This window comes from Pezoporus wallicus, unplaced genomic scaffold (assembly GCF_028554395.1).
Source record: "Pezoporus wallicus isolate ANWC-B61680 ecotype Strahan unplaced genomic scaffold, APGP_CSIRO_Pwel_v1 scaffold_13428, whole genome shotgun sequence".
NCBI lineage: Eukaryota > Metazoa > Chordata > Aves > Psittaciformes > Psittacidae > Pezoporus > Pezoporus wallicus.
Genome location: NW_026637482.1, coordinates 1016360 through 1086432, shown reverse-complemented (window position 1 = coordinate 1086432; position 70073 = coordinate 1016360). Strand labels below are relative to the sequence as shown.

At 45.0% G+C, this 70073-nt stretch overlaps 3 protein-coding genes across 7 annotated transcripts in view; 2 read left to right on the top strand and 1 right to left on the bottom strand.

Annotated features, from left to right (window-relative positions):
- Nucleotides 1-1800, top strand: part of ELAC1 (elaC ribonuclease Z 1) — a 4560-nt gene extending 2760 nt beyond the window's left edge. Inside the window, exon 3 of the mRNA XM_057405666.1 lies at nt 878-1800. Coding sequence (XP_057261649.1) covers nt 878-1347 — 470 coding nt within the window. The 3' untranslated portion in view covers nt 1348-1800. The remainder of the gene's footprint in view (nt 1-877) is intronic.
- A 7761-nt stretch (nt 1801-9561) lies between these two features.
- On the top strand, nt 9562-35172 carry SMAD4 (SMAD family member 4). Of its 5 annotated transcripts, XM_057405661.1 has the most exons (12): nt 9562-9647; nt 19821-20175; nt 21066-21240; nt 21648-21677; nt 23544-23759; nt 25545-25664; nt 25796-25906; nt 27696-27746; nt 29472-29655; nt 30652-30820; nt 32022-32160; nt 33800-35172. In XM_057405661.1, the coding sequence occupies exons 2-12, from the start codon at nt 19927-19929 to the stop codon at nt 34009-34011; spliced, it is 1656 nt and encodes a 551-aa protein (XP_057261644.1). In that variant the 5' UTR covers nt 9562-9647; nt 19821-19926; the 3' UTR covers nt 34012-35172. The 5 variants fall into 5 exon arrangements, with proteins under 5 accessions (XP_057261644.1, XP_057261646.1, XP_057261647.1 ...); XM_057405663.1 differs by lacking the exon at nt 21648-21677; XM_057405664.1 differs by lacking the exon at nt 25545-25664.
- A 10081-nt stretch (nt 35173-45253) lies between these two features.
- MEX3C (mex-3 RNA binding family member C) lies at nt 45254-61158 on the bottom strand. Its single transcript, XM_057405654.1, has 2 exons — nt 60472-61158; nt 45254-46728 (listed from the first exon to the last, which is right to left on the bottom strand). Exons 1-2 carry the CDS (start codon nt 61139-61141, stop codon nt 45503-45505), a joined length of 1896 nt encoding a protein of 631 aa, XP_057261637.1. The 5' UTR covers nt 61142-61158; the 3' UTR covers nt 45254-45502.
- Between the last annotated feature and the right edge of the window lie 8915 nt (nt 61159-70073).

Sequence of the window (70073 nt, the reverse complement as noted above, 5' to 3'; positions counted from 1 at the left end):
AGTCCCTAATGAAGAGTCCCTCCCCAGCATACCTATAGGCTCCCTTCAGATACTGGAAGGCTGCTCTTGAGGTCTCCATGCAGCCTTCTCTTCTCCAGGCTGAACAGCCCCAACTTCCTCAGCCTGTCTTCATACAGGAGGTGCTCCAGTCCCTGATCATCCTTGTGGCCTCCTCTGGACTTGTTCCAACAGTTCCATGTCCTTTTGATGTTGAGGACACCAGAACTGCACGCAATGCTCCAGGTGAGGTCTCAGGAGAGCAGAGTAGAGGGGCAGGATCACCTCCTTCGACCTGCTGGTCACGCTCCTTTGGATGCAGCCCAGGATACGGTTGCTTTCTGGGCTGTGAGTGCACACTGAAGCCGGCTCATGTTCATTTTCTCATCGACCAACACTCCCAAGTCCTTCTCCTTGGGCTGCTCTGAATCTCTTCTCTGCCCAACCTGTAGCTGTGCCTGGGATTGCTCTGACCCAGGTGTAGGACCTTGCACTTGGCATGGTTAAAATCCATGAGGTTGGCATCAGCCCACCTCACAAGCATGTCAAGCTCCCTCTGGATGGCATTCCTTCCCTCCAGGGTATCAACCGAACCACACAGCTTGGTGTCATCGGCAAACTTGCTGAGGGCGCGCTCAATCCCACTGTCCATGTCAGCAACAAAGATGTTGAACAAGACCGGTCCCAACACCGATCCCTGAGGGACAACTCTTTGTGTTTGGCCATCCAGCCAATATTTATATTGAGGTTGTATGTTTTCAGTAAGACAGCTATATATATAAAGGTATATAATATATAGAGGGTATTTCTTCTTAATTTCTTGTTTTTAAACTTGACACTTGTTATAATACTTACGGACTCTTTTGCCTTTATTCACCAGGATTTCAACCAGGTCCTTTATATGGGAAGCTGAAGAGTGGGAGTACAGTTGTTCTAGAAAATGGACTAAAGATTTCTCCTTCTGATGTCTTAGAAGACCCTATTCCTGGAAGAAAAATTTGCATTCTGGGAGATTGTTCAGGGGTTGTTGGAGATGCGGCCACAAAGCTTTGCTGTGGAGCAGATGTACTGATACACGAAGCCACGCTGGACGATACCCAAGAGGAAAAGGCCAGAGAGCATGGTCATAGCACTCCGAAAATGGCTTCGGAGTTTGCAAAATGGTGTAAAGTTAAGAAACTGGTGTTGACTCACTTCAGTCAGCGGTACAAACCGGATGCGCAGAGAGGTGAGGGGGATGCGGACATCACCGAACTGAAGAGACAGGCAGAGTCAGTGTTAGATGGCCAAGAAGTAACACTAGCAGAGGACTTCATGACAATAGAAATTCCAATGAGAAAGTTAAAATGATAGTGTTAGCAAGCTTGGTGTGAAGACATAAACTAGGATGGTGTTGGGTAACTGTAGGATTCTGGTATCCAACTGTGGCACACAGAACACTTGCAAACTGGAGACAGTACCAGGTACAGTTATTTTGCTTTTTTAAAGCAAGAAAAAAGGATACTCGGATGTCTTGAACTTGGAATAAATTCAAAATAGTTGGTTTCAAACACCCCAGAAACTGAATGTTTAGGCTGGGCCGTCCTTCTCTTCCTTGGACCACAGATTCTTACAGCAGAGCACTGGATCATTTGGCTTGATACAGTCGGAAGGTCTGTGTTCTGCACCAGAATTTAAGATACCTTACCTGTTACAAGCTTTTGAGTAACATCTATTTCAAACTTGTCTATAGTATTCTGTAACTGTAACCCTGTTTCTGTGTAAGAGGACTATCACGCTGGAACTAATAGTTTTGCCAAATGGTTGTAACTTGGCTGTTGCTACTGCTTAAGTTGAGGAGCTCTTCTAATTCTCCCTTTGCATATGAAGTTTCCTCATAAATAAATGCAGTTTAGGCTTTCCTGAATCACTCTTACCAGTTTGATTCATTTAAACCTCTGAGGCATGAGCCCTAAGTTTGCATACCTATTCCCTGCATCAGTGAAGTTTTAGAAGACTCTGGAAGTCTTTAGCAGATGACAAGTAGCCTCTCCTAAAATGTTCCTCCAGGTGCATTTTCTAAGACAAATTATCCTGATTAAAAGCATATTTGTGTTTGTAGAAATACCCCTACAGGAGGAATTTCACATACATGTCACTCAGTCTGTTTCTGCAATAACTTTATCAGTCAAGGGACATACAGATCAACTTTATCTTCTTTTCTTCCTGCCTTGAAACCAACTAGAAGTGTCCAAATTTTAGCTTACTTTTCTGGTTGAAAGTGAAACTGAGTGGTTTACAACCCTAAAGCTGTTTTCCCCAGCATAGATTTCCTGAAAGCTGAAACACTTCAGAGTTTTCTAATAAACACTGAAAACTCTGGCAGATGTAAGTGCAGCTGCTGTGTCTGTGCTTTACTTTGTGTACTTGATGGTAATATAGATAGAAAACAAATCCCTTTTAATATACAGTTTTCCTTCCTGCTTTTAATGAAGAATAGCAAAGCTCTAAAATCTGAGAACACTTCTGCTCTTTAAAGATCCCTCCCCTGTAGATACAGAGCACTGTGCACTATGTGTGCTGCAGTAACCCTCACCCAAACCAAACTGTGGAGGTGAGGAAGTCAAATCCTGCAGCTTTCTTTTGGATATTCTTCAAGTTTTCTTCACTAAGAGTGTTTTTGGCTGTAATGAAGCAACAGTCTTCAAAGGAAGAGCGTGATTTCCTACTGTTTAACTAAATGGATGCAATTGAATTCGACATCTTATCCCCACCCTGCAAAACTGTCTTACCTGCAGTTATGGTAACTCTGAACTGAATTACACCAACATTAATATTTTCTGCTTCAAATTTAAAGGGTATCTGAGATCTCTTAAAGTATTGGGAAGAGCGCAGACTTGAAGAATATGAATTCTGGAGCAGAAACTCACTGATCTCTGACTTCTCTCTTAAAAATGGTACAAAACAGGCAGAATCTACAGATCATGCACTGGAACATTCTTTCACCCCATAAATTGTTTTTCTTTTGTAAGATAAAAATGAATACCAGATCCAGAGACCTTGATATTCATGCTACTCTATGTGTTCAAAAGCTGAGCAGACTCCAGCTACCCTATGGTTCTTACAGTGGAAGAATAACTGTGTCCTGACCTGCTCTGCTACATCTGCTTCCACACTGTAACAACCAAAAAATCCTATTTCTAAGGCATTCATGGTTGTGATATGAAGTTTAGGGAATGACTTAAAGGCTCTGCGGATACCACTTGCATGTGACAAAATCAAAGCGTGGAAGTAAAAAAAGGGTACAGCCCAAAAGCCTATGGAACCTGTGTGCATGCACCACTGCAGCTCACCTCCCCTGGATACTGCTGCTCCAGAACTGGGTTATCCATCCCAGCAGTAAATACAGTTTTGCATTCATGTGGTTAGTTAATTGCTGTGAATGCAGGAGTTTCTTCAGTTCCCATTCAAATGACAGAGGGTGTGGGTAGATGGGTGAGGTGAATCCACAGTACAGGCTCCTGGTGTGGAGGAAGCCTCACCTCTCTGTGCCCTGCAGTCCTGCATGGTCCAGCTCGGTGTGCTGGTCAGTGCTTGCCTGGATAAAAACACACAGTTTCTCAGCAGCCTGCAGGAAAATAGCCTCTGGGCTCGTTTTCTGCTCGATCACTGAGTCAGTCAGTGAGCTGTCTTGCTGCATGACTTGAATGAAGGAGGGTGCAGAAGTGCTGGGCCAGAGCTGCTTGGGAGCCCCAGTTTTAACAAAGTGAGCTGATATATCCTGTTGGTCCTACCACACCCTAAATATGCTAAATAGCTACATCCTAAATATGTTTTAGGATCTAAATTCTAATTCAGAATGGGTCAATTTGCATAAAGAACAGAAAGGAGAAAAGTGTATTGAATTAAAGCAGTGGGCTAGGTCTTCAAGTGTTAGATGGAGGAACTTTGTTGTACAGAATTGATCTGTTAGTGTAATTTTTAGGGCTGTTTATTCTGCATGGAAAACCAGGGGAGGAAATGCTTATTTCATCTAAGCTGAGAAGAAAAGCTGCTAAGTGCCTGGTCTGTATTTAAGGCCAGGTTAACTATATAGCCATCAGTGTCCTTCCAGGGCCTAAAGGGGCTGCAGGAAAGCTGGGGAGGGGCTTGGGACAAGGGCCTGTAGGGACAGGCCAAGGGGAATGGCTTTAACCTGCCCGAGGGGAGACTGAGATGAGCTCTTAGGCAGAAGCTCTTCCCTGTGAGGGTGCTGAGGCGCTGGCACAGGGTGCCCAGAGAAGCTGTGGCTGCCCCATCCCTGGCAGTGTTCAAGGCCAGGTTGGACACAGGGGCTTGGAGCAAGCTGCTCTAGTGGAAGGGGTCCCTGCCTGTGGCAGGGGGTTGGGACTGGATGAGCTTTAAGATCCCTTCCAACCCAAACCAGTTTGGGATTCTGTTTTATGATTCTGTGACTTTTTGAAATGGTTTCTTTTTTGGTATGTTGGTGAATGAGGGTGTACCTAGTGCTGGAGTTATGTGAAATTCCTTTATTTCCACTTTAATATATTTTAGTATTTGTAATCCAGTTACAGTTGTCTCATGCTTAGCAGATCCATGTGTCTTTGCTTACCATGTTCCACTTCTCTCTCGAAGTCTGGATACTGAATTTCTTCATAAATCTGACTGCTAGTGAGACTTGAATTAATGGGAACATGTGCACCAGTCAGGACTGACAAATTTAGACCATAAATTGTCTATTTTTGCAGATGAGTTTATCTTTCCATTAACGAGTTGTTAAATACTGAAGAACAGAATTCCTTTGCATTAAAATAGATCTGCCAGAGACCATTTCCTTTGACAGCACATAAAGGATTCTGGTCTGGTCCTGTGAGGACTCAGAGAGTGTTTTAACAGGTTTTGGGTCTGTAAATGAAGACTTTTTTTGTTTGTTTTTTTGTTTTTTTTTAGCTTTGAATATCTGATTTTAAACATTCTTCTGCTTTCCTGGTTGAGTTCTGCTAAGTTTGGTTCCTTTTTTTCTAGCTCATACCAGCAGAGGGACTTGATAAACTGCAAAAGAAGCATTATATGTTATGGGAAAGAGGAGGAGAGAGGAAAGAGTTTTGTAACAGCAGAGATGTTCCTGCTTTCTTCATGCAGCTGCTAACAGAATGGGTGAGCAACAACCAAAGGAGGAAGGGTAAATCTTCCTTCTCCTGAGGTCTGCATGAGCTTGCAGAAAAGGTTGGGAAATGAGCACAGGAGTGGTGTGCTGCTCCGAGTGTGGGCAGGGTGGAGAGCTCAGGATCAAGTCTGGGCTCTAAATCCCACTGGTAAAGGGATCCTTGATGCCAGAGGTGGCTCAACCTTTGGTATCAACCAGTGGGACACTTCATCTGGCAATGCAGGAGAAACGTGATCTTCATTTGGGAGCATTTTTACTATGTTTTAAAGACTTTGAATAGAATTTGCGCTTAGTGAATCATGTTAATTTATAAGGAAAAGGATATTAATTATTTACCTCAGATGGTTTCATTCTAGAAATCTAATTTCTGGCGAGGTAGGAGGACGGATCCAGGTCTCAGTGAAATTGGTGGTTTGGCTCATAGTCACTGGAACAACTTAATGCTTTTTTATTAATGATAAAAGCATATTGATTGGGATCTTGAGGTAGAAGAAGTTGCAGAAATTTGATCAAAGTAGTGTTCTGAGGAGGGGATGGGTGGATGCTACACCACAACACACTGAATTGATTCTGCTAATACCAGTGTTTGATATTTGAAATGTGTTTGAATTCAAAGGCATCCAGGTGGTTGGAAAAGTACCTTTTTCTTGGACATGGTGTCTCTGCAGCCTTTCAGCATCACTTTAATGGCCTACAAAGGTCCCTTGCCTGACTTAATTGTTGCTGGAGCTGTTTGGCTTTGGATAAACATGAGGTAGCTGCTCAGTATCTTCCCTGGTAAAACAGATTTCCACCCCTTTCAGGCTCCAGGTAAGTTCTTTCCTCATGCTGGAGCTGGCTGTGGTGGGATTCACCTTGTGTCTCCAGCAGCCTCCGTGCACAAAGGCTTGTGGCACCGAGCTTGGGATGCCAGAGACAGATGGTGGCACTTCTTCAGCACCTTGTGCACCCCCAAATTTCACGTTCCAAGATCCTGTTGAGCAGACCTTGAGAGGAACCAGGACAGGCTGCAGAGGTGGGACTGTGTGAACCTCGTGGAGTTCAACCACAGCAAGTGCAAGGTCCTGCCCCTGGATCAGAGCAATGCCAGAAAAATCAGCGGCTGGATGGAGCAGCCTGAGGAGAAGGACTTGGGGTGTTGGGTGAGGAGAAGCTCCCCATGACCCGGCTTCAGTGAGCGCTTGAGCCCAGAACCCCCCCGTGTGCTGGGCTGCACCCCCAGAGCGTGAGCAGCAGCTCAGGGAGGGGATGCTGCCCCTCTGCTGCGCTATGGGGAGACCCCCCCTGCAGTCCTGATCCAGCTCTGGGGCAGCAGCACAAGAGGGACGTGGAGCTGTTGGAGTGAGGCCAGAGGAGGCCATGGAGATGCTGCGAGGGCTGGAGCAGCTCTGCTCTGGAGCCAGGCTGAGAGAGCTGGGCTGGGGCAGCCTGGAGAAGAGAAGGCTCCTGAAGGGGAGACCTGAGAGCAGCTCCAGTGCCTAAAGGGGCTGCAGGAAACATGGAGAGGGGCTTGGGACAAGGGCCTGTAGGGACAGGCCAAGGGGAATGGCTTTAACCTGCCCGAGGGGAGACTGAGCTGAGCTCTTAGGCAGAAGCTCTTTGCTGTGAGGGTGCTGAGGCGCTGGCACAGGGTGCCCAGAGAAGCTGTGGCTGCCCCATCCCTGGCAGTGTTCAAGGCCAGGTTGGACACAGGGGCTTGGAGCAAGCTGCTCTAGTGGAAGGTGTCCCTGCCCATGGCAGGGGTTGGAACTGGATAAGGCACAGTCCACCCAAACCAGTCTGGGATTCTATCACATCACCATGATTGCTTTATCATCAGCCTCAAAACAGACAACAGAGAGAGTTACCACAGGTACAGTAATTTTCAGATGTCTATTTCAGATCCTGTCTGATGTAATACTACATTCATGCTACAGAGGTGAATTCATCTCACTCACAACCCAGCTGCAGTGTCATTCTTGGGAATTTCCTTGTTGAATTTGCACCTTTTTCACACCTGCTTGTGGAATAAAGTGAAAGATTGCATCAGATTTCCCCACATCCTTTCATCTTCACTCCTAAAACCTACATTTTTTACTATAAAGATGTTGAAAAGATGCTTAGTGCACAGCATCAGTAATGGCAGTTCACTGTGCCCCAGTAGTCTAAATGGGGCTTTGGTTGATGGCATGTCTTGAAAGCAAACGAGGGCTATTTCCAGTGGAAGAAAATGTAAAATATTGTATTTAGACTCATTATTTGCCATTGGGAACTATGGAAATTATACTGCTTGGCACTCAGCATGAAGACTTTGCACCATTCAGCCCTGTATTAGAGCAAATCATGTCCCTGGATGAGGGCCTGCAGCTGGGTCTGGAAGCACAAAGGGGAAAAGACTGTGATTACAGATTAGAAATTACTTAACGATTTATTTGCTTTTAAACTATATACCTTGTGGAGGGCAGGGAAGTGCTGGTGTAAATGTGCCCGCACAGAGGCAGCCTCTGAGCACATGCGTTTGCTGCTCCCCATTGAACTGGAGCTCCTGTCTCCCATCCGTAACGCTTCACAAGCTCCAGAAACAGGCAATTTACAACACTCTCAGCACGTCCTGGTGGGAGGAGGCTTCAATTAATCTACCCAGGAAAAGATGACAAATCTAGCAGTGTTTTACATTGCTTTTCATCGTTATGATACTCTTAAAGAATCCGGAGTGATTATAAATGACTTAATGGTGTGAGCAGGAAACTTTGGTATGGCAACATAACAGTTCTTCTAAATTTCCATCACTCTTAGCTCTTATCAGAGTAGCTGCCAGAGTGCATCAAAACACCCTAATTATTTAGAAAAAAACATACTGTCTTTTGCAGCAGCTATAGTATTTCATGCACCTTTTCCCTTCTGTTTGGCATCCTAAAAATGGCCCAGCACCATAAAGATGCGAGGAGGTAACCTTCTAGTTTAGAAGAGGAACGAATCCTTCCCTTTTCAGCCGAATTCCTTTAGAGCATTAGCTTCTGCTGGACAAGGTGATGGGGAATGGGGAAATGTGTTTGTTGGGGCTGTATGTGGGGGTTTGCACCCCGGGAGGTTGCATTTTGCAGGGCTGTGGTTTTGCTGGGGCAGTAATTGCATGGCTCTCAACTTGCAGGGGTTGTATTTGAGAGCTGTGCAATGCTGGATGTTGCATCTGGGGGGCTTTGCATTTACAGGGCTCGGAGGTTGTTTGGGTTTTGTTTCCCAGCAACACCTTGATGGGATCCAGAGGGATCTGGCAGAGGTGGGACCCTGTGAACGTCATGGAGTTCAACCAGGCCAAGGGAAAGGTCCTGCCCCTGGGTCAGGGCAATCCCAGCACAGACATGAGCCGGATGGAGCAGCCCGGAGGAGAAGGACTTGAGGTGTTGGGTGAGAAGCTCCCCATGACCCGGCTTCAGTGAGCGCTTGAGCCCAGACCCCCCCCCGTGTGCTGGGCTGCACCCCCAGAGCGTGAGCAGCAGCTCAGGGAGGGGATCCTGCCCCTCTGCTGTGCTGTGGGGAGACCCCCCCTGCAGTCCTGATCCAGCTCTGGGGCAGCAGCACAAGAGGGACGTGGAGCTGTTGGAGCGAGGCCAGAGGAGGCCGTGGAGATGCTGCGAGGGCTGGAGCAGCTCTGCTCTGGAGCCAGGCTGAGAGAGCTGGGCTGGGGCAGCCTGGAGAAGAGAAGGCTCCAGGGACACTACAGAGAAGCTTCCAGGCATTAGGCAGAAGTTCTTCCCTATGAGGGTGCTGAGGCGCTGGCACAGGGTGCCCAGAGAAGCTGTGGCTGCCCCATCCCTGGCAGTGTTCAAGGCCAGGTTGGACACAGGGGCTTGGAGCAGGCTGCTCTAGGGGAAGGTGTCCCTGCCCGTGGCAGGGGTTGTGACTGGAAGAGCTTTAAGCTCGTTACAACCCAAACCACTCAGTGACCCCACGGGGTTGCAGCGGTGGGGCTGTGCATTCAGGGTGCTGTACTGCTGACCCTGTGCACTCGGGGCTCCACGTTCCGTGTTTCACACCTCTGGGGGTGCATTTACGGGGACCGCGGGATCGTAGTCCTGCTTGCCGCCCCATCAGCCTTACCCGCGCCGCCGGCGGACACCAACCACACAAACAATCCCCTAACGCGCCCGCCCGCCCTTCTCTCCGGCTGCCAGCAGCGCGGCAACCGCTAGTCGCCGTGTGCGCAAGCGCCGCGCGATCGCTGGAGCCGTGGTAGCAACAACAACCCCAGCGCCACCGGTACCGCGGCGGCCGTTCCGTGCCTGCGCGGCCGGGTCCCGCTGCCAGCGCCGCCCCGCCGGCCCGGCCGCAGCCCGGCGAGGGGTGGGGAGGGCGGGGGGGCGGAGGCCTGGCCCGCCGCGGAGCTCCGGGGCCGGCTGAGGCGAGGGAAGGCTCCCCCCCCCCCCCCCCCCCCCTCCCGCCATCACCACAGCGGTCGCCGCCCCTCACCGCAGCCCCAGGCCGCGCCCGGACTGCGGCCGCTCCGACCCCGCCTGCGGCCCAGGTAACATCCGCTCTCGGCTCCCCGCCCGCCGAGACCGCCCGCAGCCTGCATCCCCCCCCCCCCCCCCCCCATCCCGCCCCGCAGCGCTGTCCGCGGACCGCCCCTTGTCCTGCGCCTCCCGGGGGCTTGTCCTCGGGCCCCGCTGCCCCGTTCCCCGCCCCGGCTCCTGCCCCGCTTGCCCTCAGCGAGCAGCAAACGTCTTTCCCGCACGCGCACATGCCCCCCCCCCCCGGCCCCAAACTTTAAGCGTTATTGTTGTTAACCCCCGGTTCTCTCTCGGATGGGCTCTCCCGCCGCCCGTCCGCAGTTAAACTTCGCTGTGGTGCCGTTCAGTGCAGACCGCGTTCTTGTGCTCCCTCTCATGCCCTGAGTGGTTTTGTGTGAGCAGGTTGGCGTTTAGTTCTTTGAAATCTGCCATCTTCTTTGCAATACCAGCGCGCTTTAAGGTGGTTTTTAATGCAGCGTGGGGCTGCTCAACACATGGGGTGTTCATAAGAGTCATTAAAGTGATTCCTGTTTGACCCTCTTTCCTTCCTACCGCCGTTTCTCAGGGAGATTTGTGACGGTGTGTTATTGAGTCCTCACCACAGAAGGGTGGTTAATTTAAGGGGTAATCCAGGTGTGGGTTAGGTGTGTTATTACTTGGAGCCCAAATTGTACCACTTGCAAACCAATTCTTCTCAAGCACGTACAGTGGAGTAGGATCGTGGTGTCTTTTACCACTGTTCCTAACCACTTCTTGGTTAAGAACAGCATGCTGCTGTCAACAGGCAGGAGTGATTCCAGACTCTGTGATAGCTGTCATCTTCTGAATTGCAAGACTCTTGTTACTTTGTTCAGTAATGTGGGTAATTCCGTACAAGGTGCTGCCCTATAAACCATGTTTTCGTACTCTTAGCTTTATGATACGTAGGCAACTTGTCCTTCTGGCCCTCTTATCTTGGCCGGATTGCTACTGGAAGCAGTTTCTTCTCACTTTGCATTCATGAACCTTGTTTGATTTGCTTGTTGCATAATCATGCATGTTTAATGTTGATATAGAAACTTTATTTCAAAGAGCTGAAGCCTAAAGAGAAGCAGTAAGTGTCTCGAGCTGATTAGAATTCCTTTTTTTAAGTGGCTCTTTACATAATGCATTCAGGCTTAGCTCGCACAATGGGGATGTGAGTTTCGAGAGGTATCAACAGATCTAGTGGAGAACAAAGGTGCTGAGAGCAGTGGATCCTTGTGAGGAGCAGTCATTGCTGTGCTGTTGTTAAAGGCCTGCTGGAATTTTAGGGCTCTATTTTCTTATATTGTTAACCTGTGAAAAACTCTTAATTTTGGTTGGGGCTGGAATTTTCCATGCTTGCTTTGCCCAGAGGTGATTTTTTTCTTTAAGCTCAAGTGGAGAACATTATCCCTGTACAGATTACAATAAAGAGCAGATGTTATCTACTACACCTGTTCTGGGGTATCAAAACATGGTGTACAAGTGAAAAATCACACTGCTTCTGCCTGAACAACGTTTGACTCTTCCTTCTTACTGCTTGGCATAACCACAATTGTTTCCTCTGTTTGTGAGGTTTTGACAAATTACTGTTTGTCCTTGTTGGAAGAAGCCTTCTGCAAGAAGATGGGTCTTGCAGGATACCCTGAGGAAGAGCTCAGTTCAGGTTTGCTCTGTCATTCTATGGCAAGGAGTTCCACCACTGCCTGCTTTCTGAATGCAGTCTCTTGGAAGTGAGATAGTGTGAGGTGCTGTGGATATAGATCCAGGTGTAGTTTGCTGCTTTTCCCACCCCCATGGTGCAATGTGCAGTGGTCTTCCTTCTCTGACCATGCAGAAGGCTGTGTGGAGAAGAGGAGGGTTTTTTCAGCTGTATACTTTCTCAAAAATAAAATTTGGAGAGAGGGAAGGTGAACCAACATAAAAAATTACTTTCTGGGCGTTTAAAATGTGTGCTTATGTAGTCCCATCAGCATCGTAGTGCTATGTTTTTTATTGTGTCCTGGCACCCCGCCTGCATTCAAGGACAAGATAGGGCTTTATCCTGACTCAAGAGGTGGGCTGGTTCAGCCTGGAGAAGAGAAGGCTCCTGAAGGAGAGACCTTAGAGCAGCTCCAGTGCCTAAAGGGGCTGCAGGAAAGCTGGAGAGGGGCTTGGGACAAGGGCCTGTAGGGACAGGCCAAGGGGAATGGCTTTAACCTGCCCGAGGGGAGACCGAGATGAGCTCTTAGGCAGAAGCTCTTCCCTGTGAGGGTGCTGAGGCGCTGGCACAGGGTGCCCAGAGAAGCTGTGGCTGCCTCATCCCTGGCAGTGTTCAAGGCCAGGTTGGACACGGGCTTGGAGCAGGCTGCTCTAGTGGAAGGTGTCCCAGCCCATAGCAGGGGCTTGGAACTGAAAGAGCGTTAAGGTCTGGTCTAGTGGAATGTGTCCCTGACCATGGCGGGGGCCTAGAACTAGAAGAGCTTTAAGGTCTGGTCTAGTGGAATGTGCCCCTGACCTGACCATGGCAGAGGGCTAGAAGTAGATGAGCTTTAAGGTCTGGTCTGGTGGACGGTGCCCCTGAGCATGGCAGGGGGTTGAAACTAGATGATAAGCTTTAAGGTCACTTCTAACCCCAACCATCCTCTGATTATTGTATTTACTGTAGTGTTTGAATGAGATTTAAAAACCCTTGTGCAACAGAAATGTTTGTTCTGTTTACAGGATCAGTCTTGTATTTGTAAAGTGCTTTTGAAAGCCATTGGAGAGCAGAGGTGAAAGCTGAGAGGAGTGAAGATGTGCTGAGAGCTGTAGCTGGACAGCTACATCAGACCAGTTTCTTCCATAAAGAAATGGCCGCTCATATGTTTTAACTGTGGATTTGTGTTAAGATGAAGGAGTTGCCTCTCAAGAGTTGTCTCTAAACTCTTTTTCAGTTCCTTTTATGCTGATGTATGTCTTAAATTTTTGTAGCTACTGACAGTGAGATGAACAGAATTGATACAGATGATTCAGATATGAGCACAAAAATAGTATTCTGAGGAATGTTAGCTCTTACTGTACAGAACAGTGTCAGTGCAGTACCTCCTTAGTACACTTTCTCTTGCTCTTTAATGCTAATTGGTCTTATGTCTACAAACATTTTGTTCCTGTTCACCCTTTGGGCAAGTAGATAATTGTCTAATGTGCTGGAAAGTATCTGCAGTTTAATCACTTATTCATATCTTCATCACATCACAAGCTGCCTTTTGTTTTATTGGTTTATGGATTTTTTTCTTTGTCATGTTTATCATAAAACTTCTACCACTGCATTATTAAACAGCAAAACTCTAATAACGTTTTGGTGGTTAAAAGCTATCAAATGTACGTGCTGCTTTTTCTGACATCTTTGTGTTTGTCTAATTTTGGCGGCAGCAGCTTATGCAAGAGCCTTTCTTGTCCTTTATTTATGTGAAATGTTCTAGCAAGATGTCAGTTTGTACGCTATTCTAATTAGCCAGTTCGTTAGCGCTGTGTTACTGCCTGGTATGAAAAGGCTGGAAATCTGGGACTGGGATGGCTGTAACTGATAAATCGTGTTCTGAGTGCAGCAGTGGCAGCTTCAAGCAAACTGTTCTTACTTTTTTAGATGTGTTTTTCTAAAAATTACCTTTATAGTCACAACTTGGAAATACCTTTTTGGTCATTAGGGGTTTTTTTGGCATTAACTTGTTTCCCTTCTTGCCCCAGTATATGACTCCCTAGAATTGAAGGCTGTATCTTTTATATTGAAGTTGATGTTACAGTATATAACATATATTAGCTAACATTAATTTTTAACAAAAATTACATCTTTCCCCTTGACATCATATGGCACCGTGGGCCTTGCTCTGGCTGTGATCTTTCTTCGTTACTTTAGTAGACATGTTTTTATTCACTTTTTCACTTGAAAACACAGATGATGTGAGCTTATTTTCTTGGTTTTGAAGACCATAGTGGTAATATTCACTCAAGTCATGGATAATCACAAAGGATATTCTGCCTGTAAATTTGCTGACTTGCTTAGACCTTTTTACAGTATGTTATGTCAAATAGTGGCCACATTATCTTAAAATTCATAGCAGATAGAAATGCCTGTAGAGTAGCTGGTGAATGCCATTAGACATATTTACCTGCCTGTATTGTCTTTAGCATCCCTGTACATGTTTGTGACACCAGCCCTTACACAGAGCAATACTAAAAATGCTCAGGCTTATGTATTCACATGCATTGTAGAGCATAACTGCTGCTAAAGATCTGTGTTAGTGTTATTTAGAATAGAATAGTTCAGTTGGAAGGGACTTACAATGATAATGTATTGACAGTCATTTGAAATGCTCTCACGTGACACAGGGTGGTTGTCTGAACAGTTTGTACAAAAAGGTGGCAAATCTCAACCTCACGTTTGAAAGGATTTCTGAACCCCAAATGTGTATCTAATACGCAGCATGTGTAAAATCTCTTATTTGACTTTAATTTGGCAGACTGGTTGCATTTCCATTGCAGTGGAGAGAGGCTTTGGACAAGGGCCTGTAGGGACAGGCCAAGGGGAATGGCTTTAACCTGCCAGAGGGGAGACTGAGATGAGCTCTTAGGCAGAAGCTCTTTGCTGTGAGGGTGCTGAGGCGCTGGCACAGGGTGCCCAGAGAAGCTGTGGCTGCCCCATCCGTGGCAGTGTTCAAGGCCAGGTTGGACACAGGGGCTTGGAGCAAGCTGCTCCAGTGGAGGGTGTCCCTGCCGATGGCAGGGGGTTGGAATTGGATGAGCTTTGAGGTTCCTTGCAACACAAACCGGTTTGGGATTGCATGATTTCGGGGTTCTTGTGAATGTGGTTGTAGATCCATCTTGCATTGTTCATGCACCTCTGTGTCAGTGTGTGCTGCGTGTTCCCCTGCTGCCCCCACTGGCCGTGTTCATCGGCCTTCTCCATGAGCATCTTTGGGTCTTCAGCACCGTGTCTCTGTCTGGAACCTCTGTTTCTGAGCTAATCTGCAAGGCTACTTCCCGTTCTCCACCAAAAGCTTTTCAAAGGGCCTTTGCTGCCCTGACACTTGCAAGAGCTATCTTTTCAGTTGTGTCAAGGGTCTGCTGTATTTTTAAACTTCTACTGCTCATGTAATTTGTTCTGCAAACAGTAAAGTCTCCAAGAGGCTTAAGTTGTTGCTTTTCTAGAAAATACCTGCTTTTTTGTCAAAACTTAACAAACAAGATGTACGCTGTGGAGGGGGTTTGGCCTTTGGCTCATATCTTAAAGTAATTATCCAGTGGCATTTGGGCCGTCACATATTTAGACTGAGTTTCTTGGTGAATTTGATCCTTCTGTGGCTGTGATTGGCTTAAACCCCACTGTAAATGAGCAGCGTCACGTATCATATCAGCGTTGGGCAGGGATAAAAAGGTCTGGCCCAAGCTGCTGGAGTGCTCATTGCCTGGATCGTCTTGCTTTGGATGACATCCCTGGCTTCCAGCTCCATCCATAACCCACTGGTTTGCCTGTGTAAGCGTATTATTTCCTTTACTTGTTTGGGGTTGATCATTCTCCCCACATTGCAACGTGTGGCTTTTGTGGGAGGAGAGAGGGAAGATAAGTGAATTGCAAGTGTGGAAAGTATTCATTTGGGGTTCTTGTTGGTATTTAGAAGGGAATGTCAGTTCTTTTTGCTAAATCTGTATCTGTAACTTCTCAGCAAATTTCAGCCTCATTAGTGTATTGGAAAGGGCAATTGTTTGGAAGAGGGATTTTTCAGGTAAGTTTCAAAATTTGCTTGGCTGAATGGATAGGACATTAAAGGGGGTTTAGGTGAAGTCTCAGTATTTTTTTGCTGCCTCTGCCCTTATGTCTCAGGTGAGAGTCTGTACAACTGCAGTAATTCCGCTGTAGAAGCAAGGAAACCAAGGCCATGTGTTTTTATCTTCATAACCATGGAAAACAGAAAGACTTTTTCTCTCATTCTAAACCCCCTTGTACTCCTCCAGACCATGTGTATGTGTGTGTCTGCCTGGGTCTGTATGCGTCTGCATGCTTTTTTGATGAATTTCAAACTGAAATATGTCTCAGCAACTCTTGGGGCTCGTGTGAGGCTGTCCAAATGATCCTATCTCTTAAGTACCTAGTATGCTGCCTGAGGAGTTGCTGAAAATATTTGGAAGTCATGGCTCACACTGTTTTTGTTATCCTTGATTTCTGGCATGTAAAAGCACTTGTTCTTAAGGCGTGCTAGTTTATTATACTGTCTTGCAGCTCTAGGGATACTAGCAAAATAAACTATTAATTTTCTCCCTTCAGGTGAGATCTCATCTTCTTTTTGTACTTTGCTCAGGTTTCTTCCAGTTGATCAGGAGCACCTTGTTTCCACAGGTGGGAGTGCTCTCATGGAGCTCCAGGCTAGCTTTTGCAGAAGATGGTGAACATTAAACTTGGTCTCTGTTTTGTAGTCACAGTAGTAGAATAATCGCTGTTTTGAGAGAGAATGTAGCAGTTGATCCTTGAACGGTGGAATGGTTTGAGTCAGTACGGTCTTTATTTTGATTTCCTGCCCATAAGATAAATGTAAGTGCAACGAGGGCGCTAGCGTAAGAGCTCAGTAATGTTACTTCCACGTAGGTAAGTCAATAATACGTTTGATTTTCTGTTACATGAGGTAGCATACTATCATAGATGTCTGTGTTTTTAGACTCTATTTATATTGGTCAGGTAATCATTTGTGGCAGAATTATCCACAGACATGAAAATGAGGCATGTGGCACCAGTGGCGCATTTTTAATGTTAGACAGCTGCTTCATGTTTTGAATTTCATTGCACAGGCTAAAAGATACATCACCCTTCAGCAAGGCAGCCGTGGGGAAGTGGGACGTACAGAAGAGTTACGGTATTTGTTCCAGTCTTCATCACTCTTGAAGGAAGAGCTGCAGTTAAATGTTTACTTACCACTGCGGTGTGTTTTAAATTACCTGGCAATCTTAACGTCTTTTGTCTTTCAGGTTTAACTCCTCTTCAGAGGATCTTAATCTTGTTCCAGTAATCCTCTTAATCTTGCTCTGATACTTCAGCTATCACAGAACACTAGTTGTTGGCATCTTTCATAAGATACTATTAATAGTTATTGAAATACATTACTTTCTATAAGATGAGGCACTTTTCTGTAACTTTGTAACTCATTAGCATTTTATATTAGCTCGTCCCATTCTTTTTTTTTCTTCCGTGTTCTACTTGCATCCCACTGTAGCAAGGGGGAGAGAAACACCTTTTTGTTCCTTGATAGGTGGAGCAGGGAGCTTCACTAGAAGCTCTGTCTCCTGCAGCGGCTTTTCTTGTGTTCCCTGTCTCTTCTCTGTGCCCCTTTCCCCCCAAAACACCCTTTCGTCCATTTCTGTTTCGTGAAATCCTGGGTAGAGGGGGAGCTAAGAAGGTCTTTGCTCAGTATATTTGCCCCTACTTACACCACTCTAAATCTAAGCTTGAGCTGTAGTGTGGGGTTGCCTACTTGGGCAGGGGGCCTGCTGGGGAATGAATTTGAAGTTTCATGGTTGCACCAAGTAAACGTTAAATCTCACAAGCATGCTGCTGTTTTGCAGAACATCTAACACTCCGTGTCTGAGGGCACGCTGGAACCTTATCTTCAAAGGCTCTCTTCTAAAAATATAATGCATTAAGATTGCATTTTGCTTTTATTTGCACACATAAAAGTAATATAGTAAGAAGGTGTTAAGGCACCCCTTGAATGTGTGACTCAGTCAAAGATAGGCTTGTAGAGCTATTTTGTGAGAAACTAGATTTGTGGAACATAAGAACTTGGCTTGCCTGCAAAATACACTTAATGCTTCTGGTGCTTCAGAGGAAATATGCTGCAGCATTTATCAGTACGTGCTACATCGATAGCTACTGGCCTCACCCCTCCTTCTGGGGATCAAAATTTCAAGATCAAATCCAGGATTTCTGTAGGGGGCAGTTCTAAAGGGAGGCTCCCGAATTACCATGCGTAGTTAATGCACCAGCAGCGTGTAACAGTATTTAAACTCCTAAACAAGTGGCCTGGCTTTCAAAAGTGCTGAACAGTCAGAAGCTCCTATTGAGCTCAGTGGCAGCTGAGGGGTGACTCAACATTTCTGAAGATCATTCCACTTAAATAAGGATTTATTTGCCTGCTTTTTAGTCTTCTGAAAGTCAGCAAGTAAAATTCTCATTCATGGTTTTAGGGGTGTAGGAGATAGAGCTGCGTATCTAATTTTAAAGCATCTCTTTATTTAAAGCTCTTCTGGCTAATAGCTTTATCAAGTCACTTATTTGTGATTACTTATGCATATCTATCTGGGATGCTGTTTTATATTTAAGGAAAATGATGTTCTATTCTGTTTTAGCTGGCAAGCTTTTACAGATTTATGTGAGTGTGAGTTGCCATGGAGAATGACTGGCAGGTTAAGCTTGACTTTTAAAAGAGACTTATTGAGTTGAAGCACAGAAAAACCTAGCAGTGAGGGAGAAACTTTAATAGCTAGGTAAATGGTCTTACTCAGACTTTTAGGTAACTGTTTTCCTTTGGGATAAATTAGGTTCAGAAGTGTCCTTATAAAAGAAGAAAACTACTGAAAATGGAAGGGGGGGTGGAGTTTGGGGGGGCTTGGAGGATTTACAATGTGTATTTTTTTATTTCCAAATGTACCAAAGCATGCTGTATTTGAGTTGGAATTGGAGAAAAATAGGGAAGACTTTTGTTTCCTTTTATAATTATTCTTGACTTACGTTACATTATTCCTCATGCAAGAAGGGAAGCCATGCATTCACACTGTCATTTGTGTGATGTATTAACTTCCTAAATTAACATCCCACTCTTATTTTTGTGCAACACATTTGTTTCCAATAAATAGCTGTTACTACTATACCTCTATTAACATGGAAAATTCCAGTGCAGTAACAGGACTTTGTCTGGATATATTCCTCAGATAATGTGCATGAGCATTTTTCTTTAACTGTTGAAGTAAGATTTTATTTACACTGAAGAGAACATGTTATTTTCAGCAAGGCTTATATTTTAAGCTTACTCAAGAAATGTAAATATAGTAAAATCATTTTGGTGTATTTGCTGCCAGTGTCTTAAAGGCAGACTGCATAGTTGGTAGAATGATGTTACTGGATGACTATGGCAAGTCAAAGCTGCAAAAAGACCCAGAGCAGCTTTTTGACAACATTAGACTCCTTTTCTGTGAGTGCCCAAACCCTGCTGTCTCATATTTCTGAATAAAGCATAGTAATTAGCTCGTTCAGAATTGAGAAAATCAGGCCAGCTCTTCTTCTAATTTGTGAATTAAAGGACACTTCAAAAGTATGAGGTCTTCTGTCTTTGAGAAGAATGACTTAATGACCAGAAACCACTGCAGGTTCTTAACAAATGGAGTTTAAAGGCCAAATGTGTGAGGAGGTACTTGGTTCTCATCTTCTGTTTGGTGCAGTTAAGGCAGTTCAGTTTGAGACATTTGGAAGTGCTTTTTAAGTGACCTCAGTTGGTTTGTCTTGATCCAGAAGAAGCTGGATGCAAACAAGTAAAGACAAATGTGCCAGCTGGGTTTTTCTTACATAAAGATACACACAATACTAGTTGACATAAATGTGTATTGAGCTAATGGCCAGATAGAGTTGTTTTTTTTTTTCTTTGTGATTAGCAAAGACAAATCTCAGTCTGAGGTCAGAATGTAGCTGAACTATTTGAAGAGGATTATTAAATGAAGATGACAGATGGATTTTTGGTGTACATTCATGCTTCTTCACTGTTCAAATTTTGTTTAAACCTATGCTCCTTGACTTACAGTCAGCATTTTCACTTGGTCTTATCCTACCATTATAAAACATAGGAAATCATTGTCACTCTTCTCCTTTTCTTGATTCAGAGCCTGTTCATCTAATAATCCTTACCTTTCTATATGTACATACTATATGTACATGTATATATACTATAACCTTTATGTTACTAGGGGAAAAAATAATCTTATATATTAAACTGTGCAAGCAGTGTCTTAAGCATGTTTTAGCTGTTACGGGACAAGCAGTGCAGTTTTTTTGGTTTTTTTTCATGTGCTTTTAATATCCTGCACTTAGCTTGAAAATAAAAGAAGCAAAAAGCCACAGACTTCCTTAGAAACATGATCTGCAGTTTGTTAAAAACAATCCTAATGTAGATATTTTTTCCTCCTAGGTTTTACCAAGAGACAGTACATCTAACACTTAACTTGGATCATCAGCTTCAAAATCAGAACAGCCCCCAAAACTGACATCTGATCTGAAAGAAAAAGCTGTGACAAATGGACAATATGTCTATTACTAACACACCAACAAGTAATGATGCTTGTCTGAGCATTGTTCACAGCTTGATGTGCCATCGACAAGGTGGAGAGAGTGAAACTTTTGCAAAACGCGCAATTGAAAGTTTAGTTAAAAAGCTAAAGGAGAAAAAAGATGAATTGGATTCTTTGATTACAGCTATAACCACAAATGGAGCTCATCCTAGCAAGTGTGTTACAATACAGAGAACGCTGGATGGGAGGCTTCAGGTTAGTACCAGTGAAAATCAGATGCTTTCCTCCTAGTGAAGCTGGAACAAGAGTGAGCGACTCAGGATCCTAGAATGTTGAGGAATAGTAGCTGTCCTCCGGCATCCCCGCTTTGTAGTCATGTTTTGTGACTGGAGCTCTGGACTGCATCAGTAGTTGATTAATTTTTTCTTTTTTCAAAAGCAGAGGGTGTTGGATCAGCTGTTCTAAACGAGTGTGTGTGGCAGTAAAAAGCAGGGTCACATAATAAATGCGGCTGCTTATCCTGGTATTTTCACTAGAAGCTTCTGTTAGCTCTGTGTTGGTCAGCAGTTGGAAGACAGACCTATGATCCCGTGCTAAGGTACTCCAAGGAGTCTGCACTGAGGATTTTTGTTAGCCTTATATCGCCATTGCTCAGTACCTGTATAGTTTGGGTTGTGATTTGCTTGTTCTGGAACAGATGTCATGTTTGCTGGCTAGCTCTCTGTCTACCCTAAGGCATTATTTTTTTTTTTCAGTATAATGGATTGGCATTCTTCTACTTGTAAATCCTTTATAGTGTAGCCTAGTGCCTTGTTCCTCCTCTTGTGGGGCAAAACTCTGTTAACCATCCACGGTGGGGAAGGTGACCGTATGTACTACACTAAGCACAGATTCTGCTTCTGCCGTTTTGTATTGAGTATTTTTTCTTTAAGAATCACAGTGTTGACTTAACCATAGCAAAACCCTAACAGAAGTTTATTTCTCTTGAAGAACTTGGGTAAACTGTGCAATACCTTTTTTTCTTTCTTATTTTGGTGATGGAGAGAGGTTGTGGTGATGTTCATCCTCTTCCAGGTTTGTTCCTTACTAAGTAAAGTGAGATGTCTTGCAACTTTCCAAATCAGCTTTTGTGTCTAACTTTTTAGGTGGCTGGTCGCAAGGGATTCCCTCATGTGATTTATGCTCGTCTTTGGAGGTGGCCTGATCTTCATAAAAATGAACTCAAGCATGTTAAATATTGTCAGTATGCTTTTGACTTAAAATGTGACAGTGTCTGTGTAAATCCTTACCATTATGAGCGTGTAGTATCGCCTGGCATTGGTAAGTAACCTCTTGACCTAAAATGTAAAATGTTTTCCTTTTGAGTGTAGAAAATACAGGCCTAAGTTAGAAACATTAACTTTTAACGATCTAATGATAAATTATGCTCATGTTCTTGCCCATCTTCTTAATGGAATTTTCCTTTTACCTTTATTCAGAAAAAAAAAACAGTTTCTGTTTGAAAAAGCAGTTTCTGGCTTTTGTGTCAGCTTTTCTATTGGCTTTGCACACAGTTCTTAAAGTTAATGTGTATCCTGTGAATAGCTTACCATTGAGACTTGTGTTGTGATAGAGGGGGTAGAATATGTAGAGTCTGTAGGACTGGTTTGTAAAAGCTGATAATGTTCAAACACTCTTGAAGATCTCTGTATAATCCTCCACACCCTCTTTTCTTTTTCTTGATAAAGATCTCTCAGGACTGACACTACAGAGTTCTGGTAAGTAGTTCTGCTTACTGTTGCATTTCTGTGGGCACAAACTGTGTTAAACTCTTCAGCATATACACAGTTTATTCCTGTGCATCTTCCTGGGAGGGAGTATAGAGAGCAGATGGAAATGCATTTGTCTCTTTGGTTTTGGAAAATCAACAAAGTAGCATATGAGAGGAAAGTATTGACAAATTCTTTAAATTGAGGTTTCAGTGCAACTTGTTGTTGTGCTCTGTTTTCATTGCCTCAACCTAAAAACACTGAGGAAAAAATAAAAAAAATCAAAAACCGCATTTTTTTTTAACTAGCAGCATTGAACACACAAGAATGTGTGCACATGTGTATAATAGGCTAAGTAATTGAATTCGGAATAACAGATGCTTATGATCTAGTAAGCAGTTTAACAAGAAAATAGTGGAAATTTTGTAATTAATATGCAGTTGAACGAAGCAGTCTGATATTTTTGGTCTCCCTGAAACTTGAGGGAAATTTGATGTTAAATGTCAAAAGAATATTATTCAGAAATCTGAGGTTGTACAGCTGCTTTATTCCAAAACCAATTTTTTTTTTTTTCTCCTCCCAGAATAAATTGGTAGAGAAGGAAACCTGTGTTTTTAGCACATTATTAGAAGTAATCAAGAAAAATACTCATCAGGTACTGCAGTGATAGGACAAGATTTAACAGGTTCAAACCTAAAAAGGGGAAGTTCAGGTTAGATACAAGGAAGAAGTTTTTCCCTGTGAGAGTGCTGAGGCACTGGAATGAGTTGCCCAAGGAAGTTGTGAATGCTCCATCCCTGGCAGTGTTCAAGGCCAGGTTGGACAGAGCCTTGGGCTACATGGTTTAGTGTGAAGTGTCCCTGCCCATGGCAGGAGGGTTGGAACTGGATGATCTTAAGGTCCTTTCCAGCCCTGACCATTCTGTCATTCTATGAAAAATGACTTAAAAAGCCTCCAAACAACACAACAGACTGTAAACTTCACAAGCTTTAAGTTGCATACTCATCTCTGCTGATTTGCATGTTACCTTTGTCTTCTGAAAAATGATCCTTGTGTGCAGAATCAGAGCTTAGTAGCTGTCAGTTAAATACGTAGTAAGTGTTCCCTTGTCCTGCTACTCTTTTTTGCAGCAGGAAACATAAAATTACTGTCAAATTTTAATATATTTAAGGCTGCTTGAAAAACGAGCATGGGAGCTAATGTAGTAGAAGAGTTTTACTTGAACGTGCTTAGTGGGATAGATGGAAATAAATTCTTCTTGTGGCCGTGGTAGTAATTTCCTTACACTGTATGTGGAATATTCTAAATTAGTGTCTACATTGTTAAATACAGAGTAGTGTTATATTGTCTTTGGATGTGAGTTTGATGTTTCTAGTCAATTTGGATGGGAGTTGCATAAAATTACTTAAGGGATGTGTGAAGTTTTTTATGTGCTGTTTTCATGAATTATGTTTATCATAGGAGCTTTATGTATATCCTTATAATAGGAATTGGTTTGTTAGCTACTGCATTGACTCATGTTTAGGTGCCTGACAAAAAGCATGTTTTTCTCTTTTATTAACCATGTCAAATCACACAGTGATGGACTGGAAAACAAAATGCTGTTGGAATTTACTACTGAGGGACTAAACTTGATTGAGAGCAGTCAGCAAAATGAACAGTTCGCTCTTCCATCCAGTTAATGCTTCAAAATTTCCTGCTGCTGCCTTGTTTATTTGCAGTTTAGAGGAGTGCTTTAGCAATGTTTAGATAGGTTAAATCCTCTTCCCCAGTAGCTTTAATAGCATTGCTGTTGCTTGAAAGCAGTAGTGCGATTTGTAGTTAAATCCTGAAAATAGATTTGCTTTGCAAGTTTAACTATTTGCTTCTTTACAGCTCCATCAAGCATGCTGGTGAAAGACGAATATGTTCATGACTATGAGGGGCAGCCATCACTGTCTTCTGCAGAAGGCCATTCAGTCCAGACCATCCAGCATCCACCAAGTAACAGGGCATCTAATGAGCCTTATAGCACCCCAGCCATGTTAGCTCCTACTGAGGCTAGCACTACCAGCACCACTAATTTTCCCAACATTCCTGTGGCTTCAACAAGTAAGATCCTAGAGATTATATGAAATATTAAACTGTGAAAATGTGACAGCTCTAAGATAACTGATGTTTTTTGCCAGAGTAGATATTGCATCAGAACCGTACTTTTGCTACACTATGCTGGGAAAGTGTGTGGCATTACAATCTAGGCAGTCTCTTAAGTATTAACATAAGGTTTTAACTTGGAGCATAACATGAGTAACTTTTCCTGATAACCCAGTCTTTTTTCAGTGAGACTGACATTGCATGAGTGTAACAAGACTGTTTTGGATACGCCAGTGGTTCAATGATACTACGTTAAAAGAACAGTTGCCTGCTGACAGAACATTATGGCTGTTATTGGAATAACTGCTGTAGGAATGGAAGAATTTTATTATTTTATTGCAACAGCAAATGGAACAAGCAAATACAGTGTTAAGTGGCAATATCAAGAGGTTTTCAGACAATTCTTCATTGTTCCACGGCTGACAGAATAAGTCTTCCAGTTTTAACTTGATTATTTTTGTAATGGCCCACTGTACTACCAGAGTGGCAGCCCTAATTGATATTGTCATGAGTCTGTTGGAGAGCTGTGTCAAAGTTTTTGTTAATTTTCTGTGTTATTTGGTACAAGTGGAAGAGTCTGGTTTACCAACATCAAACCTCACTCTTCACTCCAGCAGGACAGTAAAGCAGTTACGTACAGTGTCCTGCAGCTCTAATGTAGGGAAACCAGGGAGTTTGGAGTGGTTTCATGTGCTTTTTGTCACTTCAGTATAAAAAATGTGTGGATTTCATGTTATCAAATTTTATTTTTTCAATAGTGTTTTGATAATGTTTCTAATCTTTGCTGACTACTTTTCTGCTAAAGCTGCAGATGGTTTTGCCAAGTTTGAGATACAATGTCTATTTGTCTCCAGCAGAGAAAAAAGGATGGGCAGTTTAATTGTATTGCCTTTGCACAACAGTTTATAGTCAGTAACCGTTTCTCATCGGTGCTGTAATTGTCGGAGCCCAGTGGACAGGAAAATAAAAAAAAGCTTGTTTTTTTAGGTTTTAGTTCAAGTTTTCAATGTGTTAAATTCTGCTAGCTACACCAGTTTGAGAGAGTGCAAATGTACTTGTGAAACTGCTGACCAGTTTAGTATTAATGGCTGAGCTGAAGCCTTCTAAGATCAAATTCTGTTAACCTGTTCTAAAATATCTGTAGTTTTACTTTAAATCTTAGTTAATTCTTGAAATGTTTATCTGGGAGAAAAAGAATCCCAGAAGCTTTCTCAGAAACAGCCCAGTGATGTGTGCAGCTCTGTTCAAGCACTGTTTTTAAAACTAAAATACTGTTCAGTATGTTTTGGAGGCACATAAATTTAAGTGAGTGTCCTCCTTAGGAACAGTAGTTACAACATCCTGAAAATAAGCAACTGATTGGACCTACTGCTGGCCTGTTTGGATTCATACCAGATCTGCTCCAGCGATGTTATTCAATAAAACTGTGACATCTCTTCTTCTTTCCTTTCGAACTGGAAAATGAGGTGTGAACGGAACAAAGATACGGTTGATGAACAGAGTTGTCTGCATACTTCTACTGCTAGAGTATTAAGGGTGTCAGTCAAAATTAGCTAATGCAGAGCATCTTGCTTCAAGTTTCCTAAGACACGCCGGTGGGTGGAAAAAAATACCGAACCAAACTTGTAGGAACTGTGTCTTGCAGTGCCCTTAGTTGAGTGTATTTTCCTACCCAGTAGTGCTGAGCTCTTCTTAATTAAACTTTTGGAACGTTCATGAATAGGTAGTGTGTTCTTTTACCAGGTCAACCTACCAGTATATTGACAGGTAGCCATAGTGATGGACTCTTACAGATTGCTTCAGGGCCTCAGCCAGGAACTCAGCAGAATGGGTTTACAGCTCAGCCAGCTACTTACCATCACAGTGAGTATATACATATGTGCACTCTTCTTAGTTTTCTAAAACCGGTTTCCAAATATTGAGGAGAAATAGAGGATTAGAAATGAGATGCAGAAAAGCTTCCTTAAAAACCAACCACTCCTTTCTTTTTCTAGATAGTACTACAACTTGGACCGGAAGTCGGACAGCAGCCTACACACCTACCATACCTCACCACCAGAATGGCCATCTTCAGCATCATCCACCTATGCATCCTGGACATTACTGTAAGTAGTGCAGATTTTCACATCACTTGCTTTGTTTCCAGTTTTGTTGAATGGTGGGGCCTCGTTTGTGATGATTCTTTACCCCCAAATCCTTTGTTGTTGTTGTTGTTGTTGTTGTTGTTACAGAACTACCATTACTGTGTTTAGTATATTCTGATGGTTAAATGTAAGAGCTTGATAGACTTTCCTCTGGTAAAGCAGCAGAGATCAGAAATTCAGATAGGTATACTGGTACCGTCTGTGTTATAGATGTCTTACTGTACCTGAGAAAAACTGGAATTTCCTTTCTAAACCTCTGATTCTAAAGCTTTGCAATCTAATAGTAAATATTTTCTTCGTGACAGATGAAGTTGATGCAGAATGTGGTGTTTGGATATTTTTCTTTCAATACTTGAAAGGTCCCAGCTGTGTTTATTTTCTAGAAATTTTGAAGTAAAGTCTTAATGATGTAGCAATCTGCATTAAAGCGTTGAATGACCTGTGTCCATGTATACTAGCCAGTGTGAAAGAACTTTGCTAAAGCTCATGTAGTAAAGCATGGTCTTAACACAGCCTGATTGATGGCTACATTTGGCACACAAACTTGAAAATGATTTTTTATCTGAAGTAGGGCCACAACAGCTTGTTGTAAGGTGCAGGAGGTCATGGAAAAAAGTAGCGATAAAACTTTTAGGGCAAGTGTCTAGCACAGTATATGCCATATACAGAGTATAGTGCAAAAAATCCCCACCCAAATACAAGTTTTTCTAAATTTTGTGGCAAAAAGGTAGAGCAATTCCTTATTTCCTAATACAGTACTGAACCGGATCAGCTGTTTGCAGCAGTATTTGTTAGTGGAGGGGAGAATACATGGTAAGTTAATGTCAGAAAGACTTCTCACCTTCTGTCTATCACAAAAATTGTGGTTTAGGTACGGTGAAGTTAATTGTTCTGTTAGGATCCCACTTCATTTATCTTGTATTTGTCAGAAGTACCAGGATGTAAAAACTTCAGTGGTGCTGTAGATACTCTATAAATACTCCTCAGTGCATGATCTTTCTATAATTAATATTTGTAACTGGCTAGTGATACCGCATAGAGCTTTTCTTGGCTGCTGCCGTTTCTCACTTGAGAGAGTTGCATGTTTTGACACCTACCAGCGTTGTGCCTGTTTTGACATCTTGTTGCAAAAGCTACTGTTACTTATAATACTATGTTTAAGTCTTTTTTTTCTTGTTCTCCGCTGCCTGAAAGGGACTTTTAGGTTTTGAAAGTGGAGAGAGTAAACTGACCAAGGCTGTATTCAGTATTTTTGTCTTTAGAAAATGAGTTCTATTGGGTTTCTGTCCATCTTCGGGGAGTGTTTCTCATGGTCAAGCCCACAGCATGCTAGGTAATTTGTTCTGTGATGGTTTCTGACAGATTTATATCACGTGCCTCTATACAATGGTTTTCTCCTTGACTAACTTGAAGGCAGATGTGGGGCTTGGGTCCTATTTCTATTACATCTCTGTGCTACATCTGGTTTCTGCTCTCTCCTGGAGCTGGTTCTGTCTTGAGCAGCATGGAGTCTTTCCTCCTGGGATACTAATGGAGCTCTTTGCTCTACTCCCAGATTTTTAGGAAACCACTAAGAGAGTAATTCTTTTGTGAGCATTTTATCCCTGGTCAGATTTGGCCAGTTGATTCAGAAACTACTGGGATTTGTAACATCTGGCATCCTCACAGGTGTCTTTTTATAGGAAAACAAGTTAAGAAAGAAAACCTTGCTTTTTCTCATGTAAAACAAATTGCATGTTTTCTCTTAAAGGGCCAGTTCACAATGAACTTGCATTCCAGCCTCCTATATCAAATCATCCTGGTGAGTAAAATCTAACATGTAATGCTAATGTTGTGGAAGCTAGTAACTTTCTGGTTTGAGTCTGTTGATTTTTTTCTTTGTGTATTTGTTTGGGTATTTTTGGTATCAAATACTCTAAAATTTGAGATATATATTCAAAAGGGAAGGAAGGAAAAAACCCTGTTTTGTGGTCTTTTGAATTCAGATGTCTCTTTTGGAATGGTGACATAGGCTGCAAACTGAATTCAGTTTAGATGCCTAAGTCAAGAACTGCAGTCCTCAAACCTATATTGGAGGTGTCTGAGCTCTGAATATCCTTGATCATAACCTTTGCAGGGTGCCTGAAGTTGTACTTTCTGCTTGCTTAGGACCATCATGGACCTTAGGTCATGCCAGAGCCCTCTCTCATCCATGATCTAGAAGTCTATCTTCACAGCCAGATAGACTGAAAGATAGGTATTGTCCTTGCATTTTGGTGCTCAAGTTCCTCTTTGGGCCTCTGTGTAGAGCCTTGCTCTTTCCAGGAGTCTTCATTAATGTAGCAGTTCATGGAACCAAGGAGGTCTTGTCTTGCAGTACAAGCTAGCTCCATTGCAGGTACAAGGTGATACTCTGTTTTTAACAACAGCAAAGCTGTTGCTGCACAGGAAAGCTGCGTAGGTGAAGAGCTTGAAATTTTAAATTGTTTGTTCATTGAAAAGTGACTAAATCAGTACCAGAAATAAAACTGTAATAACTGCTGGCTGAACTTAACTGTAGCTAAATTGTGTTTTATTTTATTTAGTATGTCTCTTTCACCCTGCTGATTGAGCTATTGGTTTCACCTTTGGAGACATGAGTATTCATTTGAAGATAAAATAATTTAAAGGAATTCAGGCACCTTGGTTTATTCTTTCCTAATAAAACCAGAACAACAATTTCTTCAGGAGAGTAGGTGTGCAGCTCTTTGTAAGGAATGAATACCTGTCAAGGCCCTGGAGATGGTTTTTTGCTCCTGGCTTATCAGGCTGTTGTGTTTAGGTCCTTTTCTGCTTATCCTGTTTTGAGGTCATTGTAGTGCTGATTTTCTTTGTCCTCCCCTGCAAACTGCTGTGTTAGCCTTTTGTGGAAATGTGGCCTTGTAGTCAGCAAAGGGGCTGAGTCCCCAAAATCTCCAGCGACTTCAGCTTATGCCAACTTTAGGTTTTAGTATGTCTGAAGAGAAAAACTCTTAACACCTGAAAGCAAACACAGTAAGCTGTGTGGAAGGCTTGAGAAGCCAATTGCTCCCAGGTAGCACACAAGCAGCTGGTGTATGTATATAAAGTTACTTGGTGTTTTGTCAGGTTTCCTCACTTACTTGAGTTTCATACAATGTATGAAACCCAAAGTTTTGGGTTTCATACAATGTATTACTTCTTTACGTTAAAGAACAAAATCAGGCAATAGTTAGAAGGTGCAGGAATGCAGATGGCTTACAAAATCTAACTGGAATTATAAACTGTACAGAGACTTGTAAGGTCTTAACTACAAAACCTCTTCACATCAGTGTGTGCTCAAAAATGACAAGCCCCTGTTCGTTGTAGTATGTAGCATTTTTCTGTGCTAGCAGACATGCCTTTGTGTATCTGAACTTGCTTATGTGAATATACACTCATACTCTGAATGACAAATGCAGTTTTAGAAGGCTTAATTGATTATCTGGAATGGGTTTCTAGGTTTTTTTTTTTTGTGCATTTTGGTCAGTTAATCATATATATTCTTTAGCTCCAGAATATTGGTGTTCAATCGCTTATTTTGAAATGGACGTGCAAGTTGGGGAAACATTTAAGGTCCCTTCAAGCTGTCCGATTGTGACTGTTGATGGATATGTGGATCCTTCTGGAGGAGATCGCTTTTGCCTGGGCCAGCTTTCCAACGTGCATAGAACAGAAGCCATTGAGAGAGCAAGGTAATCCGCACATCTCAAAAGCTCCAGCTGTCTGTGGTATTTGATAACATTTTGTTTCTGCCTTCAGTTCGTGCCTCCCTTTTCAAACTACAAGTATGGTATGTTTCTTTTAACTGAATTAACTGCAGCAGAGTGTATCTTTCTAGGCCACTGCGGTTAGGCATTCAGAATGTGAACTGCGTGACAAAGACCCTCAGTGCTTTGCAGAAGCACGTTGCTTTTCATTGCTCTCAAAGGCTCTGCTGTCAGGGATAAAATTAGAAACCCGTGCCATTATGTATGCAGGCTGAATATTAGCTCTCCACACCAGAGAATGATGTGAGAATAGTAGCAATATATAGATTTGTCAGAGGAGCAAAGAGGCATTGATGGAGAGCTATTTGGATTTTCATTCATTCTCACCATGCACGTGCTAGGCTTTGTGGAATCACAGAGAACTGAAGCCATCTTGCAGCTTTTTTTTTTTTTTCCCCTCTTTGAAACAAAAAAAAGAAGAAAATTATTCCATGTCTTCAGAAATGTGCATTGTGACAAGCACAGATTTGCATTGTGACAAGTAAGATGCTAGATTGCTGTAATGTGATCCAAATGAGCAAACAGTTCTGCATTAAAATGTGGCTTTGTGTATGTACTTGAGTGACTTTCTGTGCTGGAGTACTTGTGGGTGATTTTCCACTTCTGAACAGAGCTGAATGTGTTTGGTATCCTGTCTCTGTACTGTCAGCGAGTGCAGTAGCTGCTACTCAGATATCACAGTTTCTGCATTCTGTTTCATATAGACCATTTGCATGGTATTACAGTATTTTTTACTGTACTGATTTTGTGTAACTATCTACTAACTTATACCTCAGATAATAATTAGAATTTGAAATCCTTGGGTGAATGGGGTGTAAGTTAAGGCACCACAGATGACTGCTGGAGACCTAGGCTTTTTTAGTAAAGGTGTGATTTATAGTATGCATACATGGGTGCATTGTACCTGTTTTTCTTTTTAAGGTTGCACATAGGTAAGGGAGTGCAGCTGGAGTGCAAAGGGGAAGGTGACGTGTGGGTTAGATGCCTCAGTGACCACGCGGTCTTCGTCCAGAGTTACTACCTGGATAGAGAAGCAGGGCGTGCTCCAGGGGATGCTGTTCACAAGATTTACCCAAGTGCATATATAAAGGTTAGTTTGATGTTCCTGGATGAAAATTGTGAGGGAAATAGCATTTGGTTCTGGTATGTGTTGGGAAAGCAATGAGATACTGAAATAAATGTAACTTTGTTTTTGATTATCCTTTAAAAAAAGCCCTAAAATTTCCATTTGACAGCTCTCTTGAGTTTTTAAAATTACTCTAAAATGAAAGCATCATCTAGCTACTACAGAAATGACTGATTTTGTATTTCATCACAGTCTTAATAGCGGGTTTTTATATTTTTAGCCTTACAATTTTAAATTAACTGCTACTAAATTTTTTACCATAGGTTATCTGTTTCTTTACCTCCAAAGCAAGAAGAGTTGGGAAAGTGCAGAGTGTAAAGTGTGTGTTGAAGTGATCCACTTCATGAACCTGAAGTGATCCAGGGGCCACTTAAGTTGCATGGAAACAAATTATTTTCAACAGATTGTTACTTGGAGGTGCCTCTGTCAGACATGAAACTTTATTTAGCACAAGTCACACTTGTAAAAAAAGTAATTCTTGAATTAGAGAGAAACTACTTGAAGTTTGCAGTTATTTATTTTTAATCCTCAGTTTTGCAGGCAGGTTGTGTAATGAAGGTGAAAGAAACCCCATCAGCCTCTATATACAAGGTTTCTAGTATGAGAACAGAATTCCTGTATACATTAGTGCCAAGCCTGATCACAAAGATGGAGAATGCTACCAACCCAGGATCTAGCTACTGAAACCTCAGGCCGATTGATTATCAGTGTTTCTTTTAAATACAGTAACACATTTCCATGAAGCAGTGAAGAATGAAGTCTGACAAAGTTAAGCAGGAATTGCTGGTTTCCATTTTTATTTATATGCCTATTTTGTGGAAATACTGGGATTTAACTGAAAAGTTGGTATTTTATCAGCATGTAGCATCCTTCAGACTTTGATCCTGCGGTCACTTCCACACAAGCTACTTCTGCAGCCTGCTCAGCTCAGCCAGGTTCTGGAATTGCCAGTGTGGTAACATGAAGAGTGTTTAAAAATCAGCTTTAATCTGTTAGAAATAAAACTAGTAAGGGAAGATTTGCTTTACCTAAGTGTATGGTGAGACTGTAGGATTTGCTTTGGGAAAGCAGAGTTTTCCAGATTACTGGGGATGGGAGATGAGGAATTTTTTCCTTCACTGATTTCTGTAAGTCTGTGTAATTTGATATTTTCTTTTTTTTAAAGGTGTTTGACTTGCGCCAGTGCCATCGTCAGATGCAACAGCAGGCTGCCACTGCCCAAGCTGCTGCTGCCGCTCAGGCTGCAGCGGTAGCAGGAAACATCCCTGGACCAGGTTCAGTAGGTGGAATAGCCCCAGCCATTAGTAAGTACATTAACTGCTTGGTCTCCTTTATTCCTTACCTGAAAATAAATAACAGAGCTCCCCCTTTTAACAGCACCCATCCACCTGCTGCCCCCAGAACAGCACAAGGAAAGTGCAAGTGAGGTAGCATGACTGAGGCAAGATGGGGCTGGGTGGCATTGTGATCACTCTGTATTCATCCACTTCTAACCTTCTCTACACACCAGTTTTCACTCTGTAGTCTTCAGGTAATATTGGATATAGAAGTGGCTGCTTATTGTACTGCTTATTAAGAAGTACTTACTGTATTTCTTGGAGTACAATAAGCAGATCCACTTCAATTTTTGCAGTACAATGGAGAACACATTCTATGCAAGGTGGAATAGTGTACCCTGTTACTTTAAACAAAGATACTTTGGGGCTGCTTAGACTAAAGCTTTTGAAAAAATAGTCTTTGAGATCTGATCTCATGAAAATGGTGTTCAAAACAATGGAATTACTGGGCAACAAAGTCCTTGTCTAGGTTTAGGGAAACATAATACTAGGATTCTTGAGACGAGGAAGAAGAGAGTGTGACGGTGTTTAGTGGTGGTTTTTTTTTTGTGTGGGTTTTTTTTTTCTTTTTAAGTTATTCTGGGGTAAAGTTTTCTTAATTACTAAATTCTAGATCCTTGAACTTGTACCTAAGTACTTTTTAAGAGCATTAAGTACTTCCATGTCTCAGGCTGCTTTATAGAATCGTAGAATCATGGAATAGTTAGGGTTGGAAAAGACCTTAAGATCATCTAGTTCCAACCCCCTGCCATGGGCAGGGACATCTCGCAGTAGACCTTGTCACCCAAGGCTGTGTCCAACCTGGCACTGAACACTCCCAGGGATGGAGCATTTACCACTTCTCTGGGCAGCTTGTTCCAGTGCCTCACCACCCTCACAGTAAAGAATTTCTTGTTGTGTGCCATAGCATTTTCTGGATTCCATGTGGCTCTTTTTGGCTATCCTACAAGTCACTGAGGGCATTTGGGGATTGTATGTAACTTTTTGTCTTAGCCGTATATGTGATTTGAAGTTTGCCAGCTCTATTAATCTTTTTATTAGATATAAGTAGTGTCATTTGTTAATCCAGCTTCTTGCAGGGGGTAAGCCTGAGTTCTGTGTTGAAAATGCAACATTTGACAAACCTCAAGAATAAGTGTTTTCTGACTGTATTTCCTGAATAAGGTTTACATGCATTGTATCGTGTAAGATACTGGGTTTCATCATGTCTGCTTTATCATAAGAGATTCAGTATTTCAGCACCCTTTCAAAGTTGAAGAATGATGAAAAAACAACTAATTAAAAGAAATGCAAAATGATTGCTATGTTCCATCCCTGGCAGTGTTCAGGGCCGGGTTGGAGAGAGTCTTGGGTGACACAGTCTAGTGTGAGGCATCCCTGCCCATGGCAGGCAGTTGGGACTGGGCAATCTTAAGGTTCTTTCCAACCCAAAACATTCTGTGATTCTATGATTTGTGATAGCAGAGATCTAGAAATATGGATTGGCTTTGGTTGTGGTGAGAGGGAACTGTACGTGAAGGAAGACCCAAACAAACATGAGTGGCTAAAACAGATAATGGAAGAACATATCCATGAACACTTACTTGATGAAACCTCTCCTGTTTAGGTTTGTCAGCTGCTGCTGGAATTGGTGTAGATGATCTTCGCCGCTTATGCATACTCAGGATGAGTTTTGTGAAAGGTTGGGGACCTGATTACCCAAGGCAGAGCATCAAAGAGACACCGTGCTGGATTGAAATTCACTTACACCGTGCGCTCCAGCTTCTAGATGAAGTACTTCATACCATGCCTATTGCAGACCCACAACCTTTAGACTGAGATCCTTGTGCTGCACTGCTGTGGGCCATTATATTGTGAGGATGGTGGATTGTAAAATACAATTCTGTTTATAACCTGAAGATATATTTTACTTTTGTTCTGCTTAATCTTCTTAAAACAGGTTTTAAAAATGCGTTTGCCGCCTTGCTCTTAGCAGAAAGAAACTGAACATGCGGAATTTGAATTTCAGTTATTTTCAGAACTTAAATGTTGTAATACAGGGCTTAAAGTGAAAGGTAAATGCCTTATAGAGACTTCACAGTGTTGGGTTTGTTCCCTGCGAAAATTTTCCTTCTCTATTGTGGCATCTTGGTGATAAGCCTCACAGGAGCCTTTTGTATGCAGAATATATATTATATATATATTTATATCTGAAAATTCCTTCTAGTAGTTACAAGCATTTACCTTATAGCAGCTTTACAATTCAGACTGATTTGTGGTGTTCTTTTTAGGGAACAATGGTTAACAGAAGACTTCTTTATTTTGTTGACTATCTTATGATTTTTCCAGATTAAAACATAGAAGCTGCCAAAAATTGAGGGATGAGACATACGTTGTTGGCATTGATCTGAAATAGCAAGGAAAAGAAACGTGGCTTTTCCTTCACTAGTTTTTAAAAAAGATATCTTTAGATTTTTATTTATATTGACACATGAGTTTTAAAACACTAAAGGAAATGGATACTTTCAGTGCTGGCACTCAGACCTAACATGAAATACCCAGTCTCCCACTGAAGTTGCCACTGAAATTGCATATCGAGTACCTAATGGCAGGAACATATTTTCATAATTACTACTGACTTCTATGATTTTACTCAAGTAAAACCTGGCAGGTATTTTAAAAAGTTGCATGATTCTTTTTACTTGCATATACCATTAAATCATGTATAATAATAACACATCAATATTTAGGATTTGGTTTTTTGTATCTGTTCACCATTTCCACTCAGGGCAAGATGGCAAACTTGTTTTTATACCTCTCGGTTATTTTAAGCCCTATGCCATCAATGACCGTATCAATTGGCAATGACTTTGTATAGAGAATTTACAGTAGAAAAAAACCTGCAAATGTATTGACTGTATGACAGATACAATATGTATGCTTTCTCTCTAGCTAATAGTATAAATAAAATTATGAAACCCCTGATTTTTATAAATTTAATTTGCTTCTGTTATGTAATTTTGCACCATGAAATCATTGATCTGGAGTGATGAATTAATGTCCTTTGCAAGATGAGCAGCAGCAGCCAGTAGTGGTAGGAATTTTTCTTGGCCATGAAGCCAGTCCAGTTTTTCTTCCTTTCACTGCTTCTCGATGGAAGTGTGTCCTGAGGGTATGTGCTTTGGCTCTTTGATGGGGCATGAGGAGAGAGCAGGAATTCCTTATTTTCTCCCATGTATGTGTAGAGAGCTCAGTTAAGCAGGCTTAGAAGTACGTAGACTCCAGCTTAAATCTCTCAAGCCATGCCTGTTTGGTCTGCCTGTCATGCTGTTCTGAGCCGACCTGGCAGCACAGCTGTAGTGGTTAACATAAGTAGAAGACTTGGAAGAGATTATTCGGAAGCTTTTTGCCAAGTTTCTTGCATAGTTTCAGGAATCTGCTTAGGGCTGTGACACACAGTGCTTAGGTGCTGCTTTCCCCGTGTGCTGACATTCTTAGGAAGGCAGTCAGCAGTCACTGTTTCTGTCTTAGCAACAGCCAGAAATGGATGAGTTTTCTCTGTATTTTCATTAACAGTGTTGCCTTCTTCAGACTTGCCTCTAATGAGATCATTGTTGGGTGGGTTTTTTCACCTCTTTGCAGCAACTTCTTGGTGTTTGGAAAAACAGTGTTTGCTTTTCTCAAGGCTTTCGGTTTAAAACCTTTTTCATTTCTCTTTCTTAATGATGCAGTTTGTCTGAAAAGCAAGCTTCTTGAAGAGCACTGTGATTAGAGGCTTCTGACTACATCCTCAGAGAAGCTTATTAACCTGCAGCTCAGTAACACTTCATCCACAACTGAAAACTTGATCTGGGGGAAGAAATGAAAATCTGACCACACATTCTTCTTGCCAGCCTCCCCTTTGAATTGCCAGTCCTGCTCTTACAGTGGGGTTCGAGATTCCTCAGGTTTTGGGAAGTGCCTTCTGTCTGATCAATTTCTTGTAATAGACCGTTTGTTTGGTTAGGAGGCCATGTGCTTATGCTCTGTTTAACTTAGTGGTTTTCCAAGGTGCTCATCTTGGTGGATGACTGATCTGTGTATGGCTACTTCACAGAAAACCTTTTGTACCAGTTGCTCTCATTTTGATTGTGCCAAATTTTGATAAAACTGGGAAAGGTTGTTGATTTTCTTGCCTCTATTACAGTCGGAAAGAATTCAGCTGTTAAAGAGTACTTCTCTTTTTGCAGATGTTTTTCAAATCTCCTTAAGCCTCTACCTGCAGTGAATGGTACCCCTGGTGTTGTATTTAGATGGCCAGGAATGTTCAGGATAGAGCAACAAAATAATGTCATATGAGTTTATTGGAACCAAGAAATCAGGCTCCACATGAGAAACCTGAACATCGTGTAAGTAAGTCAGTAAAGATACTGAAATGGCATTCATCTTCTCCAGCAGGCCATTACTGATAAGGTGCAGCTGTAACTGTTGAAGGGCAAAATGAGAGACATAGTTTTTAATACACCTTTAATGTAATTTCTGTGCTTTTATTTCTTACCACGAGGCATAGAAGGCAGCACATAGCGAATTGGAAACCCTTCAGCAGCAACACATTGAATCTCTGACAGTCCTGCGTTTACATCTCTTTCTCAGATTCAAGGAAGAGCTACAGCTCCTTGACAGCCGTGACGGTCCCCATACGTGCCGTAGGCAGGGATGTCGGAGTCGCATCTCTTCAGCTCTGAATGTCTCAGGTTCAGTGAGCTCAACAAGTACATTTTTCAACCAGCAGTCTCCTGCTTGTGATCCTGTGCCTGTGCCTGCTCTGCTGACTTCTCTCGGTGAAGTAATCACCCCTGTGCTTCTCACCCTCACTTACGTGCTCCTCAAGCCCAGCATTGTGCGTGGGGCACTGTGTAATTTCACTGAAGAGCTGCGATTAGCACCGGAAGCTTTAGCCGGCTTTAGCCGTGTTATTGTAAGCGGTGTTATTGTGTGTTATTGAAAGCGAGGGCATTTGAAGTTAACACAGAGTAGAGGTGTAGGAGAGGAAGCCTTTTATGCTGGAATGGTTTTAAGTTACTCAGTTCTAACAGGAATACTAACTGGACTCCCCTCTGTGATACAAATCACTTCATTAACAGCTTATGCCTACAGGAGACCGGGGAAGAGCTCTGGCTGCTTTATAGATGGAGACCTCAAGTACAGAGGAGACAAGACAGTCTCTCCCAGCCACAGAACAGGTCTGTAGCAGCAGTAGTCATTGAACCTGTGTCCAACTCCTGTGCCTTACCTTTGAGACCATCTTCTTGTGACACTTCCAACGACGACAGCATCCTCTCTGCATAGCTCAGGAATGACTGCCTCAGTTCTTTTACTAGGAACCATTGAAAACAATTCCAATGCCAGTGTGTATAGGGGAGCTCCTGCCCCTGAACCCTTCAAATGTTGTTTACGTCTTGGTGGTGGTCTTTATTGACACCTCTCTAATCTCTTCTTGGAAGAGTAAGCGCTTTAGAAAGGACTGTCTCCTTGACCTGCATCTGTACTCTGCTGCGCAGGGTGACTGGGCTCGCTGGTCACTTCTCTAATGCAGCCAGTTAAAAGAGAGCCAGATGGGTCTGCCTCTATGTGGGATTCAGGCTTGGTCTAAGAAATCCTCTTTCCTCCCCACCCTCCTCCCGTCAGGCCTCAAGCTACTTCGCATCTGCTCTAAAGTTGCGAGATGTTTCGTTGTCAGGTATTGAGAAGGACACAGTTTTTGGGAGGTGACTTTCTTTTTTGTTGTTTTAAAAGACATAAACATTAAAAGCGATAGCGATAGACTTGCCTGGCCCTGCATATGCCAGGAGCATTTCCATGACTCGCAGCAGGTTTTTGGGGGGCACAGTGCTGTGGTTGGGACTGAGATTTGCAAGTTCCCGATCTTAGGTGTGCATGTTACTCATGAGCACTAAGCTGGTCGCTCCTTCCCCTGTTGCAGTTTACTCGTCTCCTTGTTCCTGGGCAGGAAAGGGAAACCAATGGAAAGCATTTCTCCAGCAGTCATGGGGGAGATGGGTGCTGTGTGTACTCTTCTGTCACATCACCACCTCCAGAATGCTCTGCTCTGCTCGACAGCGTTTCTGAAGGGATCAGGGGGGTGTGAGCATGTGTTTGGGGCTGCTGAGGTCCCCAGGAGCTGCCCTGGCTTCTCACTTGGTGAGACCTGGTGGAAAGCAGAGCTGCTGCCCGTGAAAACCTAAGAGATTCTGGCACTGTTGGCTGCTGTTGTGCCTTGGTACCATCACTCCTAAATTTACAGTACTTGAGCCTTCCGAGCTCACCAGAATCACCCAGTGCTTTCCTGTTCCGGTACCTTTTCTTGTGTCTTGGTGAAGTTTGGTACCACCACGAAGCTCTGATTGAGCCGGGTTGAGAGCTGGAAAGCACCAGAACCCAAAACTCACCATGAGAGGTTTTTTTTAGCACGAAAGCCTAGCTAAGCGTTTCTGCTTTCAGCCATTGCCTTTTGATAAGCGGTCAACGGAATTCCCAGTAGTTCCTTTGTAGCTTACTGTATGTTTTTCATTAGACCTAGTTTGTGGATAATATACTGTAGTTAACTTTCCTGAAATTCTGTAACAGAGTATGTTTTTGATTAAAAAAGGTTAAAGAGTCAAGTCTTCGGCTTCTTTATTGCCTTCAGTGGAGAGTGTTTACCCTGTTTGTGTCTGGCTGTCAGAGCTGATAGCCATGGTCTGGAGCTGGGTCAGGGCTGCGGTTTCGGAGCATCCTTTCCTCAGCATCCTCTGTGTGGATACTTGGGTGCAACCAGCATTGAACGCAAAGACAAGCGTGTGTCCAGTGTGGTAGGATCCCTGGGTGACCAGAGGCACGCAGGTACCTGTCTGGTTTAACCTGGTGGAGCACAACAGGTCTGTTGGTGGTGTTATTAATGGAAATTACTTACTTTAAGCCAGCAGCCAAGCTCTGTGTGTTTTTGGCTTGGAGCAAGAGCCAGGGCTCTGCAGTTGCATGTGTTGGTATGAGATTGCTGTCCTGTGCATGGGAGTTCAGTTCCATCCATAATGCAGTCCCCAGCACAGGCACAGGCTGGGGGAGACTGGATGGAGCAGCCTGAGGAGAAGGACTTGGGGTGCTGGGTGCGGAGAAGCTCCCCGTGACCCGGCTTCAGTGAGCGCTTGAGCCCAGAACCCCCCCGTGTGCTGGGCTGCACCCCCAGAGTGTGAGCAGCAGCTCAGGGAGGGGATCCTGCCCCTCTGCTGCGCTATGGGGAGACCCCCCCTGCAGCCCTGATCCAGCTCTGGGGCAGCAGCACAAGAGGGACGTGGAGCTGTTGGAGCGAGGCCAGAGGAGGCCATGGAGATGCTGCGAGGGCTGGAGCAGCTCTGCTCTGGAGCCAGGCTGAGAGAGCTGGGCTGGGGCAGCCTGGGGAAGAGAAGGCTCCTGAAGGGGAGACCTGAGAGCAGCTCCAGTGCCTGAAGGGGCTGCAGGAAAGCTGGAGAGGGGCTTGGGACAAGGGATGTAGGGACAGGCCAAGGGGAATGGCTTTAACCTGCCCGAGGGGAGACTGAGATGAGCTCTTAGGCAGAAGCTCTTCCCTGTGAGGGTGCTGAGGCGCTGGCACAGGGTGCCCAGAGAAGCTGTGGCTGCCCCATCCCTGGCAGTGTTCAAGGGCAGGTTGGACACAGGGGCTTGGAGCAAGCTGCTCTAGTGGAAGGTGTCCCTGCCCGTGGCAGGGGTTGGAGCTGGAGGAGCTTTAAGGTCCCTTCCAATACAAACCAGGCTGGGATTCTGTAATTTATGGCACATGGGGCTCGTGGCTCCTGTGGTTGCTGGGGCTCCCCTGGCACCAGCACCACTGAAGCCATCCTGAGCTGGTCCGTGCTGTGTCTGCATTGGTGTCCAGCAGCACCTTTCCACTTCACGGTTGTGCCTTGTCTCCGGGTCAAGAGGTCTCTGCTGCCCGAGGGGTTGGGGGATACCCCTCCCATGCCAGACCCCTGCCCACCGCGCTGCCATCGGCATTCCCATGGGACACAGGCGTGACCAAGGCCTGGCCGGTGCAGCCCCATGGCCGCGGCCGTGCCCCACGGCGGGGTCCGGGCCGCTGCGCGGTGCCTCCCGGGTCGGTGCCGCTAGGTGTCCGTAGTGCTCCATGCTGCGGAGCCTCGGCTCTGAGCGGGGAACGGGGCTGGAGCCCCGGCCCCGGGGGTTACGGGGGCCCGGGGACCTGGCGGCTTCAGGAGCATCCCTGAGGGTTCCGTCCCCTTTGGTCGCTGCGTCTCAGCCATGGGAGGTACCAGGGATGGGGATGTCCCGGGGCAGCGCCCGGCGCTGGGGTGGTTCTGTCGGATGCAGGTGTTGGGGGGAAGCTCTTCATAGAAGTGTGGGGCACTGGTTTGGGTGGCCACGGCTGAGCCCAGCCCTGGCAGCGTCTCCATGGCCTTGCTCCAGTGCAGTGCTGCTGAGTGACCTCCTGATGCCAGGTTGTGTCATCTCCCGGTTCATATAACCATACAATTAAGTTGGAAAAGCCCTTGAAGCTCATCCAGTCCAACCGTTCCCAGCACTGCCAAGGCCACCTCTAACCCATGGCACTGAGGCCTCATCTCCACGGTGAGTGAACACTTTCAGGGACGGTGACTGCAGCCCTGCCCTGGGCAGCCTGTTCCAATGCCTGAGCACCCTCTGGGGTGGGAGTGTTCTGTAACCTCCAATTGATACCTCCCCTCCCAACACTGTTTCCCCCCAGTCTGAGGGAGGTTTGCACCCTGTGCTTCACACAGAGTGCTCTAATGGTGCCTTTGGAAGTCATCGTGTCCCCTTTGTGCCATGAGCTGCCTTCTCCTGCCTGTCCTCCCCTCTTCTGACCCTAGTTCTGTTGTTGGAAGGAGCCTGCTTCGCTCTGTCTGGTTCTCGTGCTGGCTCACGATGCAGTGTGCTCAGATACTCCAGCAGTGTCAGGACAGATCTGTTCTTGCTTCCTGTTGAAGCATCCTTCCTTCCCCATTTCTTAGCGAGGGGCACCTGCGGGAGGGAGCAGCTCCCTCCAGGATGGGGAGGTTTTGTCTGGAACCAATTTATGGTTGTTCTGTAGGGGAAATGATAACAGCCGCTCCCGCTGGCAGCGCACAGAGATGCACTGACATGTGTTACTGCCTGGCCAAAGATCTTAGATACCTGAGGCTGCTTTGCTTTGGGAGGATGCATCTCCCTGGCTCAGCATCGGCTGTAAACACAGTCCTGGAGTACATGGGAGTGATGGAGCTTGTGGTCCTCAAAGCCACTTCCCTGGCGCTCATGGCCCCAAATCTGTTCATTCTCTTCAAGGGGACAGAAAGGAGATTACTCCCTTTTAATGAGAACAAAGTCTTTCAATGATGCCTTGGGAAGAGATCAAAGCGTATTTAAATTCACTTCACTTGGAGAAGTTTTACTGTTGCAGGAAGAGGCCTCAGACATAAAACCCCTGACAGCGAGGAGCTAAACCCTCGTCTCTTCCAGACGAACACCAGCATCCTCAGCCCCAGCCCCTCCAATGTGCGTTATTTACAGCGCCGGTTGCACTCCCGGTTACCCCGGCCTTGCACGAGACGGGCACGGGCTCGGAACGCGCCGCTTCCCATCCATCTGCTGTCATGAACGGTATTTTTCCATGCTCGGGAGCGCTTGTGATGGGTGACTCACCCCACCAGGAATCTCGTCCACGGAAGGGGAAGCACCCGGCACCGGCACGGGCCGCTGCCCCGCTGCCAGCAGGCGGGCCAGGGCGGCCGAGCGAGGCCAACGCTGTTATTCCTATAGGAAGTTCAAAGGAAGCTTTAAATGCACTTTTCCTTCCATGCTCGGCAGCTCCGCGCTGCTCCCTTGGCTGGGCTGCAGCGGGAGGGCTCCTGAGAGGCTGGGTTGGCATCAGCCACAAGCCCCGCAGGACCATCGCTGTCAGGGTCCCATCGCTGCTCTGCTGCAGCAGCATCTGCCTGCTCTGATAGCCTGGTCCCCGCGTTGGGAAACCTCTGGCTCCTCGTTGGGATCAAGGGTGGGAATAGGGATGTGAAAGCTCTCCACTCCCCGGGGATGTTTGCTGTCGGTGCTGTGGCTGTTGCTCAGTAGCTGTGGTGTGACCCTCGGGGTGGAAGTGCTGCGGGCTGGCCCTGAGCTCAGCACCTCCTGTTGGGTCCTGAAAACCAGCCATGGTCCAAGCGCTCCTGCTCTGCTGCCCACGGGGCTCACACTGGGGCAGCAGGTACAGCACAGGGACTGGCAACAGGATGCTGTGTGTTAAAACCAGTAAATAAATAAACCCCCTTTTGTGCTTCGTGCTGTTCCTTCACTTGTGCGAGCACCGGGGCTGCTGCACTGGGGCAGGGAGCTGCGTCCAGAGATCCTCTCCATCCTTGGAACCAGAGGTCCCTTCTCCATGTCCTGTAAGGACACTTAACATCGGCTGTAGTGCCGACAGGTAGAAGGGTGATGCTTCCCTTGGGATGAGGCTGCCCATGCATCGGGACTCCGGGGAGAAGCTGGGTTTTGGGTTGGAATGGGGAGTTTGGGAAGGAGCTCACCTATGGGTGAGTGATCTCCTGTGTCAGGCCAGAAAGGAGCTCTCTGCCCATGGGCAGCTCCTGATCCCTGCCCTGCAGGTACAAACAAGCTGGAAAGGGGCAGCTCTGCTCTGGAGCCAGGCTGAGAGAGCTGGGCTGGGTCAGCCTGGACAAGAGAAGGCTCCTCAAGGGGAGACCTGAGAGCAGCTCCGGTGCCTGAAGGGGCTGCAGGAAACCTGGAGAGGGGCTTGGGACAAGGGATGTAGGGACAGGCCAAGGGGAATGGCTTTAACCTGCCCGAGGGGAGACTGAGATGAGCTCTTAGGCAGAAGCTCTTCCCTGTGAGGGTGCTGAGGCGCTGGCACAGGGTGCCCAGAGAAGCTGTGGCTGCCCCATCCCTGGCAGTGTTCAAGGCCAGGTTGGACACAGGGGCTTGGAGCAAGCTGCTCTAGTGGAAGGGGTCCCTGCCCATGGCAGGGGTTGGAGCTGGATGAGCTTTAAGGTCGCTTCAACCCAAACCAGGCTCAGATTCTGTGATTTCTGCTGCTGGTCGATGCCCGCACACACGAGCACAAGGAGTTTACCTTGCACTAACTTCAAATGCAGGGTCCTCACCATGGCACCCAGCAGCAGCTGCACCTTCTGGAAGACACCAGTTGCTTTGTAAAGGCAGAAGTTAACAGGCAGCAGGACCACTGGCACGTGAAGTCACTCAGCCACAAAGCCAGGCCTGCAGTGTATTAACCACTGGGAAACCCCCATGGTGTTTGGGTGAGGGACATCACCCATCCCTATCCCCATCCCCAGCCTCCATGGGCTGCTCCAGGTGACAACCATAGGGAGCAAAACATTCAAGTTAATGGAAACGAGTCTTTATTAAGTAACTTTTAATATCAGAAAAATAAAACTCTTATAATTCTCTTTACAGCAAATATATAATATCAGTGCTTTGGCCATCATAAGTTAAAGGCCCTTTATCATAAAATATATGGTTTTTAAACTTTACTCAAATTGAATAACCCCTATGACCTCCCTACATATACATAACAAAAAGTGTAGTAAAATTAGCAAATACTAAACTATATTGATAGTTTTTCATTCTTAAGTTTGTGGTTTATAGAAATAGTACACCCAGCTAACATCTGTTGACTCCTTGGCTTATTAGTTGCGGTGTACAATGCAGTATAATACAAAATACATGCCCCGTGAACGCTTGTTTGCATCTACAAGACTGCAGCTAAAGATTAGGATTCAATACTGACATGTAACTATCCTATAAGCAATCATAGCATTGAAGTTATGCAGTACATAACGTGCCATCAAGGCAACTCTTATACTGAAAATCATGAAATAAAAACCATTATCTGTAAACGCTTCATACGAAATGTAACTCTTCAAGTGGAAATAAAAAATAAATTTTTCTGTATATTTATTAGTTCAGTACACATATAATTTCATTTTCTTAAGCTGAGAAAAAAGCTTTTTCGTGGGAAAATAATGCTTCGGGAAAAAAAAAGTTAGAAAAAAATCCACCAGAACTCCACTTTGTGTCTTTTATTTGTTTGCTTATTTTTGGTTTTGTTTTGTAAAATTGTGTTTATTGTTTTAAATATGCCAGCACAGATTTGGGAACCTACTGAGGATGAAGCAGCAACAAACATCCACAGGTTGAAATGTAAGAAGCGCATTGAAAACTCTTTATTAGAGTTCTGTTTTCTTTTTTTTAGGGTTTTGTTTTCTTTTTTTAGGGTTTTGGTTTTTTTTTTAAGGTTATTTCTTAAATGATGGGAAAGAGAGTTTTGAAATGAAGTAAACTGATTGCAGGGCCACTGTTACAGCTGCTGTCATGAGCAATACACAGGCACGTGCGCAACTCCCCATTTCTCCTTTACCTTATATAAATAATATATTTTTAGTATGTGCAAGACAAGTGTGGATTGAACACAGAAAAATGCTTCACATTTTCAACTATACACTCGCTACAAATGTAATTTAAGGACAGCTTGATTGGACTAATGAACGGAATGTCAGCATCCCCACTAGAAGTTGAACTATGGGAATCCCTCTCTGAAAAGGGATGGAGCCAGCCGGACTTTTCTACATTGCATTAAGAAAAGCAGTCGGTAGGAATTCATAAATCTAGATGCTCCTGATCCTCTGAACATACTGCCCTCAACGTCAGGCAAAATGGAGGTGTGTCGAGCAGCTTCTCTCAACTCCTTCACTGCAATTCATTATCTGAACCTGCCACTACATCACCCAAACCAAACCATGCTTTAACTGCAATGCTGAAGAATCAGGCCTAAGTTATGCACGAAGCAAAGAGTAAGATGTGTGTATTTCCCCAAACCTGTTTTTCACAACTGGCAGTGTAAAGAAGGCAGCATTGGAAGTGTTGATATATTGATAATGCCACAAACTCTCCACGGCAGACGAGCACTTCTGAGTTCAGGCGATGAGGTTCACTGCTGCCAGCACACACAAGTCAAATGTTTAACAATGATCCTTTAGAAAGCTCATACGTGTCTTTTCAGTTGTACACCCGGTGAACACTTCCCCTTGCTGTGCCATATCACCACAACAACTCGCTCTACCCTCTATGTGCCATCTGCTTACAGTGAATCAGACAGAGACCACCTGTGTTTAGTGTTACCGTAGCAGCCTTTTGAGAAAGCAGAAATTCATTAACAACTTCAGCCTAATCCCAAGAAAACTCGATATTCAGAATTCATTACGAAGTTTATCAGCGGGTGCCATTACACCCATGCCTTTAACAGTCCATATATAATATCCATATGTGTTTACGAGTGAATTTGGATTGCCTGAGTAACAGCTGTCTGGCAAACAGGACACGATGGCATTTCCTTCTCACAGATTTTGTTGGCACACTCCATGCAGAAGAGATTGTGGCCACAGGGGACCAGGGCCGCAATGACTTCGCTCTCAAAGCAGATCACGCAGTCGTGCTTCTGTCTCGACTCTGGGGGAGAGCTGGACGCGGAGCCACCATTGGAAGAGGAATAGCTGTTGGTACCATTGGAGAAAGCAGGTATGTATACGGGAAGGCCAGCTTGGTGGATGACGGTAGGTGGGTCGCTCGTCGCTCTCCTCACCAGCGAGTGATCCAGACTTTCTGGAAATGTGGGTGACAAGTGAGGAGTAGATGGCTGGCTGGCTTGGCGCCGAGGCTTGGCATTGCTTGCAGCATCAGTACCAAAGCCAGAGAGAGGGTTTACCGGTTCAAAAGGAGTCCAGATGGTTTGGCAAGGCGTTGGTAAGGAGTCATACGCGGCAGAGTCGGCCGCAAGATCTTCCGTGCCAACTGAAGGCAGTGCTTCTCCAAACCAGAAGTTACCTGTGCTGAAGGGACTTGTTGGGCTGAAGTCAGCCAATCTATTGCTTCCAAAATAGGAATCTGTGGAGCCACTTCCCAAGGAGCTGGAGCTGTCATTTCTGTAATTAGAGATCATTCTGGTGCGGCTATGAGGGGCAGGGTTAGAGGGGATCCACGCTGAGCTGAGGGTGCCTCCTTCGAAGCTCACATCCGTACCATTGTAGTGGAAGTCGTTCTCCTCGCTCAGCTCGATGTAGTTCCCGGTGCGCATCGCTATGTGCATCTCTATCTCCTCACGTGCACGGTCCACGTTTTCAGGCATCCCCGTGACTTCAAAGACAGGCTCCTTGTCTCTGCTGGGAGTGACTATGTAGGTATGGGTCTGCTGCTGAATTCTTTTGATTGTAGCTCCTTTTGGACCAACCACCAGCCCAACTACGCGGTAAGGCACCCTGACTTGGACAGTTGTCTGACCTGGCAGGCTGGGGGTACATGGCAAACCTGCCAGGACAGGACCGTTCTTGTTGCGTGATGCTCTGATCATGGAGAAGTGTTCAGCAGCTGAGAGAATTTCCCTTTTGGCCATGGCTACGTCCTCTTTTCGTCCAGTGACAACAAAGATGGGTTCTTCTCCACGAACAGGGGTCTTAATGTAAGTATTTGTCTTGGCCCTTAGTGCTTTTATTTTGCAACCTGTTTAAAGGGAACACATGCAATTTTAGCAAGACAGCTAAGTTTAGAAAGCCACAAGAAAGTCCGCTATTTTAAGCCGTTTGGGAGTTCCAAAGAAACCATAGGGTGAAACCAAAAGCAGCTGTTTTTATCTCTGCAATCCACAGCAGAGAAAGCAGTAACAACTTCCATCCATTATTTCCAAGCAGAACTCTGGTACTTACAGCCGCAGACTATTTTAGCAATGTTTCTTGGGCTGTTTTAGCCCATCACCTCCTCAACAGCTATTAAATGGTAAATAAACATGGACAGCTTTTCCCTGACAGCCACATTCATGATTACCCCATAATGGTGGGTTATCTCCATTGATTGGGTATCCTTCAGCTATTTCGGACATCCTGCAAAAGCAGTAAAGGCTCTCACACAGATGCACGTATGTCTGATATACACCAGCCTTTCACCGACAAGTGTGACCTAAATGCAAATTAAACCTTTACAAGGGAGAGAAGAGTCTGTGATACAACCTGCAGAGGATATAGATAAAATTGATCTACTGAGAACTCTTCATCTGCTTCCTGTTACCAATAAGTGTTATTTAAACATTACTCTTCCCTGTGGGGTGAAGGAGCCACTCCCTGAGCTGTCAAGTAGGAGCTCAAGCAGGTTGCATGCAAATAAAGCTTACTGTGCAGTATTATGTGCCTACATGGAATTTCTCTCATTAACTGGGTAAATACAATCCAAAAGAGAAACAAGAAGTTAATGGAACATTTGTCTTTGATTTCTGGGGACTGAATTATAAAGTTTGCTAGAACACAGTGGCAGCAGGCTCCCTTTCTCAAGATGCTTAAGGCATTTTGGCATGGTGCCTACAGAAGCACCTCTTACCCATCACAGGACCAGAAAAACCTGCAGTGCGAAACTGAGAGACATAAGCAGGCCCACGACATGCAAGACAGTCTATGGCATTCAGTCTTAACTGAATTTAGCCTGTATTAAAACAAATTCAAAAGCATGTCATGCTAAATGTCATTTTATAGCAAACCTCATCTTGAAACAACTACAAGCAACGTTTGCAGATCAAGTGTTTTAAGCATCATTTCACTTGCAGAGTGAAATTCGTTCCCATTTTATTCATTTACTTTAAGTATCTCATAACTGTCTGGGTACATGAAACAGTCTCTCGAAACAGTGTTTTTTTGCACCCAAGGTACCACTAGTGATAACAATTTTATAGTTAAAAAGCCACTCAAACATGCACTTTATTCAGGACTATCTACTAATAAAAAAAACAGCAAATATGCAGATGCTGGCTGGAACAGAGGGAAGGAAGACCTGCTTCTCACAGGGCCCCTCCACACAGCAAGGACAAAGGCTGAACACAACAGCCCTTTGTTTCCAGGACACAGCTGGAGAGGAAGTTCATTATCTTCAACAGCTTGTAGGGAGGCCCTACCTCCACCAGAAAGTGCAGGGAGGAGCAGGGGAGTGCTCCTGCAAGGGAAGGAGTGAGGCACAGGCAGATCTGCACAATGGAGGGATGCAGACCCGAGAGCTGAACACGTAGTCCAGCAAGAGGCACAAGTACTTGCAGGAGAAAACAAACCCATAAACCTCAACCTCCCACTACGGCCCACTGGAAAGGCACCAGCACCCCAATAGATAAAATAAAGGAAAACACAGGCATGAGATGCCTTCTGGAAGCTGCAAAATACACATCATTTGAAGCCGTGTCATTTCCAAGCTCGTAACAGACAACAGCACCTTGCTCTGGCATTCTGCCTTTACTACCTCCATCTCTTTGTTTGCATTTCTCCCTGTAGGTAAATCTGTTTCCCACCCTTTCACAGTTACTTAGAAAATGTGTTGGGTTCAAGTCTTAAACCCACAAGGGTCCCTAAAATGGTGCTGCTGAGGTTTTCACTCCAATCAAGCCCTCTTTACTGGAACACCAAAAGCCAAAGTCAGCCTCCTGGTGTGCTTCAATTATTCTCCAATTTACACAGATAACTTTAATCTACTCCATTCCACCCAAGTACATGCTCTTACTTCCTAAAAGATTAGAGGCAGCATTTAAAGAATACTTAGCACAAGACATACACATAATAAATATCAATGTGGCTATATATATACACCACACTTCAGAGCCTACTTACTTCTAGATTCCAAAGTGCCTTACCAATTCTTACAGTTTACATTTTAGATGAGATTTTCCTGATGTTTTAGAAACTCAAATTGAGTCAGAAGTCTGCACCATCAGCTCCATTCCCCAATTCAGCTGCTAACTCACAGAGATTGCTTTGTCAGAGCTGCATTTCCAAACCACTCCCGTGTGAAGGAAAGCCTTACTGACTTTCTTCCTCAGGCTGCAGAAGGGCACAGACCAAGATGGGCACCCTTTTCTTTCAGGGTGTGAGCCACATACCTAGAAAGCAGATACTGAATACTGACTCAGCTCCCTGCAGCAACAGAACAAGACTTTTAAACAGTGCAAAGATGGCTCCAATGGAACACTGACCATTAACACCAACTCTCAAAATCTATCTGAAACTTAGAAGGAACTGAAGATAGTCACCACATATGAAACCCAACATTTCTGCATGAGTCAGTAATACCTGCTGGGTTTGGTCAGCAAGGAGTGCTGGAAAACCCCACAACAGACAGTCATGTCAGAGCACAAGGTCAGCTGCCCATCAGAGCACTCCAGCAGCACGATCTTTCTATTTGCCTTTACTCAGCCACTCTGGTTGCCCATCCTCCCCCATTACTCACTACCGAGATGATGACATGAAGCATGGCTGATCCCATCCCCAGTCCGACAGCTCCCAGCACCTAGAGGCGCTGAGGCCACAACATGAACTATGGCTATGAACTCATGTGGCTGAAGGATGAATCAAGAAGTTTCCCAGTCTCCTGAGCTTACGCAGAGAAAAAAAAAAAGGAAGACAAAGGGAAAAAAAAAAAAAACCAACATGGCCCCAGTTATTGTAGCCAGGATGTTTAAGTAGAGAGATAAAAAAGCCTGAAGAGAAGACTGGAAATTCAATTTAATCAAATCTTTCAAAGCAATTTTAGCTTTGGTATGTTAATGGAAGTCTATTCAATACAAGTTACTGTACTTGATTCAGCAGCGTAAGCATTCCTAGGCAGCACATTCATCCATAAGTACACATTGACATAGCTAAAGCAAAATCCTTTAGTTTTGCTTGCATTTAGGCAAAGATTCAGTACTGGCCTGCCCAGGCACCTGTGGAGGAGCTGAGCTGTACGGAGCCCTGCAGGCAGTGTTCATCCTGTGCCGGCTGATTTGTACCATTCTTCTCAAGTCTCCTCCCCATTTTTCCTGTAAGAGGATTATTCGACCGAACATTTTAAACACACTCGAACATCATACTCCCCAAGAGACTTAAAGGTAGCTCTGAATGAACTGTTTACCTCATACACTGCCCATTTTAAATGATGAAACACTTCCTTATTAAAGAAAATGTGATAGGAAGACAGATTATTTCCTCTCTCCCCACTGAAAGTGAGAGTTAAGCACAGCAGCCACAGCACAAGCAGTCCTCACCTGCCACACAGCAATGGCCAGCTCAGCCTTCGCTCCAACTTTCACCTTTCATCGCCACAGACAGGATGAAATACATCAAACCTGGTCTCAGGCCACTTACTCCACGACAGAAACTCCCCAAGGGAGCCAGCAGAGCCCGGTGACTGCAGCGGGAGTGCTCTGCACCACACCAGCAGCCTGCTGCTCTGAGCCAAGATCCACCCGAAATTCAGTCCATGAACGACTCCTCTGTCATTCAAAGCAGCAGCCCAGGAGGAACGGAACCTTCTTCTCCAGCTATTTCTTTCTTCTGTTAAATTCACCTCAACACCACACACCGGGAATGGGACATGGACTGATTTATAGATGAGGAACCCTTCATCGTGTGGTCTCTTTCAAAGAACTACACCAGGGGAGGAGAGTCCTTCATGCTTCTCAGTACCAACACTAGCAATATGCAGCCTGTCAAAGCAGAGGCACCCACCTCATACCCACATTCCTCCTGCAACTCTTGCCAAGCGCTGTGAAACTGGGGTTCAGGTATGCACAGGAACCCAAACACTTTTAACCTTCATGTCTGTTTAACCTTGCCTCCCCAGTTACATAGGGCTTTGGAAACAAAAACCTGGGAAAAAAAAAAAAAAAAGCTTATCTAGATAGATGCCTGGAAGTCACAGTGGGTAAAAATTCAGTAAGCAGTCCCTACGAACCACAACCTAATACCAGTTTGTTCTCCTTCCTTCCTCCTGATGAGTCCTTTGTTAAAACTGAGAACCTCCTTCAAGACACCAAATCTGGTGGGAAGACACAGTATTGCCTGGGCTGTAAAAGCAGCAAGCAGGGTGAAGCTGCATTAGCACCAACTGACCTCTCATGGAGAAGGCAGGGCTGATGAGCAGTTCCAACCAAACCTGGCATCCTCCAACACAGCCCAGAGCAACCATGGGCAAAGCAGAGATGTGACAGATTGGCCTCTGCAGCTTGTCAGTACTAAAGAGGAAGATGTAGTTCACAGGAATATATTTTTCAGTTGCTTTGCTGTTATCTGATGAAAGACAATGGAGTATTACAGCCTCGACTAAACAGTCTTTAGCACACTGACCACTGATTTTGTAATAGGCTGATATCAAGTAAGGAAGCAGCAATAGAGTAATTAGTGACATCAACCTGGAACCATGAACTGCTAGTGGAGTTGTGGCTAATTCCTTGCCTAGAAAGCAAGGGCAGGGTCTGGGAAGTCCCTGCAGACATGAAGGGAATGGCACAGGATCACTGGTCATGACAAGGAAAGAGGAGACTGCTCAAGGATTTGTTTTCTATGAACCTGCAGCTGTTGTATATGGACACAGTCTGTTAAGCTGGCACAGCCTCTTTCCTTGGTAGGTTGCCACAAGCTTTTAATTGGGAAGTGGAACTCCTGCAGCGAAGGTAACGAAGGATTTGCAGAGACTGAAACGCTGGATGTACCTTAAGGCTGCTGGGTCTGCAGAGCTTAACACTGCCCACCTGATAGAAAACAAAGAAAAATTAATCTACTTCATTAAGAATGACTGCTCTACGTAGTTTTTAGTGTTGCTCATTCCCATTGGTGGTACAAGCTGCATTCTTTTGCTTCCTCTCGGTTGTGACATGGCTAAAAATACCTATGCAGTTTGTGACTATACAGTAGAAAACTGATATATATGCCCAATTTATCAAGCACAGATAGAGCTGCACTGGGACAGAAAAATTAAATCCTCTTCTAAATTGTTTAATGGTTAAACGACCTTAGGTAGGCTGGCAGCACAATTAAGACCAGAGTATTTATGACACTTCACTGGGTTATTAAAAGTATATGTTGTCTGGTCAGTTGATAGACTGACTCTGGCTACTATCAGCCTTCACCTAAGATCAATTAATTCCTCTCACACCTCGTTTAAAAGTAAAATTTCAACCCCTTTTATTTTTTTGTCAACTGGCTGTTGAATATAGTTAGTAAATGCAAGGAAGATGAAGTAACTTCTCCGCACTTACAAACGATGCTGCTCCACACAAACCCCTAGATCTATGTACTCAGGCAGTTATTATCCCCTCTGTGGCATTCTGATTTTAGGAATGAAGGCTGTAAATTTAAAATTATTTTGAAACAATTTTAAGAGGCAGCCTAAACTTGGACAGTATTTATCAGACAGAATTTTTTGAAAGCAAGTTTTCATTCATTTTGTATATTTTTCTCCATAGTTGAAGGTAAGCTGAGAGACACCTCATCACAGAGCACAGCATCCGTCCTGAAGACAGCACTAGACCAATCACCAACAGCTTAGCTTTCCATTAGTATTCTGCAGTAAAGACAACAGTCTGATCACTATTTGGGTTAATTAGCTGGTAAGATTAAGGCTGCAGTGTGACCACTCAATGTAATGCCAACAAACATGAATAAACCAAGAGACAAGCACAGCTGGGACTCACTCAAGCTCATGGGGCAGGCCTGGAAACAGAAAATGACAGTCCCTGAAGGAAAAGGGAGCAGGGTAACTGCTTAAATGGGGGCACAGATACTGGCAGATTTTAAGGAATAGCCATTTTGTTCATCACCTAACAGTCCAAAGCAGTCTCCTCCCTGATGGTGCCCAAGGTGCAGTTCCTTGGAGATGGCCACCTGAAATGCACAAGAAGAATCTGAAGATTAATTCCCCATGGCAAAGGCTTTTCCTACAGGCTACTCAAGCACCAGTACATGCCTCTGCCCTTCAACAGGTGGTATTTTTAGATGAAGCTTTCTGTTTATCACAGTAGGGATGTTTCTTAATGAGGACCCACAAAGCAGAGCTTCTCCTCAAATTTAGGATCTAAAATGCGATACTGGTACCATGACAACCTGAAATTTGGGAACAAAATTATCTGCTCCGAAGCATGGCTGCATTAATGGTTTCAGACAATGACTGTACCTCAGAAGTGCTATACACTGGTAATAACCATCTTTCACATCTAACTATAATGATACTACAATAAGCAATGCTACAAGTAGGTACATTAGCTCCTAGGGTAGAAGAGAAAGGAAAACTCAACTGACAGCCACTCTGATAAAGTTATTCCAGAAAAGGAAAGATGACATATAGGTCTTTTAAGAAAAATAAGAATTTGAGCATTTTATACTTCTAGCAAAGACACGTTCCGTGCATCCTGACCCCACCATTAACTTACCACTGCAATCAAAGGCTTTTAGTTACGCTGCAGTTACCAAACCCCTGTGCCTGCCTGTGGAACATTTCAATACTACTCACACTATATATAGTGACCAAGACTGCTTCCATTACAATTCCATCATGCTCACCCATTTTTGAGCAGCAACTGACCACTTACCACTTTGTACTTTTTACATGCAGGAATGCTAAGATGATGTATGACTTTCCTGCTTGTCATCATCCAGCTGAAACTGCAGAAGGGTTTTAAGACAAGATGCTTTCCAGACAAGCACTTCCATCTTGAGTGCACCAGGTGCTGCAGCTGTGCAGGCTCAGGCCTGTCTACGTACCAGGAGGGAAGATGACCTGGAGATCTCAAGTACTTTCATCAAGAGCCAACTAATCACAGTCAACCACTTCATCGTGCCAGACCTCAGGGAACAGTACTCTGTCTGGCCCCATTGCTGCCAAGAGGAGCTAACAGGATGGGAAAAGAGGGCAGCTTTAAGAATCTCTGATGATGCTGAGAAAGCTTCCCAAGAAAAGGCTGTTTACAAGCTCTTGGGACATTTCCCTCTTCTGGAAAACAAAAGCCCTAGCTCAGTAACCATGTACAAACTCATTACTCCTTAGGCATGTTATCAATTTATCAACTGACTTGTACATCAGTCCAGTACAGAATGAAGGAGCGAGCCTGCACACTGTTTGCTTTGTATGTCAGGCTGGGACAATCTACCAAATAAGTAATCTCAGAGGCAGAGGAATACTCCAATCCCCAAGACAGACAGCAACTCGGTAAACAAGTTACATGCAACAAAAGAACCAGAGGGCAACTTATATTATTAATTACAGTACCAAGACTAAAGCAGCAGCTGCTGAGAAAAATTAGAAGGATACAGTGTAGACAAGCAATAGGTATGAGAGGGAGTACTTTCAACAAACAAAATAGCTACAGGACAAGAGCTGTTTCCATCAAGAACACTGATCTAGTGAACGGAACAGACTGGTGTGAGCAACAGTGCTGGGAAAGCTGACCTGCAGATGGAGAGTATTAAAAGGGACCACAATTCAAGATGGCATGATGGCAAATAAAAGGAAGACTGCAAAAACCCTATGCAAATCTTCACCTACACCAAATCCACGATTCAAAGATGCTGCTAGACCTGTGTTTTAATACACAAAATTCCACCATATATTGTCAAATATAAAATGAACTAGAAGGTAAAAAGTTGCGAGAAGCACTGTGTCTTTGATCAAAGAAGCAGCAGAGAACTTGGTACAGACTGCAGTACGACTGACTCACACCAGTGAGGGAAACAGAGATCTCAGATGCTGGTGAAACCTCATGAACCTAAAGGAATACCTGAAAGAGAGAGAAAAGGAAGACATTCTTAAAGGGTAACTGAACTTGGAAACAAATGCTTGATTTAGAGCTTTTTAACCTTTTCTTTTGATTAAACAGAAACGTTCTAGAGCTCAGCAGCCTGTCAGGGTTTTTCTTGTCACAGCAAGTACCCCTGTTAAATTTTTTCGCTTCTGATAGGGAACTGGCCCTGTGTGATGGACATATTGCATCACAAACAAGTTTAAGCTTTGAGATATCCAACACTTTGTTTAGAACAAAGTTTCTGTTCCAGAAATTCAGACCACAGCATACTACAAGAGAGGGCTACAGGGGCTACTGCAAGGAAACACACATCATCTGCCAACTTTACTAACAGCTGAAAAAAAGTGTTCATCACTGGTTTTTCATGCCACAGACAGGTTAATCTAGTGTAGTTCGGAAACACATTAGCCAGGATTTCTTTTGTATGTACGAGTTATAAACTTAAAAAGCCATGTTATTTTAGAACATAGAAATTTTGAGGGGGAAAAAAAATAAGGGGGGAGGGGGAGCAGAGAATTAAAATTTAGCATTTTACCTCGTAAGTTTCTATTAATTTCAGCTTCATCCAAAAAGAAAATCTACTTATGCAGGTATTCACTTCTGGTACTCATACATTAAAATATACAGAATTACTGGCAGACTACAGAAAGACAAAAATCACCTGAGTGTGAACTGAGTTTGGTGTGCTTCCCACCCAGAAACCCAAACAGTAGCAGCATTTGTAACTGAGGATTTATGATCCCAGCTGGAGAACCTGCACCCTTCTGACACACCCTGCAACTGGTGTTGGGTCTTTGCATAAAGCAAATCACAAACAGTGGAACCAAAATGTTTGTTAAACAGCACCAGAGCAATAAATCACTGAAACTTCAGCAGGGAACTGAGGCCACTGTATGTTCATATGTTTTAAGTTCCTAGATTTACAAGCTCTAAAAATTATGCTTATCAGAAAAACAGCTTTTATACTGGATTTCAACAAACAGCTCAAGTTTTCTTTCAGTCTTTAGAGCAAACCATTTCATATAATATCTAATAACCTGCTTGCTGTAGAGGATGCAAAAAGAAATCTGAAGTATAACTGACTTTCAGCTTTCACTTAAAATAAGTTAGCTGAGGTCTCTGCTGTCTGTGGCAATAAGCTGGCACTGAGACATACAATGACTTCAGTCATGTAAATTAAACTCATTCCTGAGAGTGGAAATCTTTAAGCATCCAGGTAAAAACAAGCCAACAGGCAATTCAGACTAGTTAGCTGTGTTTATGCTGACTACTTACAGGTGAGCAATTAATAACCAGTCAAGGCTACATAAATATTGTCAGTAACTCAGTAACACTGTTATCACAACATAGAGACATAAATCCAGACACACTGCTCTCTATGAAAAGGTGTAATTATCCTACCATAGGGCATCCAGGTACCGGACTCTGCTAACACAAGTATTTCCTCCAGGACTGTTTTAGCACCACTTCCACTCCCCCAGGAGTGGTAGGTATTGTTCTTATTCAGCTGTTCAGCTGTGCTAGTTATCAGCTACCAACTTATCAGAAGTATTTTGTTTCAAAGTACAGGACTGTTTTAAGCAAAGTAACATTTTGCTCAAGTATGCATTCAAAAGCAAAGAGCAAAAAGGGGCCCAAGATCATTAAATACGCATAAAATTGTTATTTCAGTGGCAAGGCTGTCTCATGCAAAGCAGATTTGTCATTATCGATTTAATCAGTGAAATGGGATGATATCATTCCTCCTCCTCTTACTCATCTGGGGTTTGGAGACTGCCCGGCTCGTTTCAGTTTCTGCAGCCATCATCTGAACTATACTTACTGAAAAAAGAAAAGCATCAAGCTCAAGAGTTAAGTAGCTCAACTCGAGTGATGTCTTGAGGAAAAAAAGCACTACTGTCAGCTTTATAGGAGAGATAAACACTTGGAAAAATCACATTACTTGGATAGTCACAAGAGTGGAATGCAATAGGCAAATATCCCAGCAATCATCTGAAGACAAAACAGGGATGCAGCATCTCCCTACAGCACAGACTTCTGTCCCTACTTGCATTGTTCAGGTTTTCTGTTCATGCCTTCAGACACCACCCCTCTTTTTGCATTATTCAAAAGAGCTTTTAGTGTTTAAACATGCTTTTCTTATTAAAGAAAGTGGATGGGGAAGGGGACACTAAAGACCCCAGTTAAACTTATCAAATCCTTCTCAGGGCCCACCAGGATTGACAATTACCATGCCCAACTTCACATATAGAGATGTACATAGAGGATGCTTGCAGGTGATCCACAGCAGACTTTTGCAAGTCCTTCACATGATCTAGAGGTTAAAACAAAACCTCCCAAGTTAGATCCCTAGAAGTTGGTTGTTTTTTTTAAGTCTAGATTCATGCTTATATAATTTTGGGTATACGCCCTATGCCAGCTTTTCTCAGGCAAACAAGGTCACCTCCTTGGCAATGCAGCTTTCTTGCACCACTTCTCAAGAGCACTTTCTCAAACTTTATTTTCTAAAAACCAAAGCAACTTTGTGCATGCAGGACTTTTAGCTGCTGACAGCAAAGGAACTCACTTTTCTCATCAGCACGATGACTGGACAACTTAACGAGGGCTGGATTCAACAGCAAGTGCAAATTCATACAGGAAGCCTGTACAATGCCATGAATGGAATCTAGTTTTCCTGGCTCCAAATCACATGCCTTTACAAGAATAAAAGGATACAAACACCTTTTCCTTTGCTGTTCACCTTTGAGATTCTTCCACTTCATGTGAAGAATTGTATTACACTATCCCAACCAGTGTCTGTCAGCTGCATTTTTGGGGAATAAGAAAAGGTTGAGAACATTTAAGATTAAAAAAAAAATAAACAAAAAAGAAACCCAAAACCAATCACCATCCCTCCAGGTTTAAGAAATACTACGGGACTTTTCATTTTAAAGAAGGAACACCTACTATTCACTAAAAGAAAATCTTACTTAAGCCTTCTCTGTGATATAAATGCTTCCAGCAGCATTGAAACACTGTCACAGTAACCCAGCAGCTTCACAAGAAAGCCATCACCTACTAGGTACATTTCAGGCACTCTGCACCTCCTGTAGCTGCAACATCTCACATCTGTGCACAGCTTACAGCAAAGATCTGGCAAGGGCAGCTACCCATGTGCGGACCAGCTATTCAGTGACCCAGAGCAGGGCTGCAGTCACTGCCTGACGTGCTGTATTTATGCCTGAAACTTGCACATAATTGGAAAAAGGCTATATGTGAGCACCATGAGGTTTTTGCTTGCTTACAGCTCTCCTACGAATGAGGTGCTCCTTTGGTCTGATACAGAGTGCCTGTAAGTTCTCATACCCCATGCAAAAAATCAGATTTAGGTAAAGAATACTGTGGAATTCTGGTTATCATTATTCTTTCAGTTAGGGTGACTTACAGTACACATGCTTTCAGGCACAGCAGCGAGGCCTCCTGTGAAACCTAGACCAAGCTTAGCACTTCTGGTATTTCAGAGCTGATGTTTTTGGGGGCTGCAGACATTTCAAGTTCTTTTTATACCTCACAAAGACAGCAAAAGAGCAAATATAAAGTTAAATCTTAGTGAAAACTCGTCAGAATTAACATCCCAATCACACTGCCCTCACATAATTGGATATTAAAAGTATCACAGTGCAGAGGAGTCTGGCATAAAACTTAAGCTGAATTCACTCAAGATAATGCAACCAGCTGTGTGCTAGAAAGAACATGCAGCATCTTCTGTTTTCAGAGAGAACAGAAGGATGGGTGAAGGATGCAGCTCAGACCAGACTTGCTTGGGGCAGACCAAGCTGCACTACAGTTGACCACACACTGCTGGGCTAGAGCACATACACATGCAAAGCAGGTGGGTAAGGGCCTTTAGCCCGAGTCGTGAGACAGCACAGCTCTGGGCCATAGAAGGACCTGCAAGGACCAGTATTTCTAAGAAATTTGACAAAAACTTAGTGGAACTAATACAGCTTACGTAAGTTGGTCTCTTAAGCATAGGTCTCCCCAAATGAGAGCTCTGAAGGACCTCCTTGCGCAAAGCTTTCATGGAAGTATATTTGGTAGCAGTTTTTTTAGCTCTCCCTCCACTCCTGCTCCTTCCTCCTTTGTAGCCCTAATTCTCTTTATGATAGAATCCCTCCCCACCGAGGCTAAATATTTTATCACAAGCCAAACACTGTAAGATCTGATAAGAAATAAAAGCAGAAGCAGCAAATGAACTCTCCAGGAACAGTGATCCCATTTTTAAACAAATTCCATTATCTTGTTTTTAAGTAACTCAAAGCACTGAAAAAATGTACTACAGAGAACAATCCTGATCAAGGGGAGAAAAACACAGCTGCCTAATCTGTCCTTGAAGCCCAATAGCTTGTATTTCTCTTCTAGAGAACTGTAGCAATAACCATTTTCAGTTCTGTTTTCCATCTCCCCCCTCCCTGCCTGCCATCCCCAGTGACACATGAGGAAGTCTTAAGACATTCAAACACAAGTTATTGGAAAAGACGTTTTCTGCTTGAAACAGAACAGACTTAGCTGCATCAGAGGAAGCTACCTGCTAATTTCTGCAGCACACCCTTCGGTTCTCTGACAAACCCAGCAAAAAAAAAAAAAACAAACCCACCTTTGACTGCTAAAAGTCTAAAATACATGTAGGAAGAGAAAACAAATGTCAGTGCTCAGTGGGCATTTCTTTAGTACCACATGGTTCAGACCGATTTTACCATTTCTTCCACACTCAAGGGAGAAAAAGAAACAAAAGCCACATTGATGCAGAGAGACCAGACAGCATAACAGTTCGTTATCAGAGCCTATCAGCAAACGAGACACACCACCCCCAAACCAATAAAGAGTAGCACAGAAAGGGAAGAGGAAGACAGCAGCAACTCCACTGTCTGTGCTCCCACACCTACACTTGACGCTGCTCAGCGCTTCCCCTGGTATATAAAGTGCTTTTAGAATCAGGTTTACGGCCAGAAAGCTGGCATGAAACGTCATCTTTCTAACTCCTCGGAGCACCGCTCCCAGGAGACCACATGAAAGGGCAGCAGCGATATGACCTTATCCTAACAGCGTAATAGAGACCCGCGGAGTGTAGCAACAGCGATCAACAGGAAGCCGCAAACCGGGCAGAAAGGCAAAGGCTTTCACACAGAAGGGCTGCACGTGGTTCCTTTCTCCACCTCGCTCGCTCCGGAGGTCCCACTGTCTCGGCGAGCGTCATGGAGCGCTACAGGAACAGTATCAGCCCATACTCTGCGCTGCAAGGCAAGGAAGTTAGAAGTCCTTCACCCTAAAAGCCTTTGTAAAACACAGGTACAAAGTTCCTATGGTGAAACTGAAGACCACAAGCCCAGTGTCACCGAAGACCAACGCTTCTTGCCAACACCTCCCTATGCAAAGCCAGGCTACACGCTGAGTTTTACAGCTCAAGTTAACAACAAGCGAAGGGCTGAGCTAGCCCAGGGCTTGCTCTCACCCCCCGGCTGCTCATGCAGCGCCGGCCCCATGTGCTCCGCGGGGCAGCCGGGGCTTCGGGGAGAGGGAACCGGCCCCCGGGAGACACGAACCCACTGCCGGGGAGAGGGGCTCCTCCAGCCAACCACGAACGGGCCCTCCCGGGGGTGTGTGGGGAGAGGCCCGGCCGCACTCACCCTGTCTCCCCACGATCTCGGCCACATGCTCCGAGCTGGGCACGGGCACACACTCGGTGGTGTTGACGCTCTTTCGGCGGAGCAGCGCCGCCTGCTCGCTGCTGAGGCCCGTGGCCCCCCCGCCGCTGCCCAGGCCGCCGCCGTAGGCGCGGGACAGCATCGCCGCCATCATGCCCTGAGGATCGTCCGCCCCGCGGAACGCTCCCGCCGCCGGCGGCTCCCGCACATCGAAGGAAGGCGACAGCAGGACGGAGCCCAGCGGCGGCAGCAGCGACAGCGGCTGGGAGGGCGAGAGCACCAGCACGGCGGCCGTGTCCTGGTCCTCCTCCTCCGCGTCCTCTCCCGCCAGCAGCTCCTCCTCGTCCAGCTCCAGGTCCAGGTCCAGGTCCGCCTCGTCCCCGGCCGCCGCCGCCGCCGCCTCCTCCTCCTCCTCTGCCCCTCCAGGCCCCGGCTCCAGGGGGGGATCGGACGGCGGAGCCAGGCCCGCCTGCCGCAGCCGGGCTTGCCTCTGGGATGCCCCTGCCCCTCCTTGGCCGAGGAGGCTGAGGCCGGCGAAGCTCTGCTGGAGCACCAGCAGCGGCTGCGGCGACGCCGGGCGGGGAGGAAGAAGCGGCGGCAGCTCGGCGGGCTCGGCGGCGGGGGAGGCCGCGGCGGTGCTGCCGCTCGGCATGGCGGAGAGGCACTGCGGGCCGGGCCGGACTCAGCGGCGTGGGGCCACCATGCCACAGCCACCACGGAGCGCGGCCTGGGCACCGGGGCCGGCTCCTCACCTCCTCACCGCGCCTTTTGTCTCATGGCGCTGCCCCCGCGCCATTGGCCAGCGGAGCCGGTTTCTGGGCGGGGCCTGCGCGGGGCAGGGGAGGGCGCGCGCGGTCGGTGGCCGCTACCGGCGCTCGGTGCCTGAGGGAGCGGGAGGGGGGGGGCCGGGGTCAGGGAGCGGGTTGTGCTGAAGGGAGCTTAGAGCTCATCCAGCCCCAACCCCTGCCACGGGCACGGACACCTTCCATAGAGCAGCTTGCTCCAAGCCCCTGTGTCCAACCTGGCCTTGAACACTGCCAGGGATGGGGCAGCCACAGCTTCTCTGGGCACCCTGTGCCAGCGCCTCAGCACCCTCACAGCAAAGAGCTTCTGCCTTAGATCTAACCTGAACTTCCCCTGTTCCAGTTTGAACCCATCACCCCTTGTCCCACCACTACAGGCCCTTGTCCCAAGCCCCTCCCCAGCTTTCCTGCAGCCCCTTCAGGCACTGGAGCTGCTCTCAGGTCTCCCCTTCAGGAGCCTTCTCTTCCCCAGGCTGCCCCAGCCCAGCTCTCTCAGCCTGGCTCCAGAGCAGAGCTGCTCCAGCCCTCGCAGCATCTCCATGGCCTCCTCTGGCCTCGCTCCAACAGCTCCACGTCCCTCTTGTGCTGCTGCCCCAGAGCTGGATCAGGACTGCAGGGGGGGGCTCCCCATAGCGCAGCAGAGGGGCAGGATCCCCTCCCTGAGCTGCTGCTCACGCTCTGGGGGTGCAGCCCAGCACACGGGGTGTTTCTGGGCTCAAGCGCTCACTGAAGCCGGGTCATGGGGAGCTTCTCCTCACCCAACACCCCAAGTCCTTCTCCTCAGGGCTGCTCTGAATTTCTTCTCTGCCCAACCTGTAGCTGTTCCTGGGATTGCCCTGATGCCATGTGGGGCAGTGTCGAACGCTTTGCACAAGTCCACATAGGTGTTGTCAGCTCTGCTAGGTTAAAGCCATTCCCCTTGTCTGGTCCCTACAGGCCCTTGTCCAAAGCCTCTCTCCAGGTTTCCTGGAGCCCCTTTAGGCAGTGGAGCTGCTCTAAGGTCTCCTCAGACATATACAGGAGACACACAAACATCAGAAGGAACTGGGGTTGCGTTGCTGTTCCCTGAAAACATTATGCTGAGAAAAGGTTCCAGGGAGAAGTCCAAGTCTAAGTTAGAGATGCCAGCATTGCTCCCAGTGCTGCAAAGGGAGAAGTCGGGGTTAGGAGTGTGGGCTGGCAGAGGTGAAAAGCTCTGTAGCGTCATGTAGCTGTGGGCTGGCAGACAACCATGAGAGGCTGGAGGGGCAGTTCTTTAGCTGGGGTAGAAGGGCAGAGGTCTGTCATGGAAGGATCAGTCTGCACCAAGGAAGGGGATATTTCCAAGTGATGAGCATGATTTACCGTGGGTCCAGGAGAAGCAGGATGTGTCTGGCAAGTGTGGCAAAGCCCGTAGGGGGCCAGGGCAGAAGATTTTGGGAAGAAACAAGTCTGAACCAGAGGAAAAGCTCTCCAGACAGGAGCAGTTGGACTCGGTGCATGTTGTTCTCAGCAGCCAGATGTCCACGTCAGTGCAATCACTGGGGGTGTTAATTGGCATGAGGATGGATGCCGCTCACAGTGAGACCGGAGTCCAGATTGCCTTGCTGTGACTGCTCTGCCAGTGGGAGCTGATGCTTGTCCTCAGGGTCCTTCTTCCAGGTAAAAGGCGAGCAGAGCTCCTGAACCTTCCTGGAGATGCTGTCTAAGTTGCAGTGCTCAGGAACAGCACCCACACTGATGTCCAGAAAAGCAGGGCTCTTTGTTTCCCCTTTTCAAATAGCAGATAGATAATGAGCACACTCGACCCCGTAGCTGCTTGTAGAAGATACTTGTAAAAACGAGTGTTAGATAATTGCCTGTTGCAGCCCATAGTCAAGACAAAAAGTGTTCTCGGAAATAGTTTTTGAGTAATAGGGGCTGAAAACATGATTCCTACCTCGGGTTAGAGATAACAGCTGAAAACCCTGGATGCAGTAAGAGAGGGTAAGAGAGGCCCTTACTCCCCCTGCTCACATTTACTTCATTAGCCTGTACAAATACTCAGTGAAGACATTCCTGATTAGACTTCAGGTTGAGTTTCAAAAGCATCACTAATAAACAAAGCTCTTGATTATTTTGAAAACCTCTAGTAACCTTTTCTCTCATATAACTTTGTTTCCAAGTGTAAATTACAGGAGTTATAAATGCATCTTCATGAAATTGCCTATGATGGACTTATGTAATTGGCTATGTATTGGTTAATTATGATGATAAGGGGTTCTTGTGTCCCAGAAGGTGAAATTAGGGAAGAGAGGGCACAGGGAGATTGCTGCAGGGATGAATCCTCCCCAGGCTCATGCAATCTTTTATGTTCTTTCTGCCTTCCCCCCCCCCCCCCCCCCCCCTTTCTCCGTAATATCAGATGTAAAGAAAAGCTGAGTTGGACCTTTATACTGTGTGGAACATGTTGTGCAATGCCAGCACTTACGCTTTTCTTCATAAATCCCACTCAAATTCAAATTCTTCCCTCTTCTATTTCATTATAGGTTAAATTTGGTGTTCTGTGGCATTCATCTTTAAATCTAAAGTCAGGCTCTACGGGAACTCTCCCACTTGTACTTAGGCATATGTATTTACAGGCATAGGACAGTGGGTTTTTGGGGTGCACCCAGCCTTGGTTGACCTGCTCTCCCAGGGTGACTTTGTGTCTGGAACCTGGAGTTCCTCTTCTGTGCCATGTAAAATCCTCCATTTCTGGGGTTTTCTGCTCTAGGTGATTTCAGATTTAATAAAAAATGAAGCAGAGAGGTAATGGGAATGGTGAAATAGATATCTTTTTCTTGCATTTCTCTGGGTGAGAAGGCAGAGACTTCAGGTACATGTGAACAGAACTTGGCAGTTCAGTTTGCCTTGAGCTGCAGATCTTGGAGCATCAAAGGGATGCCTTTTCCTCCAGTCCCGTGCATTAACATGCCGATAATAAGGACACCTGCAGGGACCTTTTCTGGGGGGTTCTGGGTTTTTTGTATTTTCAAACACTCCCTGAAGGAGCCTGGGAGGTGTCCAACAGTGCAGGGGGACAAGAGGGGCAAGACAGGACAATTTCCTTATGAGGCTGGAAGGAAGAGAAACCAGAGGCACCCCCTACATGGTGGGTTTTTTTCCATGATATGCCTGACAGTGCTGATTTCTGCCTTGTCTAGACACGTTTCAGTGCACAGCAGCTACCTTTGGCCTCTTCCTGCAGACTTTCTTCCCATGGGAAGGGTAGCGCTGCAGGCAGGGTGCAGGGCAAAAGATGCATTTGTAGGTCTTGCTCTGAAATAACATCACCAGGCAGCTGGGGTGATCACCCAAGTGGAGGAGACGGAGAGTGTTTCTGGGTGCCCTGGTTTGGTGGAAGCCAGAGGAACCTGTTCAGCTGCTTCCCCTGCTTGCTTCTCTCCACATCATCCTTCTGATCCATCAGCGTGTCCCCTCCACAGCAGGAGACTCTTCTTTTGTGTTGGAAAAAGGGCAACTGGGCCATGAGTGTATATTATAGGTAGTATTTCTTTGTGTCTCTAAAGATGTGTTCTTAAGTAAACAGCAGACCGCAGATAAGCTCTTTTAAAACCCTGTGACGCTGATAAATAAATGAAAATTTGTTTTGACTGCATTTGCAAAAACATTGAGAAGAGGATTAAATATGACACTGAAGGAGAGCAGTAGAATTGATGACCTGAAATGAAGAATAGTGGATCTTTGTGAGATATTTATACACAAGTTACTAGGTTACAGCTACAGCAACTGGGTGAAGTTCTGCGATTAAATTCGATGGCCTGAAAGATCCTTTTTTCCAACAAACTCTGTCAAAGTTCCCATGATTTCTTCTGGTTCTGTCCATCATTGTTGGTTGGGAAACAAGTGAGAGCACATGAAGAACAAGTAAAGACTACTGCTAGGCTGATCATTGGCTGTGTAGCAGTGGATGTTCTCCAGATCATTTCCTTGCTCTCCTTCTCTCATCTGCCCTCTGCCCATCATGCGTTTTGGCCAGAATTTTGCCCTAGTGTTGCCTTGAGCTTCTTCGACTGGCTGAAGGCTTTGGGCCTGCTGTATTTCCAGTTCTCTGGAAATATCTCTGGATATCGTGGTGACTTACAGGCGGTCTTTTTCTCATGGTGTTTCCAGGTTCAACACCAGACGCTAGAGCTGGGCTGTCAGGCTGCTGTACAATGTCTTGCTTTCCATTTATTAAATAGTAATTTTCTTTCTGTCCATCCTAAGTCATCAGATAAAAGCGGAATCATTTTTTTGGGCCAGTTTTTTCAAACATCAAACTAATTCCCATCCAGAAGACTTTACTTAAAAAAAAATAATCTCTTGGATCTAACTTCGCTAGTGACAGCCAGTCAGGATGTTGTTTTCCCAAAGACAAAGGATAACATCGGTAACATCTGCCCAGATGTTGTTTATCTCCTTACAAAGGTATGTTATTTACCCTGCTGTTTTCAGCATTAACCTTGTACCTTCCTCCCCAAAACCAGTGCTCCCTAAAATGAGGACTCCTTGCCATGAGAGGTTACTCCTGAAGAAAAAGAGGTTTCTTCTCCAATTTCTGTGGAGCATCAAAACTCATCCTTTATGTGTATGTGTAGCTGAACTTCGCTTTTTGACTGGATTTATTTACTTCGTTACCTCCTCCCTTGGCATGCTGTCTCTGGCTGCTCTTCACAAACTGTTCCCCGCTCTCTTCTCCCAAATTCTCAGTGCTTTTTTTCAGATTTATCCATTTTTTCCCTTTCCTCTAGTCCAGTGGACATTTACTCTGTAGCACCTCAGCAAGCATGTAGGGCTAGTGTCAGAGGGAAGACAGGTGAAAAAGCCTTGGTCCCATCTGATGCCAAGGACAAGATCCCACTAGCAGGAGGAGGAGATGGCCAGAGGCTACAAGCATTTCTGTGGCATAGGGAAAGCAGGGGAAGGTAACAGCTTGGGGCTGTCAGGTGTGCTTCAAGCAACACCGATCACATCCTCATCAAAGCCTTGGAAGGACTACAAAGCTGGTGTCACCTCATTCTTCTCCTGCCATTGTTGTGTGGAGATTGAGGATGAAAACACAACTCCTTCTTGGTGTGACTGTTGCACCCAGCAGCCATAGATGTATGGGAGTTGCTAGTGGGTTATCCCATAGGAGCCTCCCCTGCACATACAGAGTAGTGATGGAAGGTGAGGGAGCCCCAGTTATTCCTCTGTGGAGCTCCTGTCCAGAATATCATGTCTTTTGGATGGTGGGGAGGTCTCACTGCCTATGGGATAATGGGGAAAGAGCATTTTAGGATTGCACAAGACTAATTAGAAGAGGAAACAGATGAAATAGAAGAGTACCCCAGCATGGGACAGCAAGTACCGAGGCAGCCTTGCTGGTGTATATATATGTACACCTGTACTGTATATATGTATTTCCCACTAATGAGCCTTTATCCTGTTCAGGCAGAGATGGGAAGAAGGAGGGGAAGAAGAAGCCATAGGAGGATGAAGCTGTTGGTCCTGTTTTCTGTTTCCATGAGTGTTTCTGTCCATATGGATACACAGGATGGTGGTGAGGCTCTGGGGGCAAGGGGAGCCTACTGGGGTGAGAGGTAATGCATGTGATGCTCTGAGCATCAGCTGTCTTCAGGACATCCCAAAAGAGGGGTGCAGAGGAGCCAGGAAGTAATTTGGAGATGGTGTTGGAGGAAACATAAAGAAGCACGTCTGAAACTTTCTGGGTTGAATGATGCTACCTGGTGCTTACAGGCAAAGCAGAGGAGGGATGCGGATTATAGACTTTTCCAGCATCATTTTGGCAGCTCAGGTTCAGGGACTGCATGAACTTAAAGGAACTGTGAAGCCTGTAGGGTGAGAAACCTGTTCCTGTTCACTTATTTCAGAAAAGAGGCAGAATTTCAGGGAGGTTTTGCCTTCTCAGAGATCTTGTGTGGGTATGGGTTGAGGGCAGGCTGTTTGGAGCATTTGGGAAAGCCTTTAAACTCAGCATGGCTTCTGCCTTGGGACCGAAGCAGCAGGCAGCAGGTACCTGAAGAAAGGTTAATGAGTGACCTGATTAAAAGTGCCCTGTTGAAAGCCAGACCTGGTCCTTTGGAAAGACAAGTATAATTCTGGCCAGCTGTTGTTGTAAGCCATTTGGCTAAACACCTGTCCGTGGATTCTGTTACAAAGCCAGCAACCAAACTGGTGTCCTACCAAGTGTAGACTGGGATTATGCCTGGAGGCAGAGGGACAGATGGTTTATTGTAGCAGAGAAAGAGCTGAAACAGTTTCATGTTCTTCATCCTGCAGATTTCATTCTGCAAGGCTGTAGCTCCAAAAACTGTTATAAAAAGAGCCAAGAAAGAAAAGAAATAAAAAGGAAAGAATTTGTCTTCAACTGATTTCAGTGGAAAACCAGGGATAAAATGTTTATGTTGTGTAAGTCAACTGGCACCGTTTCATCTCATCATCTCAGCTAGACCTGCTAAAAGATTGTGCCTGGTTTCTGTGTGTCTCAGAATCAGAGAGTGGTTTGTGTTGGAAGAGACCTTAAAGCTCATCCAGCTCCAACCCCCTGCCACGGGCAGGGACGCCTTCCACTAGGGCAGCTTGCTCCAAGCCCCTGTGTCCAACCTGGCCTTGAACACTGCCATGGATGGGGCAGCCACAGCTTCTCTGGGCACCCTGTGCCAGCGCCTCAGCACCCTCACAGCAAAGAGCTTCTGCCTAAGAGCTCATCTCAGTCTCCCCTCTGGCAGGTTAAAGCCATTCCCCTTGGCCTGTCCCTACATCCCTTGTCCCAAGCCCCTCTCCAGCTTTCCTGCAGCCCCTTCAGGCACTGGAGCTGCTCTCAGGTCTCCCCTTCAGGAGCCTTCTCTTCCCCAGGCTGCCCCAGCCCAGCTCTCTCAGCCTGGCTCCAGAGCAGAGCTGCTCCAGCCCTCGCAGCATCTCCATGGCCTCCTCTGGCCTCGCTCCAACAGCTCCATGTCCCTCTTGTGCTGCTGCCCCAGAGCTGGATCAGGACTGCAGGGGGAGGTCTCCCCAGAGCGCAGCAGAGGGACAGGATCCCCTCCCTGAGCTGCTGGATTGCCCTGATGTTGTGTGGGACAGTGTCGAATGCTTTGCACAAGTCCAGGTAGATGACATCAACTGCTCTACCCCTGTCCATCAGTTCCATAGCCCCATCATAGAAGGCCTCCAAATTGGTCAGGCAGGATTTCCCCTCAGGGAAGCCATGCTGGCTGTCACCAAGCACCTTGTTGTTTTTCATGTGCCTTAGCATGCCTTCCAGGAGAATCTGCTCCAAGATTTTGCCAGGCACAGAGGTGAGACTGACTGCTCTGTAATTCCCCTTCTTGAAAATGGGGGTTATATTTCCCTTTTTCCAGTCATCAGGAACTTCACCTGCCTGCCATGATTTCTCAAATATGATGGACAGTGGCTTAGCAACTTCATTTGCCAGCTCCTTCAGGACGCACAAATGGATTTCGTCAGGTCCCATGGGCTTGAGCACATCCAGGTTCTTAAGATGAACTTGGACCTGATCCTCTCCTAGGGGATCATGTCTGCCTCCACAGAGGGTTGGCTTTTTTATAAGCAGTGGGTCCTTTATATTTTTGCCTGAAGATCTATTTTCCAATTTAATGGTTAGACTTGACAACATTAAGGGTCTTTTCTGACCTAGTTGATTCTATGATTCTATTCTATTTATATACAAATTAATATCTGCTGATGAAGTGTATGGATTATTAAGGTTGATTATTCATCATAGGTATGATTCTGTTACTGGGATTGCTTCCTTTCCTGTATTGGACAGCTAAAGGTTTGTACGGTTTATTAAGGGGTAGCAAGCAATAAGCGTATTTGAATTTCATTTCCATGAAAAAAGTGCTCTTTTCCAGACAGAAATGCAAACACGCACACATCCCTGCAAGCTCTCGTAAGAAAGTTAATAAAAGGGATGATCTGGTGCGAGCTGTTGCCCAGAGAGGAAAGCAGCAGCACACTGTGGTTACTATGGGAGGCTGCTCCAGCACGGGGTGAGCACTGCCTGCATCCCTGGCAGCGGTACGGGCAGCAGCAGCTCTCTGCAGGGGCAGTGGGCTCCAGTGTTTGTCTGTCCTTTTCTCACCCCCAGCATGATAGGAAAAGAAGCAGGTTTTTTGCTGCTGTGACACTGGCGTCCTGGAGATGTGCAGGCTGCGCATTTGCTTGATTTTTAAGTGAAAGAACCACAGTCACATCACTTAACGTGGCCTGCCTGGGTGCAGGGGGAGAGGAAGACAGACAGATTTATTTTTCCATGATGTTTCAGCCATTCTCCAGAACAATTCTGGCTTAAAAAAAGGGCAGGAGTTTAAAAAAAAAACCAACAACTTTAGGTTTTTCAACCAAAATCTACCAGGTTTTGTTGAAGCCACTTCTCTGAGAATCTTCCTGGCATACTGTCCTGAGCTAGACCCCATTTTGGTAAGACTGTCTCAGGTGGAATTTAGCTCAGCCCTGCATGTTTGTACAGTGCTGAGCCTATATTAAGCACTTGATTAACAACACTGCCTTCACCTTCTATGTGGACTGAACAGATTAATATATCCCACCAGGAAGGTATTTTTCCAGGTAGCCTAATTTATCCTAATCTTCATTTTATCCTACAGTGTAAATGATGTAGAAGATAACCTGATAGGGAGTATAGGGATGACTGTACATTTAGGCACACACCATGGATGAAAACACCTATTTTTGAGACTTCTTGAGACTCTGAGACATCATCAGTGCCATTTGAGGAAGAGAAAATAATTTTCTCTG

Excerpts from the sequence above, each read along its gene's own strand:
- SMAD4 (XM_057405661.1), top strand. The coding sequence starts at position 19,927 with ATGGACAATATGTCTATTACTAACACACCAACAAGTAATGATGCTTGT. Across the intron at positions 21,678-23,543 it reads ACTGACACTACAGAGTTCTG|CTCCATCAAGCATGCTGGTG; the intron begins GTAAGTAGTTCT and ends GCTTCTTTACAG. Across the intron at positions 23,760-25,544 it reads CATTCCTGTGGCTTCAACAA|GTCAACCTACCAGTATATTG; the intron begins GTAAGATCCTAG and ends TTCTTTTACCAG.
- MEX3C (XM_057405654.1), bottom strand. The coding sequence starts at position 61,141 with ATGCCGAGCGGCAGCACCGCCGCGGCCTCCCCCGCCGCCGAGCCCGCC. Across the intron at positions 46,729-60,471 it reads CGAGATCGTGGGGAGACAGG|GTTGCAAAATAAAAGCACTA; the intron begins GTGAGTGCGGCC and ends CCCTTTAAACAG.